This window comes from Salvelinus namaycush, unplaced genomic scaffold, assembly GCF_016432855.1.
Source record: "Salvelinus namaycush isolate Seneca unplaced genomic scaffold, SaNama_1.0 Scaffold159, whole genome shotgun sequence".
NCBI classification, from domain to species: Eukaryota; Metazoa; Chordata; class Actinopteri; order Salmoniformes; family Salmonidae; genus Salvelinus; species Salvelinus namaycush.
The window spans coordinates 207,791-279,879 of NW_024058330.1; the positions used below are offsets into that span (position 1 = coordinate 207,791).

General features: G+C 41.7%; 1 protein-coding gene, 2 non-coding genes and 1 pseudogene across 3 annotated transcripts; 2 read left to right on the forward strand and 2 right to left on the reverse strand.

Moving 5' to 3' along the window:
- Positions 1-4,657: 4,657 nt before the first annotated feature.
- LOC120037140 (transmembrane protease serine 9-like) lies at positions 4,658-28,389 on the forward strand. Its single transcript, XM_038983312.1, has 11 exons — positions 4,658-4,715; positions 6,049-6,069; positions 6,199-6,361; positions 6,469-6,737; positions 6,833-6,978; positions 7,228-7,513; positions 8,156-8,327; positions 8,494-8,750; positions 9,254-9,351; positions 9,694-9,987; positions 28,129-28,389. Exons 1-11 carry the CDS (start codon positions 4,658-4,660, stop codon positions 28,387-28,389), a joined length of 2,025 nt encoding a protein of 674 aa, XP_038839240.1.
- Positions 28,390-28,871: 482 nt separating this feature from the next.
- On the reverse strand, positions 28,872-28,987 carry LOC120037145. The gene has a single exon (XR_005474769.1). It is a non-coding gene; the product is annotated as a U5 spliceosomal RNA (small nuclear RNA).
- A 1,121-nt stretch (positions 28,988-30,108) lies between these two features.
- Positions 30,109-56,890, forward strand: LOC120037141 (annotated as a pseudogene).
- Positions 45,632-45,747, reverse strand: LOC120037146. Its single transcript, XR_005474770.1, has one exon. It is a non-coding gene; the product is annotated as a U5 spliceosomal RNA (small nuclear RNA).
- Positions 56,891-72,089: the final 15,199 nt, after the last annotated feature.

Below are 72,089 nucleotides of genomic sequence, written 5' to 3' on the forward strand. Positions count from 1 at the left end.
TGTGAAAATCTTCACAGTTGAATCGTCCGGTAGGAAAATGTAACCCATATGACCGTCACTGACATCCAGCACTCCATTAAAACAATCAGGGACTTCCCAAAGAATGTCTTCGATGGTTTTGTCATTGTGTTCTTGACACGAGGAACACAGTACACCTACAATTTGTCCTGGAGACATGTTTAATTTCCTCTTTAGTGTTCTGGGTTTATTTTAATTTCTTATTTATTGTTCTGGGGGTTTATCGAGGTCGCTTGTAGTGTTCACAGCGCTTACTTATACTGCGGCTGTCCAATACCCCCGGACATTATGGTTTTCATATACAACAGCCTAAGTTCACTACAACAGGGGGGGCATACACATTCCACAGTTCAACGAGGTCACTACACATCAATCATCATGACAGTGCATCTGTTTATGTTAAAGCTTAAAGCTATCTGGTTAAATAAACACTCACTCGAGAGCGTGAGAACAGAAGGACAGGATGTACATATATGGGCATAAGCACTCACTCATACCGTGAGAACGGAAGGACAGGATGTACATATATGGGCGTAACCACGTGACCCATAAAATAGGTCATAAATCACTCGTTTGACGGATGCCGTCTACTGTATTCTCTCTGTGGCATTTAATATAAATGTGAGGATGGTTCTTCTAGCCCACGAATTTGGACTTGGTTATGCAGATCTAAAGAAAATAAGCAAAATCTTAGTGATTCCTTCCTTGCGTCTCAGCTCATATTAGAGACATGAGAGGAGAATGACAGGTTAAAAAAAAGGGAGAGTGGCCCATTATTGCCAGGTGACTTGCTGTGTCTAAATCATATTTATTTCCTTACTCCAGCAAATGTATTCAAAGTTAATAAAACAGAGTGATAGGAAAACATAACTCTACAATGAGACTGTCACATAGACCTACAGTGTCATAGGGCTGTAGCCTAATGTGATTAGTGAGAAATTAGCTTTACGTAAAGTAAATGCATGCTGATATGCTAATATTTCGTCCTGCAGTTATGTCTGTAATGTCGACAGACATAATAAGTACTTTTCCCCCCCACTTTAGTTTCAGAGATGCAGAGAGGGCTACAGTCAATGGAGAGTGCTGCAAAGATAATTAGAAGAGCATAGGCAGATATAGACCCAGACATAGCAGAGTTACTGAAGGAGGATGAGGATACAGATATAGACCCAGACATAGCAGAGTTACTGAAGGAGGATGAGGATACAGATATAGACCCAGACATAGCAGAGACGCTGAAGGAGGATGAGGATACAGATATAGACCCAGACATAGCAGAGTTACTGAAGGAGGATGAGGATACAGATATAGACCCAGACATAGCAGAGATGCTGAAGGAGGATGAGGATACAGATATAGACCCAGACATAGCAGAGTTACTGAAGGAGGATGAGGATACAGATATAGACCCAGACATAGCAGAGTTACTGAAGGAGGATGAGGATACAGATATAGACCCAGACATAGCAGAGATGCTGAAGGAGGATGAGGATACAGATATAGACCCAGACATAGCAGAGTTACTGAAGGAGGATGAGGATACAGATATAGACCCAGACATAGCAGAGACGCTGAAGGAGGATGAGGATACAGATATAGACCCAGACATAGCAGAGTTACTGAAGGAGGATGAGGATACAGATATAGACCCAGACATAGCAGAGTTACTGAAGGAGGATGAGGATACAGATATAGACCCAGACATAGCAGAGTTACTGAAGGAGGATGAGGATACAGATATAGACCCAGACATAGCAGAGTTACTGAAGGAGGATGAGGATACAGATATAGACCCAGACATAGCAGAGTTACTGAAGGAGGATGAGGATACAGATATAGACCCAGACATAGCAGAGATGCTGAAGGAGGATGAGGATACAGATATAGACCCAGACATAACAGAGATGCTGAAGGAGGATGAGGATACAGATATAGACCCAGACATAGCAGAGTTACTGAAGGAGGATGATGATGTCATCATAGACATTAATGTATCCTTCGATGGCACAAGAGAGGATTCACTTCCAACTACGGGATAGGTGTGTGCATTGGTGCTGGTACCAGTGAGCCATAGAAAATGGTGAAAATCCACCCTGTCACCAGAACCTGTCACCAGCACCATACATTTTTTTAATAGAGGTTGCACAGAAAATGGTATCTGTATATTTGAGGATGTCAAATGATAACGTCCTCAAAAGAATGTATCACGGAGGAACACAGAATGCAAATGAGTGTCTGAACTCTGTAATATGGTCGCGATGCCCCAAAACTGTCTTCGTGGGCAAAAGCCGCACTGACGGAGCAGCCAGTATGGCAGTAGCCACGTTCAATGATGGAGCCACTGCTTTAACAAATGTGATGAACAAATTGTGGATTGACAGCACTTTGGTGAGACTGGAGCAGTCAGAGAGGAGTTGTGAGAGCTGATGCTGCTTCAATGGAGTGTGTCAAGCGTAGGTGCAGGTCCCATGACACAGTCAAGAAAGTAAAGTGTCACCAGCAACAACTCAAAGAGGGCCTTACATATGAGCAAAGTGATATGAGAATTTGTCCAAAACTACATATTTGCCCAACAGACCAGTATTCAAAGCATATGCTCTATTGCTTGAAACAAATGTATTAAACGTGCTAATGTTTTTATAAAAGGTATATTTTATGTGTATTTGTCAGTTTAGAAGTGATATTTGAATAAGAGTTTAATGTGACATAAATGGTCATATTTATGGAAAGTACATTTTAATTGCATTAGCCTATTTTTATCGGCCATTTTCTCAAAATGACATGTTCCTGGTGCGCCAATTCATTTCTCTCAGTCTTCAAAGGACATACATTCCCATTATTCCACACACAGGTTCTCAGGTTTTGTTGTCAGACTTTTACCGAGGCTTTTTTAAATTTGATATCTTATGTCTTTTTTATTTTTTTATTTTACCTTTATTTAACTAGGCAAGTCAGTTAAGAACAAATTCTTATTTTCAATGACAGCCTATGAACAGTGGGTTAATTGCCTTGTTCAGGGGCAGAACACTCTAACCACTAGACTATGCTGTGTAAATATATGCTAAATCTGCATCCGTCATACATGTGAATAGTGTTTTTTAAATAATTCCATGAAATTACAATATTTAGATAAACTGTTCTGTAAAAGTCTGACCATTGAGTGTCTTATCACAATAAAACAAAAACATTCTTCCTTGAAGCAATGTGTTGAAAAACAGATTCTCGTAATATGCAAATTATCACACATTTAAGAATGGTTTGCCTCATTTGCATATTTTTATTTTATTTTAAAATAAATAAAACTTGCAATACAATAATATCTTGTATTTATGTATACTTTCAACTGGTAAAGTTTCAGTCAGATGACAGTAAGGGGAAAAAAATCCCTGTTAGCCTGTGGTGCCTGGCCTTAAGTAGGAATGAGGATACAAAGCTTTATTTATTTAGAACAGCCACACCTTTTTCTTCAAAACAACCCAGGAGGAAGAGAGATCACTTTATCATATTATCTTCGTGAAAAAATACCACTCAAAAAAATCCTGTTTACGGACTGGCGTTTTTCACCGTGTTGTCATTGGGTTTTTGATGAGTAGTATGCTTAGGACAACCCAACTATGACATCACCCAATTGAAGTTGACCTTTAAAACGGTTAACCCATAACAGTCTAAGCCCTGTGCGTGTTCCTTTCCACAGAGGGGTCATATTAGTGTGTAGCCCAAACTGTTCGGACGCTACAGACTGAAGCTGGCAAATCGGCTGTACCAACTTCAGACTAGTCCCAAAATGCTTGTGGGGGTCACAGAGCAAACCGTTCCGACGCTGCAGACAATTTTGTGAGAAGACCAATTTTGGGGATGTCTCATGGTCTGACAAACACCGCTCTAGCTCTGTCACCTTCCACAGCAGATGCGGAAGTGCGGCATCGGCAGATGCGGTGAATTGAGACTCATCCAATGCAAAAATCCAGATATGTCTAGTTTAAACTAACAGGTGTTTATGCTAATTAGATTATCATGAAGGCCCAGACATCGACTTTAGGGGGTTCTAAGGTAAGGGTTAGGATTAGGGTTTAGGGTAGGTTCTTGTCTTGGGCCTCGTGGCATAACTTGGTCAGTGCTCCTAGACATGGAAAACTCACAGTAAGTATTTGGTGTGTTGATTTTAGTCTCATGATCATAAAGAATTCCAGACACAGGAACAGGTTCTCTCCTTCACAATTTCATGCACTGCTTTGTTGTCGGGCAATGAAAGATAGCACTGTTAACATCTACATATAACATTTATAAGATACAGTTGTAAAATTACAACTAAATTAGTCTTTTAAAATTACAACTAAATTACAGTAGTAAAATTATTCTAAATTGGCAATGGTGTGATAAAAATAGTGCCGACATTATAACTCTGTAATGGAAACCAAAGAGCTAGGCTTGGGCTAACCATAGATTACAGCATTAGTTATGCATGCTTTGAAGGAAGTGGACAGAGGGGAACATTTTTTGAAGGAAAAGTATGTAAGGGACGTATCACGTGTGTATCTGGCAGGTAATGTGGTGTGTGGAAGGGAGGAGCTGAGAAAAGACAACATAAGAGAAGGATGCTTAGGAAGGAAGATTGAGTCCAGGGTACCAACAAGAAAGCATGGCCTTCCTCAGGACTCTTTGTGTGGTGACAATAATGGTGACATTCCTGTCAAAATGTAAGTAGTACAATTCTCAATTTATCGCTGTCTTTAACCTACAGCGTTCTTCATTTATACTCACCTGGTTTAAAGAAGTTCGCTACTAAGTTTATTTCAGTTTGTATATAAAGACATTTGGACTGAATGAATTAACTGAACTCAAATCGATTCAAATCGATTTAACATTGCAATATGTCACTTTTTGGGCGACCCAACCAAACTCACATAGAAATGTGAGTTACAGATATCTCATTCTCTTTGAAAGTAAGTCTAAGAAGCGTTTTTGAGTCTTTTACTTTCGGGTTTATACACCAACTTCAAACTGCTGAAAATACAATATTTTGGCTTATGGAAAAGTTATTCACACCGGTTTAGATTGTACAATGATTCTCTACACAATGACTGCTTGTTTTGTCAAATAAACTGAAATAAGGTGAACTATAAGAATTCTTGCAACCAGGAAACGTTGGAGCGATTTCTGAGAAATGTAAGAGTTACTGGGTAGGAAGATATGTTTCATGTGTCCGTTGTCCTATAAGTAGTTGGTGACGGGAAAGCATACCTAGCAGACTCAACTTTCAAGTTCTTCAAGTTAATAAGCCACATGTGTGCAGGTGGACAGGTATGTGTTTTCAAAAGTATTGAGTGAAGCAGAAATACTAATTGATGACATTGAGGAAAGAAGAAAGGTAACAAGTCACACTGATACATCTAGATTCTGGATTATAGTTTACAGGTAGGCCTATGCGTTTTCAAAAGTGTTGAGTCAATTGGAGCCAAGGAGGTCTTAGCCAAGCAGTTCAACATCTAGCTAAGATGTTTGGTGCAGTATTTCTCATGTGAAAAAATGTGCATGGAAACTAGTCATTTCTCAATAAATGACAGCAACCACTTCCCACTGGGCAAAAACTGGTTGAATCAACATTGTTTTCACCTCATTTCAACCCAGACAGTCAAAGTGATGTTGATCAATGTATAAAAGTAAACATCATATTTTTTTTCACCCAACTTTTAACCTGAATCCAATGACATGGTGATGTTTTTGTTGATTTCACATTGTATTCACGTTAGTTGACAATTCAACCAAAGTAAATCCAAACTAGACATTGAACTGATGTCTGGGCCCAGTGGGTTCATGTTTCCACTCCTACTAGGAGTAGTACGTTTGACCAGTCACCGACAAAAGGGCGTAGACTTCAACTACCGAATTTCGACTTGCCTCAATCATTTTTTGGTGTGCACGAACAGCCGGAAAAAAACTGCCGAAGACCAAAACAAAAACGTCATAATATATGTGCAAACTGTTTTGGCTGGGTACGGTAAGAAAACCTCTTTCTGTCTTGTATTTCAGGCTCTCATTCACAGCTGAATGGTAAGTCCTTTTCACCACTTACAGATATTCTCTAAACACGATTAAAACCTTTTATAATGAACTGTTACGCCAATGTGACCTATTCAACAAAAACCTTCCAAATAACCCATCATTCTCTATCGCTGATAGTGTGCGGAACCCCTCCTCTTAACACTAGGATCGTGGGGGGTCAGGACGCTCCTGCAGGGAGTTGGCCATGGCAGGCCAGTCTTCACAGATTAGGCAGCCATTTTTGTGGGGGATCCCTCATCAACAAAGAGTGGGTATTGACTGCTGCTCACTGCTTTTCCAGGTAAGGATTTGTAGGATTGTGGGATACATTTAACCCAAACACCAAACTCAACAGTTCCACTCTTTTAAAAACAATACTGTTACATTTTTATATATTTACTCTCTCAGTACCAGTACATCAAATGTGGTGGTCTACGTGGGTCGTCTGAGCCAGCAGGGCTCCAACCCCAACGAGGTGACCCGGACAGTCACTCGGATCATCCGCCACCCCAACTACACCAGAAGTACCAGTGACAATGACATGTGTCTGCTGAAGCTCTCCTCCATTGTGACTTTTACAAACTTCATTCGGCCAGTCTGCCTAGCTGCACCAGGCAGCTCCTTCCATGCTGGGGCTACTAGCTGGGTCACCGGCTGGGGCAGCATCCGTAGTGGAGGTGAGTGCTGTAGCTTGCTTTAAGTACTGCTGATGATGGATCAGAATTCTGATAGGTATTATGTATGTTGAGGAATACCTGTTGTCGCTCCTCAGTGTCCCTGCCCTCACCACAGACCCTACAGGAAGTGGATGTGCCAGTAGTGGGGAACAGGCAGTGTAACTGTAACAATGGAGTTGGTTCTATCACTGATAACATGATCTGTGCTGGTCTATCAGCAGGAGGAAAGGATTCCTGTCAGGTAAAATCTCTTGGTTATCTTCTTTGTTTATTACAATGTGGGCTAATGACACATTCATAATCTGTGTCTGGTTTCTCAGACCCAGATTATACCTAGCCTAGTCCTAAATTGAAAAGGACTTTAAATAGAGATTATCCATTAAAAGTGCTTTTTAGTCCAAAACTTGTTTTAATTGGTGTCTGAAAAACTGACCCATTATGTTTCATAAGAAAATCTAATCTCAGTGACTGTAAATCTGTCAATGCATAGGGAGACTCAGGAGGTCCAATGGTGAGCAAACAGGGTATTCGCTGGATCCAGTCTGGCGTTGTGAGTTTCGGCAACGGGTGTGCCCAGGCAAATCTCCCAGGAGTGTACGCAAGGGTGTCTCAGTACCAGACCTGGATCAACACCCAGATCACCAGTGACCAGCCAGGCTACGTCACCTTCTCCTCCAGTGGGACTGATTCTGACCTCAGTGTCTCCTGTACTGGTCTTCCAGCCCCAGCCACCACCACAACTGCCCCGAAAACCACAACCACCACCACCACTACCACCAGAACTGCCCCTAGAACCACAACCACCACCACCACTACCACCAGAACTGCCCCTAGAACCACAACCACCACCACCACCAGAACTGCCCCTAGAACCACCACCACCACTACCACCAGAACTGCCCCTAAAACCACAACCACCACCACCACCAGAACTGCCCCTAAAACCACAACCACCACTACCACCAGAACTGCCCCTAAAACCACCACTACCACCAGAACTGCCCCTAAAACCACCACCACCACCAGAACTGCCCCTAAAACCACAACCACCACTACCACCAGAACTGCCCCTAAAACCACCACTACCACCAGAACTGCCCCTAAAACCACAACCACAACTACCACCAGAACTGCCCCTAAAACCACCACTACCACCAGAACTGCCCCTAAAACCACAACCACCACCAGAACTGCCCCTAAAACCACTGAATGTAAGTGGATTTACTTCCCTCTGTGAAAAACACAAATTGCTGCCTCCTCTTGTAGCCACACCCATTTGTTACTCCTGTTGTAGCTATAGCCAACGTATCTGTAACTCTCCATTTGACCACATCCAAACGTTAGTGTTTATCCCTCTCTTTAAATCTACACTCAGCCAAAAGTCAGTCCTGACTTCTGTAGCGCTTCTCTCCCTGTTTCTGCAGCCGTGGTGTGCGGCAGTGCCTCTTTGAACTCCCTTACTGGTGGGGGCTTGGCCTCAGGGGGATCCTGGCCCTGGATAGCCAGTCTACAGACAAACGGAACACACGTCTGCGGGGGCACAATGGTGGCAGAGGACTATGTCATGAGCGATGCTGGGTGCTTCTCCAGGTAACACACTCCACTTGTATGTAAACGGGTGAGTTGGTCAGATGCATATGGTCAGATCTCCATCACTTGGTGTCTTGGTGCTCAAGTTGAAACAAGGACCTTTTACATAGAAGGTATCGGTAATGCCAAGCTAAAGTTCCCCAACTTCACTATTCCCACCTCCCAGTCAGTCCAACGCCTCTCAGTGGACCGTGATCATGGGTCGTCTAAAGCAGAACGGCTCCAACCCCAACGAGGTAACCCTTAAAGTCATCAACATCACCATGAGCAACTTGACGGCCAACAACGTGGCAATCCTCAGACTGGCCAGCCAACCCACGTTGTCTGACTACATCCAGCCCATCTGTGTGGACCAGGGAAGCACCACCTTCAGCATAGGGACTCAGTGCTGGGTGGCTGGCTGGGGCAGGGGCCAGGGTGGAGGTGAGTCAGTGTGTAATACTGGAACAGACTAACACTTCTGGCATGCCTCAAACTAAGCAGGGTTGGTCCTGGATGGGAGACCAGATGCTGCTGGAAGTGGTGTTGGAGGGCCAGTAGGAGGCACTCTTTTCTCTGGTCACAAGAAAAGAATATCCCAATGCCCCAGGGCAGTGATTCGGGACATTGCCGTGTGTAGGGCGGGACTTTAAACAAGTGTCCTGACTCTCTGTGGTCACTAAAGATCCCATGGCACCTATCGTAATAGTAGGGTTGTTAACCCTGATGTCCTGGCTAAATTCGCAATCTGACCATCATGACCACCTAATCATCCCCAGCTTCCAATTGGCTCATTCATCCTCTCTCCCCTGTAACTATTCCCCAGGGCATTGCTGTAGATGAGAATGTGTTCTCAGTCAACTTACCTGATAAAATAAATGTGTTCTTTCTGTTTGGTCAACTTGTGATTTTCGTCCTCTATTTCTCTATTCTGTGTCGTTCGTTAGCCGAACAGAACTTGGAGCAGTCCCAGACCTCTGTGGTGGATTGTGGGAGCTCTGGCTCCTCTGATAACATCTGCACTGCTGCCTTGGACCTTCGACAGGTACAGATGGGTCCGACAAACAAAGCAAACGCACAATAACGGGTTTCAAATGTCGACTCAGAAGTGTCAACTGGTGTACAGCAAGGATGGTTGCATTATGTCTGTTTAGCTATTGAGGATAGCTCTGCAACTGTTGGGATGTGATCTATTTGACTTTGGCATCTCCAGTATTGACGTCAGCAGAGCCTGCTGATGGTAGGACATTTAGATCCACCTAGTGAGGACAGTCCCAAGTTTCATAATGATCTTCCAGTAGCTTGGTAGGCAACCAGTCTGGCTGTCTATCTGACATGACAATGCTGACCTCTCCCCCCGTGTGTTCGTTCTTCTCTCTCCCCACAGGGTGAAGGGGGTGGTCCTCTGATGTGTAAGCAGGGTGATGCATGGTACCAAGCTGCTGTTTTGACTGTCAACAGCAGCAACAAGACCAGCTCCAGCAAAACACGATGGAGCCAGAGTCCTCGCTCCTCCAACATCCAGGTCTTCACCAAAACCGCTCGCTTCCAGAGCTTCCTTCAGACCACTGTGGGCACGTTCCCTTCACCCGTCACAGCCAGAACCCCCGTCAATAACACCAACACTGCCAACAGCACAACTGTCAGCGCAACTACCGCTGTCGTTACTCCTGCCAGTGGGGTAACTCTGGCCCACTCATCCCTGGTCCTGCTCTTCTTGTCTCTCTTCTCTCTCCTACTGTCTCTCGGTCAAGCCAGGTGACGCTGAGGAGTCACCTTCATGTAAACCTCTGGCAATAGGGTCTAAATGTGCTCTGTTTGAAGTATGTACCCTTGCGCTTTATATATTGCTGCTCTAGAATTTTTTGGTGAGTTTAATCTTTGTTAACCCAGAACTAAAATCTTACGTAATTTGGTCAGCTGCGTGATTTATTTCTGGGTCCATGTGTTTCAAATTGAGAGTTTGGGTTTGCGATGTCTCCACCCTTTGCAAAAGGAAACTCTCAGCCAAAGCACTGAAATTTAAGCACCGCCTTCACCCAATCCTGATAGGTCCAAATTATCAGTGAGGAAAACCTAAACATTGTAACTACTGCTGCTCGTTATCCTATGCCTCCCATTCCGTCTCAACAGATTATTTGGTTTATGTGCAGGATTTGTCCACGAACACTGCCTGGTCTAACCCTGCCTGCAACAGTCTACTGAAAACAGAAGGTTTATCTCATCTAATTGTTTATTTATTCTGACTGGATGAAATATGAAACTGCCACTGTAATCAGTTCACAAGTATTCTCTCTTTGTAGTCTATTATCAAGTCTATGCAGGTCAGTATTTCATGTTATGAGACAGATCAGGAAATGATTTATTTAAATAAAGACTTGATCTACTGTTGCATCTGGAAATTAAAATGATGGATGAATTGTCTAGTTCTTTTTTTTCTCCAATAAACAGCAGAATTTATATAGACTAGACAACACACAACGTTTGTGTAAATTTTGTAGTGCAGCCAAACGATTGTGTCAAACGTGTTTATCAGTTGTACAACCTGAGTGATTACTATAGGTCATATTCAACTTGAAAATGTCATCTTTAATTCTGCATTGAGAGTTACATTACAGTATATCCTTTATATAAACAAAAATCCAGAATCATTTTAACAATAGAAGAGCAATATCTGTCTCGGTAATGTCCTTTGATAGCTGTCTCGGTCATGTCCTTTGATAGCTGTCTCGGTCATGTCCTTTGATAGCTGTCTCGGTCATGTCCTTTGATAGCTGTCTCGGTAATGTCCTTTGATAGCTGTCTCGGTCATGTCCTTTGATAGCTGTCTCGGTCATGTCCTTTGATAGCTGTCTCGGTCATGTCCTTTGATAGCTGTCTCGGTCATGTCCTTTGATAGCTGTCTCGGTCATGTCCTTTGATAGCTGTCTCGGTCATGTCCTTTGATAGCTGTCTCGGTCATGTCCTTTGACAGCTGTCTCGGTAATGTCCTTGATGAGCTCCAGCCTGTGTCGGATCAATGGTCGTCCCAGTCAACGGAAGAGAAGTCTCCACACTGTAGGAAATGTCCACCTCCTCCAATACACCACACACACACTCACAATATATGAGAAACACACAGGAAACAAATAAGAAAAACATAAGACACACACACACAATATATGGTAAAAGCATGCAGGCGCGCGCGCACACACACACAAACTTTGACTCACATGTTCAGTGTTGCTGTTAAGAGGTCTGTGTGTAGCTTGTGTAGAGGAATCAGGTGCAGGACAGCAGATATGAGTAAATAAACATAATTTACTCAAAATAGGTAAATACAATACAATAAGGCAAGCCCACATAACGGACCGTATAACATACAAACAATCACTCACAAACAAACATGGGGGAACAGAGGTTTAAATAATGAACAAGTAATTAGGGGATTGAAATCAGGTGTGTAAGACAAAGACAAAACAGATGGAAATGAAAAGTGGATCGGCGATGGCTAGAAGGCCGGTGACGCCGAACGCCGAACGAACAAGGAGAGGGACCGACTTCGGCGGAAGTTGTGACAGTTGCAGCCTATTGCTTTGATCCTATTGCTCTGAAAGTGATCAATTAAAACAAATAAATATGTACTTCTAGCGATTTCAAAATGTATATAATTATTCAAATCACTATTAGTCAGTATCATCTTCTAATATACAAATGTAAGTCCCTTTCTTTCCAATATATTTATCCCTCTCATTGATTATTTAAGCATTAAGGCATGAGAACCTGGGGATTATCGTGTGACAACTCGATTTCGCCTTGGGCCTAAGAACAGCCCTTAGAAACAAGGTAGGAGGTAGGAGGTAGACGTAGGAGGACGTAGGACGGCGGACGTAAAGGTAACGTAAAGGTAATGGCGGACTGAACGAAGTTATGTAGAGCACCTCAAGATAAAACATAATATTCGAAATATCTGCTAAATTAGACTAAAATATTAGCACTAAATAATCTGGTGGGTGATAACCTTCAATCTGGATAATAACACAAAACAAATCCTAAGATTAGAGACATTTATCGACAAATATTACGAAAACAAGCAACACCCAAACATGACGGAGAGTAAGACAGGGGAACCGATTCAAAAACGAAAACGTGACTCCTCAACCGACACTGATGATTTAATATTCTCACCACCGGCAATGGTAAAGGTCGAAACCGATCTGTTAAAATCAATAAATGACAAACTGGGTATACTTGAATTAGTTAGTAAAGATATAAAAGAGTTGAAGGCAAGCCTAGAGATGAGTGATGAAAAAGCTGCGACATTGGAGAAGGAAACACACGCGCTAAAAGGGACAGTCAATAAAATTGAAACCGAAATGAATGAAATTAAAAAGGAGAACACCGTTCTGAAGGAATGCTTACTAGACATACAAACTAGATCCATGAGAGAGAATTTGGTACTTACAGGTATCCAAGAGAAAGAAGGAGAGGTTCCTGAATCTGTAGTTAGAGAGTTCCTTTTTGCAGCGCTTCAGATTCCACGCGAAGTTATCGATAAGATCCAACTTGAACGTGTACACCGCCTCGGACAGAGAGGGCAGAGGTACGAACGCCCAATCGTTGCCAAATTTGCTTCATTTAAAGATAAAATAATGGTTAAAAGCCTGGGTAAAAGACTTGCTGGGACCAAAATTGGCATGAATGATCAGTTTCCGAAAGAAATTGCAGAACGGCGCAAAGTTCTGTATCCAATTTTCAAAGAAAATAGATTAAAAGCGAAACGAGTAGCTCTCGTCGTTGATAAACTATATATTGATAACCAGTTGTTCAGAGACACAAAGACTACTCCATGGTTATTTTAAAAATTACAAAGTTCTCATAGATGAGGAAAATAAACACAATTCAAGCCCGGTTATTGATTGTAACAATACAATACAAAATATAGCTTTTCTATAAATCTTCATATATAACTAATTGAACACAAGCACTATTTCTACATAGTGAAGATAAAAACTAAGTAAACAGAAGGCACAGTATGTGTGGATGGTGTGGTGTGTGTTTATTTTTATTTGTTATGTTTGGAAAGTTGAGTGAGTGAGTAATGAAATAGTTGCATATCCCAGAGCCAGTGTATTGCTGTGGGCCGGGTATGAGAGGGCTTTCAATGTTGTTCAGATGATGGATATACTTTTATAATGAATTATACGTCTTATTTATTTATTGTCCTATCATGGGGAACTACATTTTTAAAATAAATTATATCTAATTATTTATTATCCTATTTTAATGGTACGGTCCATGGCCCTATACCCTAGACACCCACATGAATGGCCCAGATACTAAGGAGAAGTCCCTAACTGTTTTATGTGCATGCTGTAAGCGGTCTGTATGCAGCCAAAATGAGGTCAGGGACCAAGAGCAGCACTGCCCCCTCAAGATTCTGAGCCTGCTTGGCAGGGTTGGTCCTGCAAAGCCAAAGCCCCCTAAAGGGAGAGCATAATAAACAAGGAAATTCTCAAAGCTGCTAATGAGAACCTTGACGACCTTGTACCTAGCCGGTGGGGATTCCGGTGGGGTGCCCCCACCCAGGCAGTGGCAGTGCTGGCAACACTAGCTGCAGTAACCCATGGGGAGGGGGTCACACTCGGACATTCAGAGAGGGGGTATATTATTGTGGCCCTGGTGGCACGAAATCAAGTCGGACTGCATGGAGATGCTTGGGAACATGGTCAAAATGGATGACCGTATTGTGGGTGTTTCAGGAAGAAGGTGTACATTTGACCTCCATCATTTAGGATGTGACAATGGTAAATAAATCTCTACATTTATGCTCATTTTTTGCGCGGTCTTGCAGGCCTTCTCATGCAGCTGCAACTGCAAGTGCATTTGTAAATCATGATCCATCTTGAGTTGGGCTCTGGGATGGTGCAATTGTTGAGAGGGTGAGCTTATGGTTGTGTGGGGGTAAGGGCTGAATGTGTGTGGGTGTATGTGTGTATCCCACAACTGTTGCGAAGGAAGAAGTAAAAGATGTTAGGGACTATAGAGGATGATTCACAGCAATATGTAATAAAAATAGAGGTGAGGGCGATGGAAATGCATTTGGCAATGGATCTGCTTCGATTCGGTGGATGGCGCTGTGTGCACTTTTCGAAGGATGGATCCCAGTCGGTCCGGGGCTGTGCGATGCGGGGGGTCGGGGGTGGTCTGCCGGTCATTGGGATGACAACCCAACTCGAGATGGGGGCTTTTGGCGGGTGGAATAGTGGGGACCAATTGGAGGTTTGCTTAGTGGAGATGCAAATGTCATGGTACAACTATATAGACACTCAATCATTATGTTACTTTTTAATAGGACGTTTACAAACATATATTTTGATAAAAATAATTGAAAGGTGTGTCTCATTATGGTAAGTGGTGAAATAAGTATAGCCAGTTACAATTGTAATGGCTTAGCAGATAATAAGAAAAGACGATCAGTATTTACCTGGCTAAAAGAGAAGGATTATAATATCTACTGTTTACAGGAAACCCATTCGACAGTTTTAGATGAAGTTTTGTGGAAAAAGAACTGGGGGGGCGAAATATATTTCTCCCATGGGCAAAGAAATTCAAAAGGGGTGATGGTTTTAATTAATAATAACTTTGATCCAAATGTGCAACTTGTCCAAACAGATCCTCAAGGTAGATGGATTATTTTAAATATGTTATTGGACAATAAACATATATGGCTTATTAACCTATACGGTCCGAATAATGATGATCCAAGCTTCTTTGACAATATATATAAGAATGTATCAACTCTACAAGCAACACTAGACTCTATTATTATAGTGGGAGATTTTAATACGGTCTTAAATACCTCTATGGACCGGAAAGGAAATCACACTACAAACTATCACCCTCAGGCACTTAAGGAAATCAGGAATGTCATGGATATATTGGAATTAGTGGATATATGGAGACTTAAATACCCTGACCTAGTGAGATATACATGGCGGAGGCTTAATCAAGCTAGTCGCCTTGACTACTTTCTTATATCATTCTCTCTGGCACCAAAAGTTAAAAAGTGTTTGATAGGGGACAGAATGCGGTCGGACCATCACATAATTGGCATATATATTACTCTTACAGAATTTCCACGTGGGCGAGGATATTGGAAATTTAATCAAAGCCTACTAGATGATAAATTGTTTAGAACTAGGACAGAAGAATTTATAACTGACTTTTTTAGACATAACATAGGTACAGCAGATCCCCATATTGTATGGGACACTTTTAAGTGTGGCTTTAGAGGCCATGCAATTCAGTACTCATCTATAAAACAAAAGCAATTTCGATCAAAAGAGTCCATATTAACAAAGGAAATTGAAGGACTAACAGTACAGTTAGATAACAATAAAAACGGTACCATAGAGGCACAGAATAAGTTAGAGGAAAAACAAAAAGAAATGGAGGAACTTATTCAAGAAAGATCCAGTGTAATATATTACAAAAATAAAGCGAACTGGATGGAATATGGGGAAAAATGCACCAAATTCTTTTTCAATCTTCAATATAGAAATGCTACCAAAAAAAACGTATTAAAACTTGTTACAAATGATGGAGTCACGCATGATTCACCAAATGATATTTTGAAAGAGGAAGTAAAGTACTTTAAGAATATATTTTCGTTTCAGGCTCCTCCATCTCCACTAACTGAAACTAATTGTATGGATTTTTTCCCTAATAATAATGTAAAATTAACATCTGTACAGAAAGACTCATGTGAAGGCCTAATTACAGAGGAGGAACTACTTGATGCAATTGGGGCCTTTAAGGATGGGAAAACTCCAGGACTGGATGGCATACCAGTGGAAGTATACAAACATTTTTTTGATATACTCAAAGGACCATTATTAGCTTGTTTTAACCACTCCTATATAAATGATAGATTATCAGACACGCAACAAGAAGGTGTGATATCATTATTACTGAAACAGGACCCAAGTGGTATATATAAAGATCCAGTCCATTTAAAAAATTGGAGACCTCTTACACTTCAGTGTTGTGATGCAAAAATCCTAGCAAAATGCTTGGCGCATAGAATAAAAAAAGTTTTGTCAGATATTATTCATCCTAATCAGACAGGTTTTTTACATGGACGATACATTGGAGATAATATAAGGCAAGTACTGGAAACAATAGAACACTATGAAATATCGGGGACACCAGGCCTGGTTTTCATAGCTGATTTTGAAAAGGCTTTTGATAAAGTACGACTGGAGTTTATATATAAATGCCTAGAATATTTCAATTTTGGGGAATCTCTTATAAAATGGGTAAAAATTATGTATAGTAACCCTAGGTGTAAAATAGTAAATAATGGCTACATCTCAGAAAGTTTTAAACTATCTAGAGGAGTAAAACAAGGTTGTCCACTATCGGCATATCTATTTATTATTGCCATCGAAATGTTAGCTGTTAAAATTAGATCAAACATTAATATTAAGGGATTAGAAATCCAGGGCCTAAAAACTAAGGTGTCATTGTACGCTGATGATTCATGTTTTCTTTTAAAACCACAACTAGAATCTCTCCACGGCCTCTTAGAGGATCTAGATACATTTGCTATCCTCTCTGGATTAAAACCAAATTATGATAAATGTACCATATTACGTATTGGATCACTAAAAAATACACATTTTACATTGCCATGTAGTTTACCAATTAAATGGTCTGACGGTGATGTGGACATACTCGGTATACAAATCCCAAAAGAAAGAAATGATCTCACTCCAATAAATTTTTATAGAAAGTTAGCAAAAATAGATAAGATCTTGCTACCATGGAAAGGAAAATACCTGTCTATTTGTGGGAAAATCACCCTGATTAACTCTTTAATCATATCACAGTTTACCTATTTGCTTATGGTTTTGCCTACACCTAGTGACCTGCTTTTTAAATTATATGAACAAAAAATATTCAATTTTATTTGGAACGGCAAGCCAGATAAAATTAAAAGGGCCTATTTATATAACGAATATGAATTCGGAGGGCAGAAATTATTAAATATTAAAGCATTAGACCTCTCACTAAAGGCATCAGTCATACAAAAGTTATACTTAAATCCAAACTGGTTCTCTAGTAGATTGGTACGAATGTCTCATCCTATGTTCAAGAAGGGCCTTTTTCCCTTTATTCAGATTACACCTGCTCACTTTCGGTTGCTTGAAAAGGAAATAATCTCCAAAATATCTTTATTTTTTAAGCAAGCCTTAGAAAGTTGGTTGCAATTTCAGTTTAATCCACCTGAAAGGACGGAACAAATAGTACAACAAATCTTGTGGTTAAATTCAAATATAGTAATTGATAAAAAAAAACTATTTATCGAAGAAATGTTTAAAAAAGGTATAATTTTTGTGAATGATATCATAAATAGGACTGGTGGAGTAATGTCACACATGCAGCTAACACAGACATATGGAAATGTCTGCTCTACCCAAAATTACAACCAATTAATTGCAGCATTACCACAAAAATGGAAGAGGCAGGTGGAAGGGGATAAAAGTAAGGAACTTGTATGTCGGCCTTATATTAAAGAACATAAATGGTTAAAGAAAAGTGTGATAAATAAAAACATATACCAATTTCATTTAAGGACCAAAAAACTTACAGCTGTGCCATATAAATTGCAAAATAGTTGGGAAGAGATTTTCGATGTACCCATTCCATGGCACATGGTGTATGAATTGATACGCAAAACAACGCCGGATTCAAAACTTCGAATTTTTCAATTTAAATTATTGTACAAAATTCTTGCAACTAATAGAATGTTATATATATGGGGGATACAATCTTCCCAGCTCTGTAGATTCTGCTGTGAGGAGGCAGAGTCATTAGACCATTTATTTTGGTATTGTCCGCATGTAGCTCGTTTTTGGTCACAGGTCCAGGAATGGTTGAAGAATTGCAACATTTGCGTAGAACTAACGCTACAGATAGCAATACTGGGGGATTTGAAAAGCCATAGTCAATCAATCAATAATATAATAATTATTTTAGCAAAAATGTTTATTTTTAATTTACAATCCGTGGAAGCTATGAGAATAGGAAGATTCAAATCTTTTGTGAAGCATCACAGCACAGTTGAAAAATATATGGCAAATAAAAATCCGAAATGGATGATGTTGGAAGATAGATGGGAAAGGTTGAGTGGAGCTGAAGGGTGGGACTAATAACAAGATAAACAATGTAGGGCATACGGGATCTGTGAAATGTGTATAGGTGCGGAGCTATTGTGAAATAGCACAGTTACAAGTGGAAATCAAACTGGATGGACAACAGAAATAGAGGAAGGACTAAGAACAAACAAGAGAGAACTATTATAAAGTAGACTGTGTCTGTAAAATGTGTATAAGATGTATAAATTGAAGGTAAAAACAGAAATGTTTATCAGTTTACTCCAATTGGGGGATCGGTGGTAGGGTTTGCGGGGAATAATAATAAAGGTATACTCTTTAAAAAAGTATGTATGTCTATGTAGGTATGTGTATGTATATATGTGTATATGTATGCATACGTGAATGGATATATATATTTACCCAAAAAAATATGGGGGATTGGAAATGATGCAGACAATTACATTGGAAGCAACATTCTTTCCGCAATATTAAGCTGATCCACCCCCCCAAAAAAAAAAAAAAAAGAACAGCCCTTAGTCGGGAGTTATCACACGATAATCCCCGGGTTTGAGGGCGTTATTGCTTTATAAAACGGTTGGCAACATACAGTGAGCTCCAACAGTATAGGGACAGTGACAAATATGTTGTTTTGGCTCTGTACTCCAGCACTTTGGATTTTAAATGATATAAAGTACAGACTGTCAGCTTTAATTTAAGGGTATTTTCAGCACTTTTTGTACATAGTCCCCCCATTTTAGGGGCCCAAAAGTATTGGGACAAATTCAGTTATATGTGTATTAAAGTAGGGAAAAGTGAAGTATTTGGTCCCAATTTTCATAAAAAGCAATGACTACATCAAGCTTGTGACTCAAAAAAAATGTTGAATGCATTTGCTGTTTGTTTTGGTTGCGTTTCCAAATATTTTGTGCCCAATAGAAATTAATGGTAAATAATGTATTGTGTCATTTTGGAGTAACTTTTATTGTAACTTTTAATAGAATGTTTCTAAACACTTCTACATTAATGTGGATAATCCGTAATGAATCGTGAATAATGAGTGAGAAAGTTAGACACACAAATATCATACCCTCAAGACACGCTAACCTCTCACCATTACAATAACAGGGGAGGTTAGCATTTTATATCATACCGCCAAGACATGCTAACCTCTCACCATTACAATAACAGGGGAGGTTAGCATTTTATATCATACCGCCAAGACATGCTAACCTCTCACCATTACAATAACAGGGGAGGTTAGTATTTTATATCATACCGCCAAGACATGCTAACCTCTCACCATTACAATAACAGGGGAGGTTAGCATTTTATATCATACCGCCAAGACATGCTAACCTCTCACCATTACAATAACAGGGGAGGTTAGCATTTTATATCATACCGCCAAGACATGCTAACCTCTCACCATTACAATAACAGGGGAGGTTAGCATTTTATATCATACCCTCAAGACATGCTAACCTCTCACCATTACAATAACAGGGTAGGTTAGCATTTTGGGGGGGGTATGATATTTGTGCATCTAACTTTCTCACTCATCATGATTCATTCCGGATTATCCGTAATCATGGTAGCATCCACATTAATGTTGAAGTGTTTAGGGACTGGTCGAAATTTACGCAATTGTTACCCATAGGAAAATGGGGAGGGTCATGCTTTTTCATTTTCAGTCAGGGGGAGTGTTTAGTTTTTTTTAATTTAGTCGAGGGGAGGGTCATGTAATCTGTAATAGATCAAATGTCAGTATTTGTCAGCATTTTGGAATTTAGTTATTGAATTCTACTATATGTAGAGACATAATTTATAGATCGGCAGGTAAGGGTGCTCTCAAGAGGCTAGATGTTCTTTACCATTCGGCCATCAGATTTGCCACCAATGCTCCTTATAGGACACATCACTGCACTTCACTGCACTCTACTCCTCTGTAAACTGGTCATCTCTGTATACCCGTCGCAAGACCCACTGGTTGATGCTTATTTATAAAACCCTCTTAGGCCTCACTCCCCTATCTGAGATATCTACTGCAGCCCTCATCCTCCACATACAACACCCGTTCTGCCAGTCACATTCTGTTGAAGGTCCCCAAAGCACACACATCTCTGGGTCGCTCCTCTTTTCAGTTCGCTGCAGCTAGCGACTGGAACGAGCTGCAACAAACACTCGAACTGGACAATTTTATCTCAATCTCTTCATTCAAAGACTCATTCATGGACACTCTTACTGACAATTGTGGCTGCTTTGTGTGATGTGTCTACCTTCTTGACCTTTGTGCTGTTGTCTGTGCCCAATAATGTTTGTACCGTGTTTTGTGCTGCTACCATGTTGTGTTGCTACCATGTTGTTGTTATGTTGTGTTGCTACCATGCTGTGTTATGTGTTGCTGCCTTGCTATATTGTTGTCTTAGGTCTCTCTTTATGTAGTGTTGTGTTGTCTCTTGTTGTGATGTGTGTTTTGTCCTATATTTTTATTGTATTCATTTTCTTTTTTTAATCCCAGGCCCCGTCCCTGTAGGAAGCCTTTTGATAGGCCGTCATTGCAAATAAGAATTTATTCTTAACTGACTTGCCTAGTTAAATACAGGTGAAATTAAATAAATAAAATGTGTAACTTTGGTGTACAACCCTGCTCTCTCTAGCTCAGTATCCTTGCTGAGCCCAGCTGGCCGAGCATTTCGTTTTACCTATCCATTGGCTGTTTGATCCGTCCCTCAGTATCCTTGCTGAGCCCAGCTGGCCGAGCATTTCGTTTTACCTATCCATTGGCTGTTTGATCCGTCCCTCTTTGTCCTTGCTGAGCCCAGCTGGCCGAGCATTTCGTTTTACCTATCCATTGGCTGTTTGATCCGTCCCTCTTTGTCCTTGACATATTCAGAACGTGGGTGTGTAGATTATCTGGTGAATCAAATAGCGCTTGTAGTGATAAGATGGGGAGCTAGCGCCCAACAAGAACAGTGGTAGAAATGCTGCGTTCAAAACAACTGGGAACTTGGGACATTTCAGACTTCAGTGTGTTCAAGACAACAGAGTTCTGGGAAAAGAACTGGCTCCGACTGGGAAAATCGTTTTGAACTGTCATCCAACTCTGAATTCAGTCGGAAACTCAAGCATCTTTCTAGAGCTCCAACTTTCCGACCTGAAGATCACTGACGTCTTGATTTGTCCTCGAGTTCCCAGTTGTCTTGAAAGCGCCAACAAAATCTGTGGTTTATCACAACAACAAGCATGGTGTTGCACAATTACTTAAGGACCACAGCTCATGAAAAAAGTTCTCAATAATTTAAGGGTTTGTCACGTTCTGACCATAGTTCTTTTGTTATTTCTTTGTTTTAGTGTGGTCAGGGCATGAGTTGGGTGGGTAATCTATGTTCGTTTGTCTATGTTGGTTTTTTCGTTTGGCCTGGTATGATTCTCAATCAGAGGCAGGTGTCGTTAGTTGTCTCTGAGAATCATACTTAGGTAGCCTTTTTCCACCTGAGTTTCGTGGGTGGTTATTTCCTGTTTAGTGTTTGTGTGTTTCACTTTACGGGACTGTTTCGGTTTTCATTTTGTTAGTTTGTATTTTATCGTATTCATTCTCATTAAAAGTCATTATGGATACGTGCTGCGCATTGGTCTTCCGATCCTTCCTACTACTCCTCATCAGAGGAGGAAGAAGAAAGCCGTTACAGGGTTTCTCTGCACTCTCTCTGTCACGTCCTGACCATAGTTCTTATGTGTTTTGCTTGTTTAGTGTTGGTCAGGACGTGAGCTGGGTGGGAATTCTATGTTGTGTGTCTAGTTTGTCTGTTTCTGTGTCCAGCCTAATATGGTTCTCAATCAGAGACAGCTGTCAATCGTTGTCCCTGATTGAGAATCATATATAGGTGGCTTGTTTTGTGTTGGGGATTGTGGGTGGTTGTTTCCTGTCTCTGTGTTTGTATTCTGCACCAGATAGGACTGTTTCGGTTTGCCACATTTTGTTATTTTGTTCGTTGTAAGTGTTCACTGTTTTTGTTTAATTAAACATGTTGAGCACTGGCTACGCTGCGTGTTGGTCCGATCCCTGTTTCACCCCCTCTTTTAGTGAAGATAGGGAAGGCTGCCGTTACACTCTCTGTTAAAGAGTCTAGAAATGTTCAATGGAATTTTGGAGTCGAAAGGAGATGATTCCTCAATGTGGAAAAAAGTGAATGGATTAAATTGGGTGTTGGAGCAGTTGCTAACATGGTCATCTCTCACAGGGAATTATCAGTTACTAGTTCTGTACATCCATTACTATCCTCTATGTAATTACTATGACCATGGTCATCTCTCACAGGGAATTATCAGTTACTAGTTCTGTACATCCATTACTATCCACTATGTAATTACTATGACCATGGTCATCTCTCACAGGGAATTCAGTTATTAGTTCTGTACATCCATTACTATCCACTATGTAATTACTATGACCATGGTCATCTCTCACAGGGAATTATCAGTTACTAGTTCTGTACATCCATTACTATCCACTATGTAATTACTATGACCATGGTCATCTCTCACAGGGAATTCAGTTACTAGTTCTGTACATCCATTACTATCCTCTATGTAATTACTATGACCATGGTCATCTCTCACAAGGAATTATCAGTTACTAGTTCTGTACATCCATTACTATCCTCTATGTAATTACTATGACCATGGTCATCTCTCACAAGGAATTATCAGTTACTAGTTCTGTACATCCATTACTATCCTCTATGTAATTACTATGACCATGGTCATCTCTCACAGGGAATTATCAGTTACTAGTTCTGTACATCCATTACTATCCACTATGTAATTACTATGACCATGGTCATCTCTCACAGGGAATTCAGTTACTAGTTCTGTACATCCATTACTATCCTCTATGTAATTACTATGACCATGGTCATCTCTCACAGGGAATTATCAGTTACTAGTTCTGTACATCCATTACTATCCACTATGTAATTACTATGACCATGGTCATCTCTCACAGGGAATTCAGTTACTAGTTCTGTACATCCATTACTATCCTCTATGTAATTACTATGACCATGGTCATCTCTCACAGGGAATTATCAGTTACTAGTTCTGTACATCCATTACTATCCACTATGTAATTACTATGACCATGGTCATCTCTCACAGGGAATTATCAGTTACTAGTTCTGTACATCCATTACTATCCTCTATGTAATTACTATGACCATGGTCATCTCTCACAGGGAATTATCAGTTACTAGTTCTGTACATGGATGTGAGAGATGACCATGGTCATAGTAATTACATAGAGGATAGTAATGGATGTACAGAACTAGTAACTGATAATTCCCTGTGAGAGATGACCATGGTCATAGTAATTACATAGGGGATAGTAATGGATGTACAGAACTAGTAACTGAATTCCCTGTGAGAGATGACCATGGTCATAGTAATTACATAGAGGATAGTAATGGATGTACAGAACTAGTAACTGATAATTCCCTGTGAGAGATGACCATGGTCATAGTAATTACATAGAGGATAGTAATGGATGTACAGAACTAGTAACTGATAATTCCCTGTGAGAGATGACCATGGTCATAGTAATTACATAGTGGATAGTAATGGATGTACAGAACTAGTAACTGATAATTCCCTGTGAGAGATGACCATGGTCATAGTAATTACATAGAGGATAGTAATGGATGTACAGAACTAGTAACTGATAATTCCCTGTGAGAGATGACCATGGTCATAGTAATTACATAGAGGATAGTAATGGATGTACAGAACTAGTAACTGATAATTCCCTGTGAGAGATGACCATGGTCACACTTCTGATAGCACCAATGGGGAGGACAACAGTCCATGTGGATTTATTATTTTATTATTTTATTTAACCTTTATTTAACCAGGTAGGCCAGTTGAAAAAAGTTCTCATTTACAACTGCGACCTGGTAAAGATAAAGCAAAGCAGTGCGACAAAAAACACAGAGTTGCACATGGGATAAACAAAAGTACAGTCAATAACACAATAGAAAAATCTATAAACAGTGTGTGCAAATGGAGTAAGGAGGTAAGGCAATAAATAGGCCATAGTAGTGAGGTAATTACAATTTAGCAAATTAACACTGGAGTGATAGATGTGCAAGTAGAAATACTGGTGTGCAAAAGAGCAAAAAAGGTAAATAAAAACATTATAGGGATGAGGTAGCTAGTTGGATGGGCTATTTACAGATGGGCTATTTACAGCTGCATTGATCGGTAAGCTGCTCAGATAGCAGATGCTTAATAAAGTTAGTGAGGGAGATTGTCACGTAGAGTAGGCCAGAAGGCTAAACTGGAAAACCTAACCTCTATCAAAATAAAAAGATGGCGGAGCCGCAAAAGTTCTTCTGTGCAAGGGTGTTTATTTACATAGTGATTCCGGAACAAAAACAACAGTACTGCCATCAAACGTATACCTTATGGGACAGCTAAAAACAATGCTGCCCCATCCACAGCTCGGTCCAAAATACCTCTCCATGAACTGAAAGAGAGGCTCCTTTTGTAGGAGTAGCCCCTCCCCTCAGAACAATTAACACTAATTAAGCAATTACCTATTCAAACCTACATTTTCCATTCAACTAAACAGAAAGTATGTACATTGCAACACGTTTTTTTATGAAACAATATCCCAATCTAACATTTACAAAATTACATCCCTACTGACATAGTGTCTTTCAATATGCCCATTTACATTAATGAGCCATTCGGGACAGGCACTAAGTCAGCCCAATTCCCTTAGCTCGGGTCCTTATCCAGCATACCCGGAAGCTACAGAGATGGAGAGAGAGAGGAACAGAACAAACAAACAACGTGCTCATCCGTAACATCGATAAGTATCATAAATATTACTTATATTAAATATGAACACTTGTCTGTTTATTTCTTTATACCATAACCGGTTACTGACGTAAGTGTGAAATGTATATACTAAGATAGAGAAGTTAACTTGTGTGTCGACCCACATTGTTAACTTATCTGAGAACGGAGCAGATAGGAGTGATGAATGTGTGCGTGCGTTAAAGTACCAAATGCTGCCCGCGGCCAGTGACGGACTTCTACGTCACAGAGATATAAGACTTCAACTTCAGCGATTTTTGCAATTTGTTCCAGTCATTGGCAGCAGAGAACTGGAAGGAAAGGCGGCCAAAGGGGGTGTTGGCTTTGGGGATGACCAGTGAGATATACGGCTGGACTATCTGTATGCCTACGAATTGTTGTCTTCCTTTATTTCGAGAGATATGTTTATCCTAGACTGACTGTCATTTCATATTATTCCTAATAATTTCTCTTTATCTCCTGGAGTCCCAAGAAAAGCGAGACTAGGTCTACAATAGCTTGTTGTATACTTATGTAGAGCATTTTCTTAAACTACTACAGCATGCTCTTGCTGGCTGAATGTAAATATCAGAAACCAAAAGAACGGGGGTGTATTCATAACGCCTATTCTATTATTATTATTATTTTATTTATACTATTATTTTTCAACTGCGTCGTTGATAAGGGTGCAAAAGCAAGCTTTTCACTGTAAAGTCTACACCAGTTGTATTCGGCGCATGTGATAAATACAGTTATTGCATCATGAAGCATTCAAAACAAGACTTTTAAGAGGTTACTGTCTTGCTCTTTACTGTAATCAGAGGACTAATATCAATGCTATGCATGCCGTCTCTCTTGGCTAAAATGCCTTGGAAGGCATAGGCCCACTCACTTGGCAGCCAGGCCCACCCACTGGGGAGCCAGGCCCAGCCAATCAGAACGAGTTTTTCCCCACAAAAGGGATTTATTATAAAGTTTGTGGCACCATTCTCAGTTAACCGAAGACACTGTTGTGCATGAAAAGCCCAGGAGGCCGGCGATTTCTGAGATACTGGAACTGGCGCCTGGCACCGACGATCATACCACGGTCAAAGTCACTTAGGTCACTCGGTTTGCCAATTCATTCTTGACGCCTGTCTGTCTGCTCGATATAGCAAACCACGGCCACTGTCTGTAGGAGTGATCCATTTCTGTGAATGGGGTGGTGTACCTAATAAACTATCAGCTAAGTATATATGTAAGCAATAACCCCGAAGGGGTGTGTTATATGGCCAAAAGATACCACGGCTAAGGGCTGTTCTTATGCACGTGCCTGGACACAGCCCTTAGCATGGCATATATCACAAACCCCTGAGAAGCAATATTTTCTATTATAAACTGGTTACCAATGTAATTACAGCAGTAAATATAAATGTTTTGTCATACCCGTGGTATACGGACTGATATACCATGGCTTTCAGCCTATCAGAATTCAGGGATCAAACCACCCAGTTTATAATCCCTTAATCAGAGAGGCAACAAAAGAGACCAAAGATAACCCTGAAGGAGCTGCAAAGCTCCACAGCGGAGATTGGAGTATCTGTCCATAGGACCACTTTAAGCCGTACACTCTACAGAGCTGGGCTTTACGGAAGAGTGGCCAGAAAAAAGCCTTAAAGAAAAAATAAGCAAACATGTTTGGTATTCGCCAAAAGGCATGTGGGAGATTCCCGAAACGATGAGACTAAAATGTAGCTTTTTGGCCATCAAGGAAAACGCTGTGTCTGGCGCAAACCCAAAACCTCTCATCACCCCGAGAACACCATCCCCACAGTGAAGCATGGTGGCAGCATCATGCTGTGGGGATGTTTTCATCGGCAGGGACTGGGAAACTGGTCAGAATTGAAGAAATGACGCATGATGCAAAATACAGGGAAATTCTTGAGGGAAACCTGTTTCAGTCTTCCAGAGATTTGAGACTGGGACGGAGGTTCACCTTCCAGCAGGACAATGACCCTAAGAATACTGCTAAAGCAACACTCGAGTGGTTTAAGGGGAAATATTTAAATGTCTTGGAATGGCCTAGTCAAAGCCCAGACCTCAATCCAATTGAGAATCTATGCTAGGACTTAAAGATTGCTGTACACCAGCGGAACCCAACCTAGGAGCTGGAGCAGTTTTGCCTTGAAGAATGGGCAAAAATCCCAGTGGCTAGATGTGCCAAGCTTATAGAGACATACCCCAAGAGACTTGCAGTTGTAATTGCTGCAAAAGGTGGCTCTACAAAGTATTGACTTTGGGGGGGTGAATAGTTATGCACTCAAGTTTTTCTGTCTTATTTCTGGTTTGTTTCACAATAAAAAATATTTTGCATCTTCAAAGTGGTAGGCATGTTGTGTAAATCAAATGATACAACCCCCCCAAAAAAATAAAATAATTCCAGGTTGTATGGAAACAAAATAGGAAAAATGCCAAGGGAGGTGAACACTTTCGCAAGCCACTGTACACGTGTATAGTTAGATGTTGATGTTACAGCACATAAACAGCAGAGGGCGCTACAGGACTCTTGTCCCACAGCTCAACTACAGTTCCTGTCCTGGCCAGTCTATTGAGATACTGTAGATCCAGCTAATGTATTGATTACTCTCTCACTCTGTTGAGTCAGGTGTGGGTGTGCCTGCATGTGTATTTGAAAAGGCCTTAGGCATCTTATTCTGTCACTTTCATCTCCTCTCCTTCATTTGTCTCCTCTCCTTCATTCCTCCCGTCTTTCACAAATCTGAAAACACAAGATCAACTCAAATCAAATGATTTTTGACACATGCTCTGAATACAATACTTACAAGCCCTTAACCAACAATAGCGATGGGTTCCGTTGGGACTATGACAGGGACGTGGACACCTCTTACCTGCACACAATGGGCCAGGAGAGGGTCAAGGCAGCCTACGCCCTGAAGACAGACACCACCAAACAACATGTGGATGCCTTCTTCCAGAAGATGGACAAGAACAGAGATGGAGTAGTCACTCTGGACGAATTCATTCTGTCCTGCCAGGAGGACGAAAACATCATGAGGTCCCTGCAGCTCTTCAAAAATGTCATTTAGACCACACAGAGAAAAGTCGTCGTCGTCGTCCCCCCCCCCCCCCTCAACATCACCAGTGCCACACACTTCATTCCTCCTTCTCACTGGTAAGCTACTGCTACACACACAACGTACACATTGCCTGCATCAGTGGTTCTCAACCAAGGGTACTAGAACCCCTAGGAGTACTTGGCCTATCCACAGAGGATACTTGAAAAGACTCATGAGTCCATAGACTTACTGGTCAAATGCAGGAGTGGTTACTTTCAGTTGGGGGTACAGTAACTGAAAAAGTTTGAGAACCAGTGGCCTACCACACATTTTCAAACCAAATTGGATGAAGATGCCCCTGCTTTCAACTGACAGTAACCACTTACCCCCTCTACTTTTCTCGCAACATATAAATGCTGCTAATGTCTACATACAAGGTGTCCAAATGGATGGGACACCCGATGTCAAAAGTTTCTCTACAATATAAATTGGATTTTTTTACAAGTGTGGGAAGCCCAGCCGTGAAGCCGGGCATCAAAAAATTTGTTGATACTCATAATGTTCCTCTCCACGGAAATCTTTAGTAAAAGGCGAAAGATTTATGCGATCTGAAGAGAAACCAGAGTGTACTACCGATTGAAACGAAACCGTTCCGACCGACTTCTCGGGCTTACCATTCATAATCATGGTTAAATTAAAAACAAAGCAAAGCTCTATACTGCGGATATATCACACACATACATTACAGTCCACCACTGCAAATAAATAGTGAAGTTTGACAAGTGTCAATGCTTTATAACTTGATGAATTATTCACACAAACGAAATGCACGCTGGGCATTATAGAAATAACTTCCTGGTTTGACCCGTCAATTCGTAAAAAGTATTTAATCTGCAACGCCAGTGTAATTTCAACAACTAAGAAGAGCAATGTTGCCGTAACAGTTTAGCTACCATCAAAAGTCTATCAAAATTGGAAACGTTACATTTATTTATATTTGCCGACGGGACTAAATACAAGGCTTCTACATGGAGCATGCGCCGTAGAGACCAGCAAGCAACTTCTTCACAAGCCAGGCGAGAAGCAAGGGTGGCAAAAAATATATTCAAATCCGCATGTAAATCGCTGGACTTTACACAATTGTATGTAACCACTGTCTGCAACAATGTATCAACCTAGAAGTCTATAAGTAACTCCATGATGAAAACGTTTGTGTAAAATATTCTAGCAACATGTTTTAACAGTTGTTTGACTTTTGGATTGCTCTGCTACTGGTGATCAGTGGCGATTTTAGCATGTAAATCTTAGTTGTGCAAAAATAAACCTTTTTTAGATGCAAAGCCACTACACACCATTTTGTTAGGCTTATGTGGTCGAAAAAATAAGGAAAATACAAAATCACGAGGAATCCACTTTTATTGACAATATACCGACGCACAGACAGCGCATTGATCAAACAAAACAACCATCGCAATATCAACTGAAATTATTGTCTATTACTGAAATTATTGTCTATTATTGTCTATTACTGAACTTTTTGTTGAAAACAAAAATATTTGAATGGGAAGAGACTGTCACTGGCAAACATGGTTACAGACCCAACAACATTATATAGTATCTCCTCCTCGTGGAGAAAAGCACATGATATGATTAGAATACACAAAGTAAGCAAAACAATAAAATCATTCCAACATTGCCTAAAATGATAAGATAAATGATAAGCAATATAACAATTAAGATGTAGAAACTATGGCACAAGGGAACGATGAGTGGATGAGAGTGAAGCCGTAATTTTGATTAAGACAATGAGTTTGTTCAGAACTTTTGAAATGTACAGCGACACAATTCAGAACATGGGCCATTCTTACAGTATTATTCTCCCTGTACACCAAGTCAGAACTGTAGGATAAATAACGGGGGCATATAAGCAGACAATGAACGCTCTTACAATATTTGATGATGACATTTCTCTAAAACAGGCTATAGGCTACATGTGCACCACCAAGTCAGAACAATAGGCTAAGTTGTGACGGGGAGCGAGACCAAATTCTTCGCCTGTGGGAGGCGGTAAAAAAGTTTGGCATTTCTCAACTTTATGCAAATCACAAGCGGCGAACGCTGGGTGACCAATCACATTGAGATATGAACCTCCGCTATCATAGCTGGTTGTATTGACTTCAAGACACTGAATGGCATCAATGAAGCCTATGGATTGATTAGAATATAATATAACTTTATTGTTCCAAGGATGCAAGTGGTATATACACATGTAGTTATTACCAAGCATGAGATCCCCACATTGTAGGGGATTTAGGGAGAAGGGGAGGGGTTCACCGACGCAGCTGATATAACCTAGGGGATTTAGGGAGAAGGGGAGGGGTTCACCGACGCAGCTGATATAACCTAGGGGATTTAGGGAGAAGGGGAGGGGTTCACCGACGCAGCTGATATAACCTAGGGGATTTAGGGAGAAGGGGAGGGGTTCACCGACACAGCTGATATAACCTAGGGGATTTAGGGAGAAGGATGAAGTGAAGGAGGGTGACTAATTGAGGAAATATGGTAGTTAAAGAGACAGTGCTCAACAGGAATCTGTGTATGTGTGTGTGGCCTCACCTAGTGTCTGGATTGCCTCCCCTGCTGCATTGTTGGCCCCCAGCCGTGCAACATCCTGCAGAGCAGCAGACCTCTCCTCTGACACACGGCGGGGGGCTGCAGGTTCCCTCCTGGTCCTCGTGTCCATCCTCATGAAGTTATGCAGGACACAGGTAGCCTTCACACATGCTTGAATTCTCCCAAGAGGGAATCCCAGATGGCCCTGGTCACACTCGACAATTCACCCAACCGTGCAGTGCCCTACACGGTAACTGTAGGCAATCGTTTTGAAAGAATCTCCAATTGCAAGGTACAATAAATATCTGTAGAAATATGTAATTATTATTAGACTTTTACATCCCCAGGTTATTGTGGATTACTAACGTATAATATCTCCTATAACAAATCATGATAACATTGGACAGATAGATGCATGTGCAAACACGTGCATGTGTAGCATGTGACAACAGCAGAATCATATTAAGGCCTTCATACAAACTTTCTATGCTGAATTCTTGACACCCAAATCGAATTTGCTGCTATATGTTGCCAGCACACCCAGAAGCGAGCCACTCTGGGCGGCCGGAGCGGCAGGCGGCAATTTATCACATACTAATGTACACAAGCCGCTAGCATGAGACACATGGGCTACCAACAGCTTACTACACAGCATAGTATTTCTTTCTTAGCTGCTGTATACATATCTCCCTGGTATATTACATCATTTATGTAGCAGAATACAAGACATATTTTTGGACGCACTGTTGTTGTGCTGTGCTCATTTGAACGTGGCGTCTGACATTCTCTGGATTTATGGTCCATTCAGGACTGGGAACTCAAAAAGGTTGAAACATATTGTCTGTGATCTTCAAGTCAGAGCTCTAGAAAGAGGCCCGAGTTCCGACTATTTTCCCAGCTGTGTTGAATGCACCGAAGTCTGAGATTTTCCAATTCCGAGTTTCCAGTTGTTTTGAACGCGGCAGAAGTCATGCTGGATTGACAGCAGGGCCAATGTTTTCAACCTTTTCTGGCCCATGGTGTTGCATGTGAATGTTTATCCTTTTAAGCTTGGAAAAGAGACCCTTAAACCCAGACCACACACCCTCTCCACCGAATAGCAGGCAGGGGAAGCAAAATAGTGATTGCTTTGCTACGCTTGCAGTTAGCCATTGATTAGTTCTAAACCACATTTTATTTGTGATTTCCGACTTATGTAATGTTTATGTCCAATGGCCGAAGAGCACCGATACGTTTTATCTATAATTTCTCATTTGACAAGAATTGAAAAGGATTTTCCAGTAGATTGTCGACGTGATTCAAGATGACCGCTTGTCTAGCTTGCTAGCTAAGATTGTGAAAGTATGATGTTGACATGATCAGTCCTTGAGCCTTCTTGGATGGGCACTTCTATGGCAGCACCCAAGAGGGGCGTGAACTGCCTAGCTCTCCCTATAGATTCGGCGGTGACATAATGTCCCAATGAGTGACATAACACCGAGCCAATCACGGCGCAACTAGAGAAGATTAAACGCCTATGCTCTTTATTTCCGCTGGCTGCCTCTCCACCACAGAAAGGACTGAGCTAGGCTGAAACACCTGCATTTTGGAGCTGCCTTACTGAAGAGACCATGTTTGTATGTGGCTTTATTAGCTCAAGGACATTGTTTGTAAACTGATATGTGACATGAATGAATGCCAAAATAACATGCAAGGCTCTGCCTGAAAGAAAAACAGTGAAGCACTGGATATCGCCTTATTAGCTCACTGCCTAATAGGCATACAGAAAAGTCTACCCAATTCACCTAAACTAAAAGCAAGGCCTAGGCCTTGTGATGATGTTCCTGTCTGTGAACCATTTTCCTCTGTTTCTACCCACAAACAAGTTATTTACTAGATTCTGTTTAAGACATTTTGTTAAAACAAATACCAGAATCTGGTTACTTTTAGGCTATCATTTATTTAGAAATTATTTGGTTGGTTTGGTATCGCCAACCTGCTCCCTCACCACCGCTGGCATGGCACCTAGGTGAACGCACCACTGAAGTCACACTTTTGGGCACAGGGTGCCCGCCTCTCATTATCAGACACTGTGTTAGCACTGTTCATTAAGAATGTACCTGTTTAAAAGGAGTGAGTATTACAAGTTAGGGTAGGTATTTTAAGAAGCCCGTTCGCCATGTAGTTGTTTGCTAAAGTAACATGTTGGTTGTTCACTCCCACACAAATGTAAGTTTAGCCTATGAAATGTTTACGGCAAAATGTGTATATTCATTGGACAATATAAAAATTGGGAATTAATCTTACCAGGACAGTGGACGTGACCTTCTGAGTTTAACGGCAGTTGGCATCCATTATGTTGCATTACTGCCCCCGACTGAACTGTAATATAAACCCATTTTACTTTGTGATACAAAATGGGAAAAGGGGGGAGGGGAATGTACAAAAATAAATAACTAACCCTACACTCATTAAAAATCCACTACTCGACCCTATCTGCTCCTGCACCATGCCAACGGCCTTGGAGGACGGGACACCACCACTCGACACACCCTGTAACTCTTCTGAAATCAAATCTCATATACCCAAATACTTCTCTGCAGCTGCCACCACATCTATTTTCTGTGATTTGCGTCCCATTTCTGCAATACAGTTGTTAACTATTGCTATGAACGCTAAGAAGCCAACCTTACTGAAGCATATATCAGTCATTGGCCTATCCCTCGGTGCTGGCACAGATCTACTACCCTTGACCCATCCTCCTCTATTTTCTTCACTGCTTCAGAATACAACACTTTCTGCACAACTCTGACTCTAGTCACCTCAACCTGCCTCTCTCGCACCGGACGCTTCCGATCCCCAGCAACATCCGTATTTATTAATGGATACTGTCATGGAACATTCTAATCAAGTGAGAGTGACTCATTTCTTCAAACAATCGTCTTTATTCAATATCGATTAATTATAGCAATAATGAGGCTGGTCGACACTACACCCTTGAGTGTTAGTAACCTAACCTTTACACAAATGCAGAGTACTATATATAGCTCACACTAAAAATACTTAGGTGACTATCCCATGCAGACCAAGGAGCATCATAAGCCACTCTGGGTTCATCCAGTCGTTTTCTGCACAGGGTTGTTGTCTTAACCCCACCCTGGTTTAGTTTCCCAGATGCAAGGACGATTTAGAGACAATAAGGGATCGTTCTACTCCTAAACTATCCCTAGTAAAACACATTCTTGTCTATGTAATGCAGTGTTTAATTCATTTGTTAGCTCAACCATCTCCAGTGACCATACGCCCAGATTAGCTGCAGGGAAATATTGTAGAGACCATAAAAACACAGACACTAGTAGGACAGACATGACTTACTATTAGTTCAATATGAATTGTTAACCAGTAAAATCAAATAAATACGTAATTTTCACCCTCACAATCCCCATTAGCCCTGGGGTCTGGCAAAATTAAGGCAGTTAAACAATGGGCATCCCTATAGTTGACACACACAACTCTATCCACCGAAACTACACAATCCTCTATCCCATGCCCTTCTACACATTCCCCACATTTTGGAATCTCCCTCCAACAAACTACTGCGACATGACCATAAACGTTGCACCTGAAACAGAGCAGTGGATTCAACACAAAGGTTCTAACAGGATAACTGATATATCCTAACATGACTTTGTCAGGTAGAGACTGACTCAAAAGGACAGTGACTCTGTTAAACCACGCTCACAACCGGGTCTGCGTCGCACCAAACAGCGGGCACCACAAACACCAGGAATCTTCAACGTCATTAACTCCACCTCCACACTTAACGCTACCCCAGAAAGGACGTCACATTTTCACCGCGCCCTGTTCAAGTAGCCTAAAGGCGTCCGCATGCTTTCCCAGCCGAAACAGTTCAGAAGAGTTTGTGCATACTGTGTATTATGATGACATTTTGTGATGTTTTTCTTTTCGTTTTGGACTTTGGTACGAGTTTTTTTGGTTGTTGGGGCACACACATTTGCGGCAAGCCGAAGTCGGTAGCCGAAGAGTACACCCATTCGTCGGTGATTATTTAAGAATCCCTTCTGTTGACCAAAGTCTTTGTTGTCAATCAATGAGAGACGACTCATTTTGATGCACATTTTTCCATTTATAAATACTGCACCAAATATCTGAGTTAGATGTAAAATTGCTCAACTAAAATCTCCTGGGCAAAAAAACGTCAAAATCAATTAGATTAATAAGGACTATTTTGAGGAAGCGTATACTGTCTACGGCGTCTCAAAATGGACAAACAAGCAAATGTATTTTAAGGGAGTATGCGAGCACACTTGTTAGGTTCTCCTAGCGTACTTGGGCTGCCGCCAGCCTCGAACGGAAGCATGCTGATGCTTTTACTGTCGTCTCTTCTCAGTGAGCCGCGCGCTTCAGAGACCACACTAGCCCTTGATCATAACTCTCAGTTCCATTACATTATACATAGGAGTAAATGGAAGGCTGTACCGGGGAGTTTTGTTAAGATCCCCGATGCTCAGTCGGAACATTAACATGCATCGCGTGCCGTACGGTTTCAGAAGCATAAGGACTTCATCTTTCATATCAGTGAGAAATTATTTTCATAAAACAAAAGGTTAAATTAATACACACATTTATAGGGTTCACACATGGCCATATTTCCATGTTTACAGCGCTTGTTTACAGAAGACAGATGGAAGACAGTTAAATATCACAGCTAGTCCACTCTATCTGCGTCTCTGAACACATTTGTGTAAATGACTAAACAGGAGGACCACAAAGATGTTGTTACTGAATAATACTGTTGGCTGCAACTGTTTTAAAACAGTGTGTACATTAAGTGTTTATTTTGCAATTGTGAAATATTTTAATATGATGAAAGTAGAGGGATTTATGTTCTAGAACCTTACCACAATTGAGAATCGATTCACGTTTATATTGAGTATTTGTCTGTTTTCACTTCCAGAGCCAACTCGCCTTTAAACAGAACATGTAAAGTCCTTGGACTACAGGAGTAAGGTTAGGTTCCTTTAGTTAACGATTGGGCCACACGTCTTCTCAATCGATGCATCCTTACAGCTTTATATTAACTGTAATATATAAAACAATGGCAACGATGAACTAAATACACCAAAATGAACAACATTTCCAGGAGTTGTACACAGATGGTCAGGGTGGTGGAATCTATTGATCAAACTAAGTTATTAAGCAAGGTCTTCAAGGTAGGCTATCTATATCACCTTTACCTTAATGGCCAATGGAGTCCACAACGGGTCCTAATTGGTTGTTCTCCAGTTTAGAGTCCACTGATGTTCCTCTTGAATATCAATAGCCAACGAGCATCAACCCCCCCCCCAACCCTTATTTGATTGGCCAATGTCCAGCAGACAATGACTGCGTTTCAAACTCACAAAAGACACACCCTCCTCCACTTACCCTAGTCTTATGCTCTTTTGGGAATCCTGCTGCCATCTTTGTCGTTGGTCCAAATGATTAGCTATGCAAGGGAAGTTGGCAACTTAAGTCCCTCGGTCCTCATTTTCTGTTTATGTTCACTTCGGGACCTGAAACGCCCCATAATTAAATTTGCGATGATTGTACATCAATCAATCAAGTTTATTTTATATAGCCCTTCGTACATCAGCTAATATCTCGAAGTGCTGTACAGAAACCCAGCCTAAAACCCCAAACAGCAAGCAATGCAGGTGTAGAAGCACGGTGGCTAGGAAAAACTCCCTAGAAAGGCCAAAACCTAGGAAGAAACCTAGAGAGGAACCAGGCTATGAGGGGTGGCCAGTCCTCTTCTGGCTGTGCCGGGTGGAGATTATAACAGAACTATGCCAAGATGTTCAAAAATGTTCATAAGTGACAAGCATGGTCAAATAATAATCATGAATAATTTTCAGTTGGCTTTTCATAGCCGATCATTAAGAGTTGAAAAACAACAGGTCTGGGACAGGTGGCGGTTCCATAACCGCAGGCAGAACAGTTGAAACTGGAATAGCAGCAAGGCCAGGCGGACTGGGGACAGCAAGGAGTCATCATGCCCGGTAGTCCTGACGTATGGTCCTAGGGCTCAGGTCCTCCGAGAGAAAGAAAGAGAGAAGGAGAAAATTAGAGAGAGCATACTTAAATTCACACAGGACACTGGATAAGACAGGAGAAGTACTCCAGGTATAACCAACTGACCCTAGCCCCCCCGACACATAAACTACTGCAGCATAAATACTGGAGGCTGAGACAGGAGCGGTCAGGAGACACTGTGGCCCCATCCGAAGATACCCCCGGACAGGGCCAAACAGGAAGGATATAACCCCACCCACTTTGCCAAAGCACAGCCCCCGCACCACTAGAGGGATATCTTCAACCACCAACTTACAATCCTGAGACAAGGCCGAGTATAGCCCACAAAGATCTCCACCACAGCACAAACCAAGGGGGGGCGCCAACCCAGACAGGAAGATCACGTCAGTAATTCAACCCACTCAAGTGACGCACCCCTCCTAGGGACGGCATGAAAGAGCACCAGTAAGCCAGTGACTCAGCCCCTGTAATAGGGTTAGAGGCAGAGAATCCCAGTGGAGAGAGGGGAACCGGCCAGGCAGAGACAGCAAGGGCGGTTCGTTGCTCCAGAGCCTTTCCGTTCACCTTCACACTCCTGGGCCAGACTACACTCAATCATATGACCTACTGAAGAGATAAGTCTTCAGTAAAGACTTAAAGGTTGAGACCGAGTCTGCGTCTCTCACATGGGTAGGCAGACTGTTCCATAAAAATGGAGATCTATAGGAGAAAGCCCTGCCTCCCGCTGTTTGCTTAGAAATTCTAGGGACAATTAGGAGGCCTGCGTCTTGTGACCGTAGCGTACGTATAGGTATGTACGGCAGGACCAACTCGGAAAGATAGGTAGGAGCAAGCCCATGTAACGCTTTATAGGTTAACAGTAAAACCTTGAAATCATCCCTTGCCTTAACAGGAAGCCAGTGTAGGGAAGCTAGCACTGGAGTAATATGATCAAATTTCTTGGTTCTAGACAGGATTCTAGCAGCCGTATTTAGCACTAACTGAAGTTTATTTAGTGCTTTATCCGGGTAGCCGGAAAGTAGAGCATTGCAGTAGTCTAACCTAGAAGTAACAAATGCATGGATTAATTTTTCTGCATCATTTTTGGACAGAAAATTTCTGATTTTTGCAATGTTACGTAGATGGAAAAAAGCTGTCCTTGAAACAGTCTTGATATGTTCGTCAAAAGAGAGATCAGGGTCAAGAGTAACGCCGAGGTCCTTCACAGTTTTATTTGAGACGACTTTACAACCATCAAGATGAATTGTCAGATTTAACAGAAGATCTCTTTGTTTCTTGGGACCTAGAACAAGCATCTCCGTTTTGTCCGAGTTTAAAAGTAGAAAGTTTTCAGCCATCCACTTCCTTATGTCTGAAACACAGGCTTCTAGCGAGGGCAATTTTGGGGCTTCACCATGTTTCATTGAAATGTACAGCTGTGTGTCATCCGCATAGCAGTGAAAGTTAACATTATGTTTTCGAATAACATCCCCAAGAGGTAAAATATATAGTGAAAACAATAGTGGTCCTAAAACGGAACCTTGAGGAACACCGAAATGTACAGTTGATTTGTCAGAGGACAAACCATTCACAGAGACAAACTGATATCTTTCCGACAGGTAAGACCTAAACCAGGCCAGAACTTGTCCGTATAGACCAATTTGGGTTTCCAGTCTCTCCAAAAGAATGTGGTGATCGATGGTGTCAAAGGCAGCACTAAGGTCTAGTAGCACGAGGACAGATGCAGAGCCTCGGTCTGACGCCATTAAAAGGTCATTTACCACCTTCACAAGTGCAGTCTCAGTGCTATGATGGGGTCTAAAACCAGACTGAAGCATTTCGTATACATTGTTTGTCTTCAGGAAGGCAGTGAGTTGCTGCGCAACAGCTTTTTCTAAAATTTTTGAGAGGAATGGAAGATTCGATATAGGCCGATAGTTTTTTATATTTTCCGGGTCAAGGTTTGGCTTTTTCAAGAGAGGCTTTATTACTGCCACTTTTAGTGAGTTTGGTACACATCCGGTGGATAGAGAGCTGTTTATTATGTTCAACATAGGAGGGCCAAGCACAGGAAGTAGCTCTTTCAGTAGTTTAGTAGGAATAGGATCCAGTATGCAGCTTGAAGGTTGAGGCCATGATTATTTTCATCATTGTGTCAAGAGATATAGTACTAAAACACTTAAGTGTCTCTCCCGATCCCAGGCCCTGGCAGAGCTGTGCAGATCCAGGACAGCTAAGCCCTGGAGGAATACGCAGATTCAAAGAGGAGTCCGTAATTTGCTTTCTAATGGTCATGATCTTTTCCTCAAAGAAGTTCATGAATTTATTACTGCTGAAGTGAAAGCCATCCTCTCTTGGGGAATGCTGCTTTTTAGTTAGCTTTGCAACAGTATCAAAAATAAATTTTGGATTGTTCTTATTTTCCTCGATTAAGTTGGAAAAGTAGGATGATCGAGCAGCAGTGAGGGCTCTTCGGTACTGCACGGTACTGTCTTTCCAAGCTAGTCGGAAGACTTCCAGTTTGGTGTGGCGCCATTTCCGTTCCAATTTTCTGGAAGCTTGCTTCAAAGCTCGGGTATTTTCTGTATACCAGGGAGCTAGTTTCTTATGACAAATGTTTTTCGTTTTTAGGGGTGCAACTGCATCTAGGGTATTGCGCAAGGTTAAATTGAGTTCCTCAGTTGTGGTTAACTGATTTTTGTCCTCTGACGTCCTTGGGTAGGCAGAAGGAGTCTGGAAGGGCATCAAGGAATTTTTGTGTTGTCTGAGAATTTATAGCACGACTTTTGATGCTCCTTGGTTGGGGTCTGAGCAGATTATTTGTTGTGATTGCAAACGTAATAAAATGGTGGTCCGATAGTCCAGGATTATGTGGAAAAACATTAAGATCTACAACATTTATTCCATGGGACAAAACTAGGTCCAGAGTATGACTGTGGCAGTGAGTAGGTCCAGAGACATGTTGGACAAAACCCACTGAGTCGATGATGGCTCCGAAAGACTTTTGGAGTGGGTCTGTGGACTTCTCCATATGAATATTAAAATCACCAAAAATTTGAATATGATCTGCTATGACTACAAGGTCTGATAGGAATTCAGGGAACTCAGAGGAACGCTGTATATGGCCCAGGAGGCCTGTAAACAGTAGCTATAAAAAGTGATTGAGTAGGCTGCATAGATTTCATGACTAGAAGCTCAAAAGACGAAAACGTCATTTTTTTTTTTGTAAATTGAAATTTGCTATCGTAAATGTTAGCAACACCTCCGCCTTTGCGGGATGAAAAAAAAAAAAAGTCAGCCAAAACTTAAAAACCAACATTAATATGGAGAAGTCAACATATGAGTGTAAGTAAAAACGAATGTAAATAAGTTAGAAATTGTGCTACTAATGCACATGACAGCTCAAACACGTATCATAAAAGTAATGATGTTTTTGTTTGGTTAGCTTTTGGAAATGTTAACTTGCGTAGATAACTTTCCCTGACATCACACTTACGGCTGCAAAGGGTCAGAAACTTTGATACATTTCTGGAATTTTTCCATGGGAAGTTGAGCCCTGGAATTTGGGGAATTTTGCTTAAATTCATCAAAAAAGTTAGCTTATAACAGTGAACCTTTGTGGGATACACATAAGGCAATTCTAGGTCTTGTGGCATATTTTGGTTAAACTACCCTCAAGTCAGTGGAATTGCAGCCCTCTGCAAGCACAGTGTATTCTTCCATCACATGTGCAGTGCACTCTTCCATCACATGTACAGCTGATTCTCAAGATCTTGCACACTACTGAGATGCTATTGATCCCACACTACTACACTGTCTGAGCCAAGGACTACATGCTTTCTGGTAAATTTAGAATACAATACTGGGTGGGGTGAATATATTTTATATGACATACATGATTTTTGTGTTAACTAGTAAATAGTAGCCTACAGCAAAGTATGTTTAAATAATTTCTAACTTAACAATTTCTGCGAGTTAGTTTTTTCTACCATGTGGGGTTTAGCTTGCTTGAGCCTGCTACCTGAGGAGTGTTAATTCACCTGTTTCCTTACATGTTTCATTTTCTTTTTAAAATATCTTAGAAAGGAGGTGTTTAATCAAACGGCCTGTCTATCTGTACTTGGAATTGTATTTGGTTTTTTTTCCTAATCTTTACAGGAAAATGCCATCATCTGATGTGTGGAGACATTTCACTGCAGCTAATGTAGAAGGAAAAGCTGTGTACATTTACAAATTCTGTGCTAAATCATATGTGAAGGATGCAACAAAGATGCAGAATCATCTAAAGTTCCCTCAGCGCTCACAACAAGCAACCTCTGACAAATCCCTCTGATTCATAATTTTCACCTCAAATAGAAGTAGACACCTTATCGACAGCAACAGCTCATGGTCCTCCTGGAATCAGAAGCGTTTGACTCAATGGAGGAACGTAGTCAGAGAAATGCGGATGAATGTCTTGCTCGAGCTGTTATGCATTTAGTTCACCTCTGATGCTCACAGGCAATGTGTTGGAAAAGATTTCTGAATGTTCTTCGCCCAGCATACACCCCTCATACCAGACATGCTTTATCTACTCATTTGCTGGATGCAGAGTTCAATTGAAGGTCAAGCAAATCATAGAAAACAGACTATTGCAATCGTCTCTGATGGGTGGTTGAATGTTCGTGGGCAAGGAATAATTAACTAAATCATCTCCACCCCTCAACCAGTATTCTACAAGAGCACAGACACAAGACACACCGGTCTCTACATTGCTGAAGAGCTGAAGGCAGTCATCATTCACCTTGGACCACAGAAGGAATTTGCACTGGTGACAGACAATGCTGCGAACATGATGTATGCTTGGTCTAAAGTGGAGGAGTCCTACCCTCACATCACACCCATTGGCTGTGCTGCTCATGCATTGATTCTGCTCCTCAAGGACATCATGGCTCTGAAAACAATGGATACACTCTACAAGAGAGCCAAGGAAATGGTTAGGTATGTGAAGGGTCATCAAGTTATAGCAGCAATCTACCTCACCAAGCAAAGTGAGAAGAATAAGAGCACCACATTGAAGCTGCCCAGCAACACCCATTGGGGTGGTGTTGTCATCATGTTTGACAGTCTCCTGGAGGGGAAGGAGTCTCTCCATGAAATGGCCATATCACAGTCTGCCGATATGGACAGCCCCATCAAGAGGATCCTCCTGGATGATGTATTTTGGGAGAGAGTGATAATCAGCCTTAAACTCCTGAAACCTATAGCAGTAGCCATTGCACAGATTGAGTGAGACAATGCCATCCTGTCTGATGTTCAGACTGCTTGCAGATGTAAGAGAAGAAATCCGTACTGCCCTGCCCACTTCACTGTTGCTCCAAGCAGATGAAACTGCAGTTCTGAAATACATCAAAAAGACTTCTGCCTGAAGCCCATACACGCTGCAGCGTACATGTTGGACCCCAAGTACGCTGGCAAGAGCATCCTGTCTGGTGCAGAGATCAACAAGGCCTATGGTGTCATCACTACCGTGTCTCGCCACCTTGGTCTGAGTGAGGGCAAGGTTCTTGGCAGTCTGGCGAAGTACACGTCCAAGCAAGGGCTTTGGAATGGAGATGCAATATGGCAGTCGTGCCCACATATCTCATCAGCCACCTGGTGGAAGGGACTTTGAGGATCTTTCCCCCTGTTGTCTCCATCATCCTCCAAATCCCACCAACATCAGCCGCCTCAGAGCGCAACTGGTCCTTGTTTGGGAACACATACACCAAAGCACGCAACAGGCTGACCAATACAAGGGTTGAAAAATTGGTGGCCATCTGGGCAAATTTGAGGCTTTTTGAGCCTGACAACGAGCCATCCTCAACAAGGTTGGAAAGTGACAGTGAAGATGAGGCCTCAGTCTGATGTTCAAGAGGTGGACATTCAGGAGGTCACGGGAGAAGACATGGAAGCCTGAGAGGAAGACACCCAAAGCTTTAGTTTCTAGACTATCATTGAAGTAGCCTGGTCTATTTATTTATTGGTCAAATTACTTCACCACCAGAGCACTACACAGCTGATTCAAATAACCAACTCATCATCAAACTTTGATTATTTGAGTCGGCTGTATAGTGCCAGGGCAAAAACCTAAACATGCACCCAGACGGGGCCCCAGGACCGAGTTTGGGAAACCCTGTTCCAGAGCGCGCGTTATTTATGTGATAATGCCCGAGAAGCCGGTGTTGAGGAAATAATGACACTAGTGTTGTTATGCCCGAGAAGAAGTCCAAACACCGGCTTCAAGGGCATTAACTAAATGGTGTCTAAAAGAAATGTGAGATAATGTCTAGATGCTTTTTATAGTGGAGATCAAGTTCATAAATTGCTTGCCTGGGCTGATGAGACAGTCAGATTGCACAGTCAGAGTAAATAGGCATTTTAACGGCATAAATTTAGCCGGTAGTAACTTGTGGAATAGACAATGGCTGGAATGGCTGGAATGCAGTGGGTCTCCCGGGTGGCGCAGTGGTCTAGGGCACTGCATCGCAGTGCTAGCTGCGCCACCAGAGTCTCTGGGTTCGCGCCCAGGCTCTGTCGCAGCCGGCCGCGACCGGGAGGTCCGTGGGGCGACGCACAATTGGCATAGCGTCGTCCGGGTTAGGGAGGGTTTGGCCGGTTTGGCCGGTAGGGATATCCTTGTCTCAGTATGTAAAAAAAAAAAAAAAAATGTAATAAAATGTATGCACTCTACTGTAAGTCGCTCTGGATAAGAGCGTCTGCTAAATGACTAAAAATGTAAAAATGTAAAATGCAGTATTAACCAATCAGCATGAAGGATTAGACCCTACCACAGCTACCGAGTGGACAAAGCTGTGGACAGCGCTACCGAGTGGACAAAGCTGTGGGCAGCGCTACCTAGTGGATAAAGCTGTGGGCAGCGCTACCGAGTGGATAAAGCTGTGGGCAGCGCTACCGAGTGGATAAAGCTGTGGGCAGCGCTACCGAGTGGATAAAGCTGTGGACAGCGCTACCGAGTGGATAAAGCTGTGGGCAGCGCTACCGAGTGGATAAAGCTGTGGGCAGCGCTACCGAGTGGATAAAGCTGTGGGCAGCGCTACCTAGTGGATAAAGCTGTGGGCAGCGCTACCGAGTGGATAAAGCTGTGGGCAGCGCTACCGAGTGGATAAAGCTGTGGGCAGCGCTACCGAGTGGATAAAGCTGTGGGCAGCGCTACCGAGTGGATAAAGCTGTGGGCAGCGCTACCGAGTGGACAAAGCTGTGGGCAGCGCTACCTAGTGGATAAAGCTGTGGGCAGCGCTACCGAGTGGATAAAGCTGTGGGCAGCGCTACCTAGTGGATAAAGCTGTGGGCAGCGCTACCTAGTGGATAAAGCTGTGGGCAGCGCTACCGAGTGGATAAAGCTGTGGACAGCGCTACCGAGTGGATAAAGCTGTGGACAAGGGCAGCCACGTAGAAATAAATAGTCTGAACCATAACAGAAGTGGGGGTGTACATTTGGAAGCTTTTATTTTAATATTTATGTAAAACATATGTCCCGCTGCATTATAAACACTATTTTTTAATTAGCCGTGGTGGAAAAAGTATGCAATTCTCATACTTGAGTAAAAGTAAAGACACCTTAATGACTCAAGTAAAAGTGAAAGTCACCCAGTAAAATATTACTTGAGTAAAAGTCTAAAAGTATTTGGTTTGAATATACTTAAGTATCAAAAGTATAAATAATTTAAAAGTCCTTATATTAAGCAAACCAGATGGCACCATTTAAAATATATATGCCAAGCCAGGGGCACACTCCAACACTCAGAAATCATTTACAAACTAAGCATTTGTGTTTAGTGAGTCCGCCAGATCAGAGGCAGTAGGGAGGGCTAGGGATGTTCTTTTGATAAGTGCGCGAATTGGACCATTTTCCTGGCCTGCTAAGCATTCAAAATGTAACGAATACTTGGGTGTCAATGTATGGAGTAAAAAGTACATTATTTTCTTTAGGAATGTAGTGGAGTGAAAGTAAATGTTGTCAAAAATATAAATAGTAAAGTACAGATACGCTCAAAAAACTACAGAAGTAGTACTTTAAAGTATTTTTACTTAAATACTTTACAACGCTGTAAATTAGCGTCATTTAGAGCCGGGGGGCTTTACAAGTAGACCGTCAATGTAAGTAAGAATGTGTACTTAACTGACTTACCTAATTAAATAAAGGTGAATAAAAAATAAAAATGTTGGCCTTAGTAGATAGCAAGCAGGAATGAAAATAGATATCTTCCTGGTATGGTGAATGCACATAAAAAAACGTATGGGCATAACAGGCCTTCAGCAGCCCTATAAGGAGGGCCACCCCTCCTATTGCCTAAACTAGCATAGTGGTCGGCAATAGGTTTGGCCTTTTCTCAGCTAATAGTCGTCACAACAGAACATAATAGCAGCCTACCACACATTCACCACCCACCACACATTTCAAACCACATTGGATGAAGTTGCCCGTTTTCAACACTAACCAAAACAATTTGACCACTCCCTCTATTTTCCTCCAAACATAAATACTGCAATTGGTGTGAACGGGATCCAATTGATTAAGCCACCCCATTCAACAATAAGAATTTTACTTTCAACAAGTGTAGGAAGCCCAGCCGTGAGGCCGGGCATCAAAAAATTAGTTGATACTCATAATGTTCCTCTCCACGGAAATCTTTAGTAAAAGGCGAAAGATTTATGCGATCTGAAGAGAAACCAGAGTGTACTATCGATAGCTAAACACAGTTCAGACCCAGTTCTCAGCCTTACTCTTCATAATCATGGTTAAATGAAAAACAAACCAAAACACAAAATCACCGATACAACACAAACACACATTTCAGTCCACCACTGCAGATAAATAAATAAGTTTGACAAGTGTCAATGCTTTATCATTTCCTTCAGTCTTCACACAAACGAAATGCACGCTGGGCATTATATAAATCACTTCCTGTTTGACCTATTCATTCGTAAAAATTATTTCATCTGCAACGCCAGTGTAATTTCAGCAACTAAGAAGAACAATTTTGGCGTAACAGTTTAGCTACCATCAAGTCTACTATCAAAATTGGAAACGATGTTCAATTTGTAATATTTACCGACGGGACGAAATACAATACGCTTCTACATGGATCAAGCGCATGCGCCGTTGAGACCCGCAAGCAACTTCTTCACAAGGCAGTCGTGAGAAGCAGGGATGAGGGGCGGCAAAAATGATATTCATATCGGCAACATTTAATTGCTGGGCTTAACACAATTACATGTAACCACTATCTGCAACAATGTATCAACTTTGAAATCTGAACGTAATAGTTTAGCAACATGTATTATGGTACTACGGGTTAACTTGTCCCCACTAAGAACAATGTCTAATTGGTGACACAAAAAAAGCAAAGTTTGGAAAGAAAATTGGTATGTGAATGATGGTCATACTTAGGCGAGTAAACTGTAAAAGGGAAATAAATGGCTACAGTTGACACTTTTAGCTATTTGATGAAATGTTTTATTATAAAATGGGACTTTTTTCTTTGTTGTTCCTTAGCCTTACAATATGTACAATTGCAAATATTATTTGAATAATGCAAGATTTGAAATCCCAGCAGTCTTTAAAATGACATTCAGGAGAAAAAAATTAAGTTGTTTTTAATTAATTTAAACAAGTATTTATTGGAATCGAATATAACTAATAACATGTAATGACAATAACTTGTTACACTGTTATTGAATTAATGAATTGAATTAACATCAATGTTACACTGAATTAATTCAGTGTAACATTGATGTGGAAACTCTTATGCTCTGCTACTGCACAATTCTAATGTGTACATAGGTCACAAATGAAGTTATCTTCAGTAAAATTGGAGCACAACTCATGTGCCCACCTCCTGTACTGCTCACACCTAATCCAGTCCCCACCTGTGACTGAAAACAGCTCCTCACAGAAAATACATTCTGCATCCCCTTCTTTTGTGGCTGGTTGTGTTGCAACAACCTTCTTTGACAACAACCTTCTTCCAACACTTGATAAACAGGGCAAAATAGAAACAGGCCTATAACAGTTAGGATCAGCTTGATCTCTCCCTTTAAATAAAGGACAAACTGTGGCTGCATTTCAAGCAATGGGAACCTCCCCAGAAAGGAGAGACAGGTTATAAAGGTTGGAGATAGGCTTGGCGATGATAGGGGCAGCAACTTTAAAGAAAGGGTCTAAACCATCTGACCCAGATGGTTTTTTGGGGTCCAGTTTAAGGAGTTCCTTTAGTACCTCGGACTCAGTGACCGCCTGCAGGTAGAAACTTTGTCGCGGGGCAGTGGAAAAAGAGGGAGAAGCATCAGGATAGTCACATTAGAAGGGGTGGGAGATGAGGAAATGTTGGACGGGCAAGGAGGCATGGCTGAGTCAAATAGGACTCCTGATTTAATGAAGTGGTGGTTAAAGAGCTCAGCCATGTGCTTCTTGTCAGTAACAACCACATCATCAACATTAAGGGACATGGGCAGCTGGTTTATTCTCCAGGTCTATAACCGTTTTCCAGAACTTCTTGGGGTTAGACCCATAGAGAGATAACTGCTCCTTAAAGTAACTAACTTTGGCCTTCCGGATAGCCTGAGTGCACTTATTTATCATTTGCCTGAACGATAGCCAGTCAGCCTGAGTATGCGTGTGTGTGTGCCGAGCCGAGCCTTTCGCCAAATGCAATTCTTGAGGTGGAGTAACTCTACAAGATCACGGTCGAACCAGGGCTTGAACCCGTTTTTAATTCAAATTTTCTTTATGGGGCGTGTTTGTTAACAATATCACTGAAAATATCAAAAAAAGAAGGTCCAAGCGTCTTTGACAGAGGGGATCAAGCTGATTCTATACCATTTTACAGAGGCCCGTTCATGAAGGAAGGCTTGCTCATTAAAGATTTTTAGCAAGCGTCTATGACAAATCGGGACAGGACGTGTCACTGAGCAGCCATTACGAACACAGGCTGTAAAACAGTGATCACTAAGGTCATTACAGAAAACACCAGATTGATACCTATCAGGATTATTTGTGACGATAACGTCGAGGAGAGTAGCCTTTTCTGGGTGTTTGGAATCATACATTGTGGGATTGGTCATTATCTGAGAAAGAATTAGGGAGTCCCATTGCTTTAAGGTGGTTTAAGCATGTCCCAGTTTAGGTCACCAAGCAGGACAAATTCAGACTTAGTGTAAGGAGAGAGCTTAGGGCAGGTAGGGTACAGGCCGGTGCTGATGGAGGACGATAGCACCCAGCAACAGTCAACAAAGAGCTATTTGAAAGTTTAATGTATAAAACCAGCAAATCTAATTGTTTGGGGACAGACTTGGTGGAGACAACCGAGCACTGAAGGTGTTCCTTGGTAAAGATACCCACTCCCCCACCTTTGGAAGATCTGTCTTGCCGAAAAAGGTTATAACTAGAAAGGTTAACAGCAGTATTCAAAACACTCTTCCTTAACCATGTCTCAGTAATTACCAACACATCTGGATTGGAGGTGTGAACCCACACTTTCAATTGATCCATTTTAGGTAATAAACTTCTAGTATTAATGTGCAGAAAATACAGGCTTTTTTACGAGAGCATAAATCCGTGAAGCAGATAGAGCACAAGTCAGAATTGGGGCTAGCAACAGTAGATGGGCCAAGGTGCACATTTCCAGATATCAATCAGCAGTAATACAATCAGGGCACGGCAGAGGACAGGGAGAGCTCCGCAGTGCTGATTTATGACACCTGAATGTGCATCAGATGGCAACAAGATCATATTATACAGCAATTTCATCAGGTAACATGAATACAAAGCCGGCGAGAGGTGGTTAGAATAGGATGGGAGGCCAAAAGTCTGTGTAACCAATAGAGAGTCAGAGTCCCGAGTGTGGGTACAAACATAGTCTGTCCCACAGTTGGGTAAAGAAAGTTTGTAGTCAACAAAGTATGCAGGAGTCATGAGGCAAATAACAAAATAGCAAAATGCACATTTGCTACTAGTGCGGTTGCTAACATTGCATAAATTGTCTAAATGACCGGTAGAAACACATTCATAACCATAAAGAGGTAACTAGCCCCCTATCTACATTTTTCTCTCTAAATGAGTGGATTGTTTATCTGGAGGCTTTCCTACTTGTATATTTAAAAATCTATAGATCAGACTTCATTGGAATATATCTACAATTTCAAAAGATTTGATCAACTTACCACAAAATAGTTTTGTTGAAATATCTCCAAAAGTTGTGATGACACAGAGGAAATGTTTTCTTGAGCAAGACCAGTGGCAGCCAGGGAAAGTGTTGGGAAAATAATTTGGTGACATCTTGTGGTCTTAATGTGAATTAAAGGTGTGGGGCAGTTACCCCCAGTTCCCTAAATGTTGTTTGGCCTACTACAGGTGATATAGTCTATCGCCCAGAAAAAAAAACACGTGTTTTTTATACTTTTTAAGACATTTTGTTATAACAAATACCAGAATCTGGTTACTATTAGGCTATCATTTGTTTGTGAGAAAAACATCTCTGCTCTGTCTGGCCTCCCGACTTGCTGTATGGTTAACCATCATGGCGCTTGGTGACATGTATGAGAAAGATTCAGGACCATGGTCGTGCCCTGGAACCGGTGGTTTTTGGCTTCACCGTAGTCTACCACCACTATGATCTGGACTCAGATACCCTTGGGAATGGTAGGGCAGAATTATCACTGTCAATGTGATTGTCAAGAGAATGAGAGACAATCACACAGTCAAAAGACAGATAGCTAGCAACAGAGTGGCAATAGAAGGATGGAGAGATGGAGCTCCTTAGTTTTTTAACCACATTAATCATCCAAGTGTACATTTTACAACTATTTATTCATATTTCCAAACCAACAATAATAAAGTATAATCTCATCTCTCAGGTGTTGCAGTCTTTCCTTCTGCACATCAACAAGGCCCACTACATTGCCTCTAACTGCCACGGGGCCTTCTTCAAGGCTGACCACAATGGCTCAGAAATGGAAGGCTACAGCGGGGCCCTGTGTCAGCTACGGACCCTCCTCTATATCACCAAGGGAATGCTCCACGACAACTGTCCCGGGCAGCTGTATGGAGAGCAGGACGAAGAGCTGAGCAGGAGGTTGGTGAGGTAGTACACCTCCATGCACAATGTGTGCTTCTATGGCCGCTGCCTGGGCTTTCAGGACAGTCACCACCAGAGAAAGATGCTATATAGAGTAGACTCATGAGACCATAGACCATTAAAAAATATATATAATAAAACATTTAATTAATCAGGTTTACTCCAGGCAGAGCTAAATATACTTGGTGGTACAGTAACCGAAAAAGGTTGAGAACCACAGCTATAAAAGGCCTGTCACTTTTTGGCAATTGGTCATTGTGAAACATGGACTAAGCTGGTGTATGATACTGAAATCCACATTTTCCCTCTGTCTCCCCAGTTCTCACCTGAACCCCTCGTAGGAACCCAGTTCTTTCTCTCCTCTCGCCCAGACGGCCGTAGCCCACTCGGTCAGCAGGAAAATGACCATGGCAACGTTGGACCTCTCCTGGTGGGGGCTCCCGTCTGATGGGCGAAATAGAAAGAGCACTGGAGTAGGAAGCCACGGCATTTGGATGGAGTCCCATCATACTTGTCTGGGAGGGACAGTTGGGCATCGCTGACCTGGGCGGACTGCTGGGTAGGATGGGGGAACTGGCTCGCTGGGACGACTCATGGTAGAAGGCCCTCCGCTATTTGAAGGTGAATCCTCTCAGTTGGTGTCGAGGTGGTGGAGGACTCTGAGGACCTCACCCATAGCCGCACCCAGTTGCACCAGCTGATCGTGGTGTTGGTGGAGTAGGTGTCCCTGTTCGTCGATCGTCTGGGAGATTGCTTTCTCTTCTGCTCATTCCATATTTTGAGGAAGTATTCTGTAATGGAGATGCAGGGAGTCAGGAAGCCGGTGCAGTTGTTAAGTTTAATAATGACGAATATGGAGCGATACAAAACAAGAGAAGCGTCTGGACATGAAAACAGAACCATTACTGCCTGATGAGTGAGGCTGCGGAGTGCGAGATTAAAGGGATGTAATCAAGGTGGTGATGAAGTCCAGGTGTGCATGATAATGTGGCGCAGGTGTATGTAATGATGGTTGCCAGGTGTATGTAATGATGTGTTTCCAGGACCGGTGGTTAGTAAACCGGGCAACGGTAAGCCGGAGCGGGAGTAAACGTGACAGTACCCTCCCTGGCGCGCGGCTCCAGCCGCCGGATGACTACGGCCAGGGGGACAGCCCCAAGAGCGAGGAGTGATGTTGGGATCTAGATTGTCATCCATCGGGACCCAACACCGCTCCTCTGGACCGTACCCTTCCCTCTCCCTGTCTTTGGTGACATTTGTTATCAAGCAGCTCCCTCCATCTCCCGTCTGCTGATCCACTTCCATGGAGGAGGCTTCGAGCCCAGACTTCCAAATCCCATGAGGTATGTAAGCCAGGGATAGTGGTAGTGGTGTGATGCCGGAAATGATGAACCCCTAATCTCACAGTAATTAAATTAAGGGTGAGCTCAGAACTTACCATGATGTTTACTTTCCTTCTGTTACATTTTCCTGTCACATCTCCATTTTGTTATCCTTCCATCCGCCCTCCATCAACCACAACTATCTGAAGAACTGGTCCATGGATCTGAATGCCCCCATCCTGTCTGTGGACTTCTCCCTGGCTCCTGAGGCCCCCTTCCCCAGAGCCCTGGAAGAGTGCTTCTACACCTAGTGTTGGGCCCTCAAGAACTGCCATTTTTCAGGTCAGTGTCATTGCCACTGTTTTGGAGCTAAGAGACAAAGAAAAAGGGTTTCTTAGCTAGACAGCGTACCCTCAGGTCAATAATATCGGCACATCTTTTATTGCATTATTACAACAACCATCCGTCTCAGAGCAGCTAGTACTGATTGCTCTGCCCCAGGCTTCACGACTGAGCGTGTGTGTCTGGCTGGGGACAGTGCTGGGGACGAACCTCTGAATACCGTGTCCATGAGGGCCATTGCCTGCGGTGTGCGCTTCCCGGATGGTATTATGGCTGCATATCCTGCTAACCTGCACACCACTGATAGCTCGCCCTCCCGCCTTCTCTGCTCCTGCTATCAAGGCACAAGGCGAGACCCAAATGCAGAAACAGGAGGCAGATGGTTGGAGTCTTACAATGTTTATTAATCCAAAGGGGTAGGCAAGAGAAAGGTCATGGACAGGCAAAAAGTCCAGGAGGTACAGAGTGGCAGACAGGCTCATGGTCAAGGCAGGCAGAATGGTCAGGCAGGTACAAAGTCAAGAAACAGGCAAGGGTCAAAACCGGGAGGACTAGAAAAAGCAGGCGACAGGGAAAGCCGCTGGTTAACTTGGAAACATACAAGACGAACTGGCATAGAGAGACAGGAAACACAGGGATAAATACACTGGGGGAAATAAGCGACACCTGGAGTGGGTGGAGACAATCACAAGGACAGGTGAAACAAATCAGGGCGTGACACCTGCTGCCCTAAGGGGGGATCTTCAAGTGTATCAATGCCGACACAGGTACGGAAGGAAGGAAGGAATGAAGGACGTGAAAGGAATGAGAGTATTAGAAGGGAGGGAGCGAGGGAGGGAGGGTAAAGGGGTGTGTGGGGTGGAGTCAACGCATTTAGGAAGACAGGTTTATATGTTGAGAGGGATGGAAAAGATAAAGAAAGCAAAGGAATACACATTTTACTGTAATGGGTCTATTTTACCTTGTTCACTAGTCTTTCTAACACTCTCCACTATTGATGGTCTTTCCACTTAAATCTCTCAGAGTTTTCTGTCATTCTTACTCCGCTGTCAGTCCCCACAGGCCTCTGCAGGGGATACGTTGTTGGATGACTCTGTGATGTTCGCCAAGAAACCGCACGATATCGGCCAACCAGTGACACTGAGGGTGGTGGAGGACCTCTCACATGGCTTCATCGGCCTATCGGGACTCGCTAGGGAGATACAGGTAGCTTCAGACATCTCTGCGTAGAGCGAATCAGAGAGTACTGGCAAGAGACCAAAGTTTGAAAGGACCAATCATGGGGCTGGCCCATCAAATGGAGGGGCCGAACAGATGCCTATAAAACCCAGGGGAAAAAACGAGTTTTATTGAGAAAAACTTTTACTTACTATAACTGAGTTAACATATGTGGTTGTCTTACCCAGCTACCTGAATCAACTAACTGTAAGTCGCTCTAAAATGTACATAATAACTTTAATCACTGTGAAATTCTGACAAGTGTGCTGAAATATTTTATATATTTTATTTATACAAATATCTTGCATGTGAAATGTAATACTCAAGTTTAATGGTCGAATAATAACTTATTGTCAAGTTATACATGTTCTAAGTATTTGCCTTTTATGGAGCCTAGCAAATATCGGATAAAAATTGTAACACTGTAATAACGAGGCTCTTAAAACCTTTTATACAGTGAATACTTTACATAAAGGTCAAACAAAAAGCTATACAGGCGCGCTAGAATGAAAAAGTGAAAGTGACGTATCGGATGCAAGGGTGCCTGAACTACGGATGCCGCTGGAGGGCAATATTTTCTCCCTGTTCCGCTTTTCCTTTCGTAAAAAAGGAGAGAGGGGCTGTAGCAATGGAGGGGGTAACTGTAGGGCACGTATTTGACGCCGAATGCATCCTCAACAAACGTCCACGAAAGGTATGAAATAACGTATCTTATCATAATTTGAAAACATGAGACCCTGTTCAATGGTTTAACTCTTTCCCAATCTTCTCCTTTGCAGGGGAAGTTTGAGTATTTGGTGAAGTGGAGAGGGTGGTCGTCCAAGTGAGTAGCTATTTAGCAAGCAGCTGGCTGAGCTAAACAATGACAACAATATATCCCTTGAGCCCCTGCAACCCCGGATTTCTTTCACATCCGTAATATTTACAATCGGAGAATATTCCCGTGTTTTTGGATAGACTGCATGATGCATGGAAGAAAGACGATGGTGTTCGCCGTTTCTGTGCCTTGCTTTATTTTCTTTAGCCCGAGCAGTTTATGTTACGATGCCAAATCGGTATCCAGTAACGTGAGCAGGCATCACCCTACTACGGTAGCGAACTGTAGCAGCGGAAATATGGAACGCCCACTATTTGCATGCAGCCGTGCTTTCGTCGTGCTAGTTTACCAATAATGTTTCCATACAAAACCATCTTTGATGTAGCTGAATGTAAATCTCCGAGCTCCAGTTTCAGCCATTTAAATATACGCTAGCCCTAAACAATGAACAGCTACTCTCTCAATATTTGTTATTATTCAGCAAATAGTCTTAATATTTTATTTAGACACAACGTGAATTCTGTTTATTTTTATTTTTATATGATGTGACTATCTGACATTGTATCTGAAAAAGGGGATTTAAACTAGATCCACCTGAACAGAGAATTCATGGTTTGACATTATATGTGTAATGTCTCTCTAATGTGCTCTAATAAACTGTTTTTTTTTTTATAATATCGGTTTTCTTTACAGACATAACAGTTGGGAGCCTGAAGAGAATATCCTGGACCCCAGATTACTGGCTGCCTTCCACAAGAGGTGTGTTATTGATATCATACTACAGTGGTTCAGTGGTTTGACAAGAACCCCTTCATAATTAATGTAGCTACATGGTGTATTAGAATTGCCCTGGTCAAATACATCCTTCCTCCAATCCTTGAAGCAATCACTTATCTGACTTAACCAAATTGGTTAAATTAAACGTTCACTTATCCAGTTATTAGATCTGTAGTTCCTTCAAGTAAGGAAGGATGCATTTTTAAAGAGGGCAGAACATTGTCAGTGACTGTATCTGACTGTATCTGACTGTGTGTGTGTGTGTGTGTGTGTGTGTGTGTGTGTGTGTGTGTGTGTGTGTGTGTGTGTGATTTCTACAGAGCGCAAGAGAGGGAGCTACTCTTCCGTAAGAGAGGGAAGAGGCCAAGGGGACGTCCACGGAAAATTCTGGTAATCATCGCACTGTTGCTGCTATTGAAACATAGAAGATTTAGTCACGACTCACTACAACAAATGCAGCAAATTCACTTCCTTTAGTCATATTAATTATACTTGTAATGTCTTCTCAATGATTGAGCCATTATATTTACAACAGTAGCAGCAATCCATTTGTTTGTTTGAATGATGAATATAAAAACCTTCCTCTCTCTCTCCTTCTTTAGGAACCAGAGCCAACTGAAACCAAATCCGACCGCTCCTCCTCCTCCTCTTCATCCGGCCTGTCCTCCTCTCCCTCCTCCTCTTCCTCAGAAGAAGAAGAGGAAGACCACAGGAAGAAGGCCAAACCGGGTCCTCGCCTCCGCAACCTCTACCCCGTCCCCCAGAAGAGGCCCCAGATTGTTGTGGCCAAAAATGAGCCTGTCCTTAAAAAGCGCGGGAGAAAACCGCTGCTCCCCGAGCTGAGGGCTTTGAGACAGGCAAAGACCCGGCCGCCCCTCCCGCCCCCTTCTCCTTCTCGCCACCACCAGGTCCTCAGGCCCCCCCGCGAGCCCTTCAAAGAGGAACCCAGAGGGGGGGTGAAGAAGCCTCTACAGCCAGCCAGTTTCACCTACACTGGCCTGAGCTCCAGCCGGGGCTCCAGAGATGAGGTGGCACACCAGGTGGCTGCTGGAGGGGCCTTCTACCAGGCAGGGGTCTCCAAACCTGGGCCGCTGAACTCCATTTGGTCAGGTCGCTCCATGTCGACCAACACCCCCACCCCATCCTCTCCATCCTCCTCTTCCTCTCTCAGCAGACCTCTCCCGCCTTACAGTAAGGGCTGGTCAGATCTGAAGCGCTCCCTCTCTGTCTCCGACGCCGGCAGCAGCAATGGCAGAGCAGAAGGGCTCAAGGTGGCTTCCTCTCTAAAACCAGGGGTGTCTACATCCACATCACTCTGTCTCCACAGCTCCAAGATCTCCAGTGGGTGCGGGGGCTCTCCAACAGCATGTAGCCCAGCTCAGCGCTTCCCAGCTGGGCAGAGGAGGCAGCAGGAGGGCCCAGGAGGTCAGGCAGGGATGGTGGTTCAGCAGCAGGGAGCCAAGCCCCCCTCCTCTACCCCTCCCTCGGCCAGAGACCGCATCAGTCAGGCCCTCAGCCTCCGAGCTCTCAACCTGCAGAGCGTAAAAAAAATTGCGCCCTGCAATGGTCTCCAGGGAAACGGAACCTCCGGCACCACTGGAGTTGCAGTTTCGAGGTTGAGCCTGAGAAGCAGTGCCAGCCCGGCAGGAAAAAGAGCAGGGGGAAGCATTAAAGAGACACACACCTCGTCTGGGCTGAACCAGGGCCTGGTCTCGGGAGGGTTAGGGGGAGGGGCACTGCACTCTGGAAGCGTGCCACCAGCCAGAGTGGAGAGGGGGGAGAGAGGGAAGGACACTGGGGCAGAGACGGAGAGAGAGATGGACAACAAGGGACCAGGGGGTGTAGAGAGGGGGAATGGAAGGGTGGAGAAAGGGGGGAGTGTACAGGCACAGGGGGGCGTGTCCACGGCCCGCAGAGGCAGAGCTAACGGGGGGAGACAGGAGGACAGGAAGTCAGGACAGAGCCTTACCGTTAATGAGCGGAACTCCCGGAGCGGTGACAACTCCCGGACCCTTAACGAGCTCAGCACGGGTGACTCAGATGACACCAGCAGCAGCGAATCAGAAGAGTGTGACTCCTCCCCCTATCCCGACAACAACAACAACAGGGCCCGCCTTGTCTCTATGGAGATGGAAACGGAGACGGACTGGCGGCCGGCGCGGAGCCTTCTAGAGCACGTGTTCGTCACGGATGTCACCGCCAACTTCGTCACGGTAACAGTGAAGGAGTCGCCGACCAGCGTGGGGTTCTTCAACGTCCGCAATCACTAAAGCCTGTCCGTGTATGTACAGGATGCCCATAGACACAGGCCATTTCCCCTCCCAATGGTTAAAGGGACATTACGCTTTTAAATCAAAGTTTGACAGACATTTTCAGACCTCTAAAGTAGTCTAATGTCAAGATAAAACCCACTATAGCTGGATCTACACAAGCTATATTATGTGACGTGGTTTCATTAGAATACTTTAGAGGTCTGAAAACATCTGACATTTTATTTATGAGTGAAATGTCTCTTCAAGGTAAGAATCTGGAGGGAGCTTAAACTCACTAAGCTGATCCTGTATCTGTGCCTAAGGGCAACCTATACCTGGAATAATAAGATACAACATAACATTAGGCTTGATTCCAAACCCATACCTGGTCCCTTTAGCCCATTGATTGCCCCTTTGAAGATTTGCAAAGATTGGATCTGAGACATAACAGTCAAGTAGGCTTGGGCCTGGTTCCATTTCTGCCTTCAACCCTTTCGCCTAGGTCCTTCACTTTTCAGCATATTTTTTCTTATACATATCCAGTCTTTTTAGATCTGCGAGGGGGAGTCAACAAGGGATAGGGGAAAGAGAATGTTTTGGTATTGGACCCTCGTCAATTGAAGACTTTTGTGAAGACATAGCTGTCTGTATAGCTATGCCAGCATATCCCATCTTACTTTGTATTCTCTTTGGACCAAAAGAGTCATGAATGTGAATTGTGTATTTTTAAAAAATCTGTTAAATTGTCTTCTGTCAGTCAGTATTTCTCTTGCACTACAGTATGTTATTGTAATATTTTAAGCCAATTATATTAGACTGAAACATACCTACTCATCTCAAGCAGGCATGACATGTTTTGTTTTACAGTTATCTTCCAGTGTTATCCCTACCTACATGTGGCGAAGAACATTTGAATTGAATACAATCACAGTCATTGATAGTAAGAGCATCATAGGAGGTGGAGAAGTGTTTTTATTTAATTTATATTTGTACATATGTTTCTCTCCTGTTGATATGAATATGTATCTGTAACTCTGGTGCTTATTATAGCTTCACAGCTTCAGAAACTCGTAGCCTGTGTGCCTCCTGCCATTTCTAAGGTATTGAAATAAACCGTGAGTACTTGTAAAAGTGGGTGCTTAACCATACCAAAACGCTCTTGTTGTTGTTATTGTTAAATCAGTCAATCAAACGTATTTTATAAAGCCTGTTTTTACAGCAGCAGTTGTTACAAAGTGCTTTACGGTCACCCAGCCTAAACCCCAATGAGCAACCTTAGCAGAAGCAACAGCACAGCGGCTAGAAAAAAAACAAGGAAGAAACCAGGCATCGAGAGGTGGCCCATCTTCTGGCTGTGTTTTCGTGATTGGTAGGTGCATCTCTGTGATCTGTACCAAATATGTACTATTATATTGACAAGATATTCAAGTGAACGCTCTAAATGGAAATACATGTCTTTTTTTTCAAAGTTGACAAAATACCACGTGTGTCCACTTACATAAGTACATTCGTAACAACCTAACCATTATAAAACTTGTAGCAATAAAAAAAAATGTGTAGACTAATTGACACTCATTGACTGCTGATTTTGGGTGGGGGAAAAAAACTCTCGCTTTGCCTCTTCTCCACCTTTTCTTTTTTGCCTCCACCAAAACCCCTGAAATTTCCATCCCTAACTATAACATTTTCCGACAGTAGAGGATGCCTGGTCATTCTTTAAAAGTGCCTCCCTCACCATCTTAAATAAGCATGCCCCTTTCAAAAAATGTAGAACCAGAAACAGATATAGCCCTTGGTTCACTCCAGACCTGACTGCCCTTGACCAGCACAAAAACATCCTGTGGCGTTTGCATTAGCATCGAATAGCCCCGTGATATGCAACTTTTCAGGGAAGTCAGGAACAAATATACACAGGCAGTTAGGAAAGCTAAGGCTAGCTTATTCAAGCAGAAATTTGCATCCTGTAGCACAAACTCAAAAAAGTTATTGGACACTGTAAAGTCTATGGAGAATAAGAGTACCTCCTCCCACCTGCCCACTGCACTGAGACTAGGAAACACTGTCACCACCGATAAGTCCACTATAATTGAGAATTTCAATAAGAATTTTTCTACGGCTGGCCATGCTTTCCACCTGGCTACCGCTACCCCGGTCAACAGCCCTGCACCCCCCGCAGCAACTCGCCCAAGCCTCCCCCATTTCTCCTTCACCCAAATCCAGATAGCTGATGTTCTTAAAGAACTGCAAAACCTGGACCCCTACAAATCAGCCGGGCTAGAAAATCTGGACCCTCTGTTTCTAAAATTATCTGCCGCAATTGTTGCAACCCCTATTACTAGCCTGTTCAACCTCTCTTTCGTATCGTCTGAGATTCCCAAAGATTGGAAAGCTGCTGCGGTCATCCCCCTCTTCAAAGGGGGAGACACTCTAGACCCAAATTGCTACAGACCTATATCTATCCTACCCTGCCTTTCTAAGGTCTTCGAAAGCCAAGTCAACAAACAGATTACCGACCACTTCGAATCCCACCGTACCTTCTCCGTTATGCAATCTGGTTTCAGAGCTGGTCATGGGTGCACCTCAGCCACGCTCAAGGTCCTTAACGATATCATAACCGCCATCGATAAGAGACATTACTGTGCAGCTGTATTGATCGACCTGGCCAAGGCATTCGACTCTGTCAATCACCACATTCTTCTTGGCAGACTCAACAGCCTTGGTTTCTCAAATGATTGCCTCACCTGGTTCATCAACTACTTCTGGACACTGCGTTAACTAATCTCCAGATGAGCTTCAATGCCATACAACTGTCGTTCCGTGGCCTCCAACTGCTCTTAAATTTCCAGTTAAAACTAAGAGCATGCTCTTCAACCGATCAGTGCCCGCACCTGCCCGCCCGTCAAGCATCACTACTCTGGACGGTTCTGACTTAGAATATGTGGACAACTACAAATACCTAGGTGTCTGGTTAGACTGTAAACTCTCCTTCCAGACTCACATCAAACATCTCCAATCCAAAATTAAATCTAGAATCGGCTTCCTATTTCGCAACAAAGCATCCTTCACTCATGCAGCCAAACATACCCTCGTAAAACTGACCATCCTACCAATCCTCGACTTTGGCGATGTCATCTATAAAATAGCCTCCAACACTCTACTCAACAAATTGGATGCAGTCTATCACAGTGCCACCCGTTTTGTCACCAAAGCCCCATATATTACCCACCACTGCGACCTGTACACTCTCATTGGCTGGCCATCGCTTCATACTCGTCGCCAAACCCACTGGCTCCAGGTCATCTACAAGTCTCTGCTAGGTAAAGACCCGCCTTATCTCAGCTCACTGGTCACCATAGCAGCACCCACCCGTAGCACGCGCTCCAGCAGGTATATCTCATTGGTCACCCCCAAAGCCAATTCCTCCTTTGGCCGCCTCTCCTTCCAGTTCTCTGCTGCCAATGACTGGAACGAACTGCAAAAATCTCTGAAGCTGGAGACTCTTACCTCCCTCACTAGCTTTAAGCACTAGCTGTTAGAGCATCTCACAGATCACTGCAGCTGTACATAGCTCATCTGTAAATAGCACATCCAATCTACCTCATCCCCATACTGTATTTATTTATCTTGCTCCTTTGCACCCCAGTATCTCTACTTGCACATTCATCTTCTGTACATCCTACCATTCCAGTGTTTAATTGCTATATTGTAATTACTTCCACACCACAGCCTTTTTATTGCCTTACCTCTCTTATTCTACCTCATTTGCACATGCTGTATATAGATTGTTCTACTGTATTTTTGATTGTATGTTTGTTTATTCCATGTGTCGAACTGCTTTGCTTTATCTTGGCCAGGTTGCAGTTGCAAATGAGGACTTGTTCTCAACTAGCCTACCTGGTTAAATAAAGGTGAAATATAAAATACAATTCTCTGTCTGTACACATCTTCCAAGTAGGTTGTTCCCCAGATGTTTGGAAACACTGTTAAAAGTTACCAGCAGATGTCACTGTTGCATGGCAATGTCACACCAAACCCCTGCATCTCCCAGTGCACGAAATCATACCCAAGCAGTAGACCAGGGGATCCCATTTTGCTAGCAATTTTTTTTCCACACGACCCCATCATGTCAAAAGAAATATGTAATCAACAGCCAATGTTTACTTTTTTAACTGGGGCTATCACAGTCTATCACAAATCAGTCTGACAGTATTTTGGGCAGCATTTCAATCTGAAGAGTATGGTTTAAAGTAACTGAATGGCATCAGAAAGGTATTGGGAAGTTCACAAGATCAGGCAATAATAATCTTCTGTGTAGAAAACAATACCATCATTAATAAAGTTATTCCCGCCCAGTCTGATTTAGTGCTTTGTCTTGTCCACTCGGTTCTAATGGCTTGTGGAAATAGTAGAGGGAAACAGTATGTATGTATGTGTTCCTGAGAGTCTTACCTTTCAGTGATGGGGTCATAATATTTTGTAGCTTAAACCATTCAACAGATTCTCAGAACCTGCATCACATTTCCAATGTGAAAAAGAAAGCATTGAACATTTTTGAAATTGCAAGGGGTGTGTAGACTTTACCTAGACAACCCAGTATATTAACTAGACAACACAGTATATTACCTAGACAACCCAGTATATTACCTAGACAACCCAGTATATTACCTAGGCAACCCATTATATTACCTAGGCAACCCAATATATTACCTAGACAACCCAGTATAATACCTAGACAACCCAATATATTACCTAGACAACCCAGTATATTACCTAGACAACCCAGTATAATACCTAGACAACCCAATATATTACCTAGACAACACAATATATTACCTAGACAACACAGTATAATACCTACACAACCCAGTATATTACCTAGACAACACAATATATTACCTAGACAACACAGTATATTACCTAGACAACACAGTATATTACCTAGACAACACAGTATAATACCTAGACAACACAGTATAATACCTAGACAACCCAGAATAATACCTGGACAACCCAGTATATTACCTAGACAACCCAGTATATTACCTAGACAACACAGTATAATACCTAGACAACACAGTATAATACCTAGACAACACAGTATAATACCTAGACAACACAGTATAATACGAAGACAGCACAGTATAATACCTAGACAACACAGTATAATACCTAGACAACACAGTATAATACCTAGACAACTCAGTATATTACCTAGACAACCCAGTATAATACCTAGACAACACAGTATAATACGAAGACAACACAGTATAATACCTAGACAACCCAGTATATTACCTAGACAACACAGTATAATACGAAGACAACACAGTATAATACCTAGACAACCCAGTATATTACCTAGACAACACAGTATAATACCTAGACAACCCAGTATATTACCTAGACAACACAGTATAATACGAAGACAACACAGTATATTACCTAGACAACACAGTATAATACCTAGACAACCCAGTATAATACCTAGACAACACAGTATAATATGAAGACAACACAGTATAATACCTAGACAACACAGTATATTACCTAGACAACTCAGTATAATACCTAGACAACACAGTATATTACCTAGACAACTCAGTATAATACCTAGACAACACAGTATATTACCTAGACAACACAGTATAATACCTAGACAACACAGTATATCACCTAGACAACACAGTATAATACCTAGACAACACAGTATAATACGAAGACAACACAGTATAATACCTAGACAACCCAGTATAATACCTAGACAACACAGTATAATACGAAGACAACACAGTATAATACCTAGACAACCCAGTATATTACCTAGACAACACAGTATATTACCTAGACAACAAGGTATATTACCTAGACAACACAGTATATTACCTAGACAACACAGTATATTACCTAGACAACACAGTATAATACCTAGACAACACAGTATATTACCTAGACAACACAGTATATTACCTAGACAACCCAATATATTACCTAGACAACCCAGTATATTACCTAGACAACACAGTATATTACCTAGACAACACAGTATATTACCTAGACAACCCAATATATTACCTAGACAACCCAGTATATTACCTAGACAACCCAGTATATTACCTAGACAACCCAGTATATTACCTAGACAACACAGTATAATACCTACACAACTCAGTATATTACCTAGACAACCCAGTATATTACCTAGACAACACAGTATATTACCTAGACAACCCAGTATAATACCTAGACAACACAATATATTACCTAGACAACACAATATATTACCCCCCCCCCCCCCCCCCCCCCCACACACACACACACACACATATGCAATTCACTCACACATTTTCTCACACACACAGTGCCCTCTGCCACTTACACACACTCTGTTATGGTTTTGAGGAGAGAAATAGTGTGTGTTGATGAGTGTGTGAGTGACAGAAGCTATCATTCCACAAAGCTGCAGATTCCGTGATTTATGGCCAGGGCCTGTCCAGCTCTGTGGAATTTTCCCAAAATAAGTTTGTGTAAACAGAGTGCGACAGAGAGCCCCTCAGAGCAGACTGGTATGCATAAACAGTTTGAACAGTGTGGGGCAGTGTAATCCCCCCTCCATCGCTCACCTCCCCCTCTCTCCAGTCTACACACACACACACACACTCCTGAGTGTTCACCATGCTGCACACACACACCTAGACAGACACGGAGACACACACACAGTAATACACTTAGGCAGGCACGCAGAGTCGCAGACACACAGATGTATATAGGCAGACATAATACACTGATGTTAAAAACAGACCTAGTGACATCATAGGCAGACAAATACTGTTTACCCTCACACAGTAAATACTGTTTACCCTCACACAGTAAATACTGTTTACCCTCACACAGTAAATACTGTTTACACTCACACAGTAAATACTGTTTACCCTCACACAGTAAACACTGTTTACCCTCACACAGTAAATACCGTTTACCCTCACACAATAAATACTGTTTACCCTCACACAGTAAACACTGTTTACCCTCACACAGTAAATACTGTTTACCCTCACACAATAAATACTGTTTACCCTCACACAGTAAAAACTTTATACCCTCACACAGTAAATACTTTATACCCTCACACAGTAAACACTGTTTACCCTCACACAGTAAATACTGTTTACCCTCACACAGTAAATACTGTTTACCCTCACACAGTAAATACTGTTCACCCTCACACAGTAAATACTGTTTACCCTCACACAGTAAAAACTGTTTACCCTCACACAGTAAATACTGTTTACCCTCACACAATAAATACTGTTAACCCTCACACAGTAAACACTGTTTACCCTCACACAGTAAATACGTTATACCCTCACACAGTACATACTTTATACCCTCACACAGTAAACACTGTTTACCCTCACACAGTAAATACTTTATACCCTCACACAGTAAATACTGTTTACCCTCACACAATAAATACTGTTTACCCTCACACAGTAAACACTTATACCCTCACACAGTAAATACTGTTTACCCTCACACAGTAAACACTGTTTACCCTCACACAGTAAATACTTTATACCCTCACACAGTAAACACTGTTTACCCTCACACAGTAAATACTGTTTACCCTCACACAGTAAATACTGTTTACCCTCACACAGTAAATACTGTTTACCCTCACACAGTAAATACTGTTTACCCTCACACAGTAAATACTGTTTACCCTCACACAGTAAAAACTGTTTACCCTCACACAGTAAATACTGTTTACCCTCACACAGTACATACTGTTTACCCTCACACAATAAATACTGTTTACCCTCACACAGTAAACACTGTTTACCCTCACACAGTAAACACTGTTTACCCTCACACAGTAAATACTTTATACCCTCACACAGTACATACTTTATACCCTCACACAGTAAACACTGTTTACACTCACACAGTAAATACTGTTTACACTCACACAGTAAATACTGTTTACCCTCACACAGTAAATACTGTTTACCCTCACACAGTAAATACTGTTTACCCTCACACAATAAATACTGTTTACCCTCACACAGTAAACACTTTATACCCTCACACAGTAAACACTGTTTACACTCACACAGTAAATACTGTTTACACTCACACAGTAAATACTGTTTACCCTCACACAGTAAATACTGTTTACCCTCACACAATAAATACTGTTTACCCTCACACAGTAAACACTTTATACCCTCACACAGTAAATACTGTTTACCCTCACACAGTAAACACTGTTTACCCTCACACAGTAAATACTTTATACCCTCACACAGTAAACACTGTTTACCCTCACACAGTAAATACTGTTTACCCTCACACAGTAAATACTGTTTACCCTCACACAGTAAATACTGTTTACCCTCACACAGTAAATACTGTTTACCCTCACACAGTAAATACTCTTTACCCTCACACAGTAAAAACGGTTTACCCTCACACAGTAAAAACTGTTTACCCTCACACAGTAAATACCTCTCTCCCTCTGCTTCTGTCTCTATCTTTCCCTCCGTTTCTGTCTCTGTATCTCTCCCTCTATCTTTATCCACTCTTTCCATAATTTTTACTCTATCATTACACGGTATATTACCTAGACAACACTGTATATTACCTAGACCAGACTGTGTATTACCTAGACCAGACTGTGTATTACCTAGACCAGACTGTGTATTACCTAGACAACACTGTATATTACCTAGACAACACTGTATATTACCTAGACAACACTGTATGTTACCTAGACAACACAATATATTACCTAGACAACACTGTATATTACCTAGACAACCCAGTATATTACCTAGACAACCCAGTATATTACCTAGACAACCCAGTATATTACCTACACAACACAGTATATTACCTAGACAACACTGTATAATACACACACACACACACTTGTATAACTAACCTTGTGGGGACACACAATTCAGTCCCATTTAAAATCTTATTTTCCCAAACCCCGAAAAACTAAACCTAGCTCCTAACCCTAAAACTAATTCTAACACTAATTCTAACCTTAACCCTAAACCCCTAGAAATAGCATTTGACCTTATGGGGACTAACAAAATGTCCCCAGTTGGTCAAATTCTTGTTACTATTCTTTACTATTCTTCTGGGCCCCACAAGTATAGTTAAACACGTCACACACACACATACAAAGATCATAATTGTGGATTAATGCTTGTATCACTGTTCAGGAATGCTGGCCATAACTGAGGCATGTCTGATTTTGAGGTGGATTTTTTTGAACACTGTTGATATTGAGATGCTGAGTCAGCCCTTCCATTGAGACACACACATACACACAGACTGGCTCCACCACTCCTATGACACCCCTATGACAGGTTATGACACCCCTATGACAGGTATGGAGCAGCAGGGTTGGGAAAAGTTGGATGTCACAGCGAGACATTCTAAAGTTTTCACTTTAGTGTAAGGAGACAGCCTGCATCTCCACCCACCGGCGGGCCAAGCCAGGCTGCTGCCAAGCACACACATAAACACACACACACACACACACACACACACACACACACACACACACACACACACACACACACACACACACACACACACACACACACACACACACACACACACACACACACACACACACACAAAATGCAGGTAGGCAAGTGCAGACACACACAACCTGAGCAGCCTCTTGCTTCACACACAACAAGAAATGTCTGCCATTGTTTCACCCCCCCCCCCGCCCACATAATCCACAGCCTGCATGATAGATACCTCTCATTAACAGAATGTTATTGAACTACAGGGCAGAAAATGTCTGAGAAAACTCAGGGGATGCACCCTATTCCCTATACAGTTGAATAGGGAATAACAGTTGAAGTCAGAAGTTTACATACACCTTAGCCAAATACAGTTGAAGTCGGAAGTTTACATACACCTTAGCCAAATACAGTTGAAGTCAGAAGTTTACATACACCTTAGCCAAATACAGTTATGGCCAAACAGTTTTTGTTTCTTCAGACCAGAGGAAATTTCTCCAAAAAGTACGATCTTTGTCCCCATGTGCAGTTGCAAACCGTAGTCTGGCTTTTTTCTGGCGGTTTTGGAGCAGTGGCTTCTTCCTTGCTGAGCGGCCTCTCAGGTTATGTCGATATAGGACTCGTTTTACTGTGGATATAGATACTTTTGTACCTGTTTCCTCCAGCTTCTTCACAAGGTCCTTTGCTGTTGTTCCGGGATTGATTTGCACTTTTCGCACCAAAGTACGTTAATCTCTAGGAGACAGCCCACGTCTCCTTCCTGAGTGGTATGACGGCTGCGTAGTCCCATGGTGTTTATACTTGCGTACTATTGTTTGTACAGGTCTACAATTTTTTTTCTGAGGTCTGGCTGATTTCTTTTGATTTTCCCATGATGTCAAGCAAAGAGGCACTGAGTTTGAAGGTCAGCCTTGAAATACATCCATAGGTACACCTCCAATTGACTCAAATTATGTCAATTATCCTATCAGAAGCTTCTAAAGCCATGACATAATTTTCGGGAATTTTTCAAGCTGTTTAAAGGCACAGTCAACTTTGTGTATGTAAACTTCTGACCCACTGGGATTGTGATACAGTGAATAATAAATTAAATAATCTGTCAGTAAACAATTGTTGGAAAAATGACTTGTGTCATGCACAAAGTAGATGTCCTAACTGACTTGCCAAAACTATAGTTTGTTAACAAGAAATTTGTGGAGTGGTTGAAAAAACGAGTTTTAATGACTCCAACCAAAGTGTATGTAAACTTCCGACTTCAACTGTATATAATGCACTATTTTTGATCAGGGCCCGTTCCCTCTTTAGGGAATAGGGTGCTATTTGGGATACAACAAAGTTCTTAGAGCAGGTTGACACCTTTTGATTCTTATTTTTTAATGTGATTTACTCCCCTCTGTTTCTCACTGAGAGCAGATCAGCAAACTTCTTGTCAATATGGGGGCGCTGTTTTCACTTTGTAAAAATTCGTTCCCAAATTAAACTGCCTCGTACTCAATTCTTGCTCGTACAATATGCATATTATTATTACTATTGGATAGAAAACACTCTCTAGTTTCTAAAACCGTTTGAATTATATCTGTGAGTAAAACAGAACTCAAGTTGCAGCAAACTTCCTGTCATGAAGTGAGAAATCTGAAATCGGGCACTCTGTTCCAGGGTCAGTTTATTAATTTGCATGTAATCTATGAGTCGACATGCACTGCATACGATTTCCCCTAGATGTCAGTAAGCAGTGAGAATTGGAATGGTGTTGCTAGGCAGATCTGAGGCCGTATAAAGGCTCTTGGAACCGGGGGTGCACTCTTTTCAACGTTCGCCATGACGCAAGACAGACCTCAGGAATGCATTCTGAAAAGCTCTCGTTATAGGAGTTAGATTTATCCGGCTCTGATTTTATTCGATATAGGTGTTAAAAACATCATAATGTAGTTATTTTAAACCGAGTTATATCAGTTTATATCAGTATATTGCGATTTTCGGTATTTCATTTGTGCTGCGTTATAGTGAGTTGGGCACGTCTTCGCCACATGGCTAATGTTTACTGCTAATTCCAAAGTTGAAGACGACAATCTACAACCGAGCAACGATTCTTCTGGACAAAGGACCACTTGCACAAGATTCTGATGGAAGCTCATCAAAAAGTAAGAACTATTTATGATGTTAATTCGTTGTTCTGTTGAAAAATGTTACACTACTATTCCGCCATTAATTTCGGTGCGGTCTCGCTTTAACGCACGCTGTATGTCGTAGTAACGTTAATTTTAAAAATCTAACACAGCGGTTGCATTAAGAACTAATGTATCTTTCATTTGCTGTCCAACCTGTATTTTTTAGTCAAGTTTATGATTAGTTATTGATTAGATTAGGTGCCTCTCCCAAGATTTCTCCCGACATTTTGTTGGCAGCTTGGCTACTATTCTCATTGTATAACCACGATTTGTGCCGCTAAATATGCACATTTTCGAACAAACAATATATGTATTGTGTAATATGATGTTATAGGACTGTCATCTGATGAAGTTTTGAGAAGGTTAGTGAAAAATTTAATATATTTTGCTGGTTTATTCGCTATCGCTAACGTGCATGAATCAATGCTGCTGTGTGGTTGGCTATTGTAGTAAGCTAATATAATGCTAAATTGTGTTTTCGCTGTAAAACACTTAAAGAATCTGAAATATTGTCTGGATTCACAAGATCTTTGTCTTTCATTTGCTGTACGCTGTGTATTTTTCATAAATGTTTTATGATGAGTATTTAGGTAATTCACGTTGTTCTCTGTAGTTATTCTAGTTGCTTTGGTGAGAGTTGTGATGGTGGCTGCAATGTAAAACTATGATTTATACCTGAAATATGCACATTTTTCGAACAAAACATATGCTATACAATAAATATGTTATCAGACTGTCATCTGATGAAGTTGTTTCTTGGTTAGTGACTATTTATATCTTTATTTGGTCGAATTTGTGATAGCTACCTATGCAGGAAAAAAATGGTGGGAAAAAAAAGTTGTGTCTTTTGCTATGGTGGTTAGCTAATAGAAATACATATTGTGTCTTCCCTGTAAAACATTTTAAAAATCAGAAATGATGGCTGGATTCACAAGATGTGTATCTTTCATTTGGTGTCTTGGACTTGTGATTTCATGAACATTTGATTATATGATATCCCTGTGGCTTTAGGCTAGGCTATGCTAGTCAGCTTTTTTGATGGGGGGGATCCCGGATCCGGGTTTGTGACTCGTTAGAGGTTTTAACAAACACGTTTTCTCAACAGGTTACGGTCAATAATATCAAAGGCTGCATTGAAATCTAACAGTGCAAATCAATATCAAATCATGTTTTATTGGTCACATACACGTGATTAGCAGATGTTATTGGTCACATACACGTGATTAGCAGATGTTATTGGTCACATACACGTGATTAGCAGATGTTATTGGTCACATACACGTGATTAGCAGATGTTATTGGTCACATACACGTGATTAGCAGATGTTATTGGTCACATACACGTGATTAGCAGATGTTATTGGTCACATACACGTGATTAGCAGATGTTATTGGTCACATACACGTGATTAGCAGATGTTATTGGTCACATACACGTGATTAGCAGATGTTATTGGTCACATACACGTGATTAGCAGATGTTATTGGTCACATACACGTGATTAGCAGATGTTATTGGTCACATACACGTGATTAGCAGATGTTATTGGTCACATACACGTGATTAGCAGATGTTATTGGTCACATACACGTGATTAGCAGATGTTATTGGTCACATACACGTGATTAGCAGATGTTATTGGTCACATACACGTGATTAGCAGATGTTATTGGTCACATACACGTGATTAGCAGATGTTATTGGTCACATACACGTGATTAGCAGATGTTATTGGTCACATACACGTGATTAGCAGATGTTATTGGTCACATACACGTGATTAGCAGATGTTATTGGTCACATACACGTGATTAGCAGATGTTATTGGTCACATACACGTGATTAGCAGATGTTATTGGTCACATACACGTGATTAGCAGATGTTATTGGTCACATACACGTGATTAGCAGATGTTATTGGTCACATACACGTGATTAGCAGATGTTATTGGTCACATACACGTGATTAGCAGATGTTATTGGTCACATACACGTGATTAGCAGATGTTATTGGTCACATACACGTGATTAGCAGATGTTATGGTCACATACACGTGATTAGCAGATGTTATTGGTCACATACACGTGATTAGCAGATGTTATTGGTCACATACACGTGATTAGCAGATGTTATTGGTCACATACACGTGATTAGCAGATGTTATTGGTCACATACACGTGATTAGCAGATGTTATTGGTCACATACACGTGATTAGCAGATGTTATTGGTCACATACACGTGATTAGCAGATGTTATTGGTCACATACACGTGATTAGCAGATGTTATTGGTCACATACACGTGATTAGCAGATGTTATTGGTCACATACACGTGATTAGCAGATGTTATTGGTCACATACACGTGATTAGCAGATGTTATTGGTCACATACACGTGATTAGCAGATGTTATTGGTCACATACACGTGATTAGCAGATGTTATTGGTCACATACACGTGATTAGCAGATGTTATTGGTCACATACACGTGATTAGCAGATGTTATTGGTCACATACACGTGATTAGCAGATGTTATTGGTCACATACACGTGATTAGCAGATGTTATTGGTCACATACACGTGATTAGCAGATGTTATTGGTCACATACACGTGATTAGCAGATGTTATTGGTCACATACACGTGATTAGCAGATGTTATTGGTCACATACACGTGATTAGCAGATGTTATTGGTCACATACACGTGATTAGCAGATGTTATTGGTCACATACACGTGATTAGCAGATGTTATTGGTCACATACACGTGGTTAGCAGATGTTATTGGTCACATACACGTGATTAGCAGATGTTATTGCGGGTGTAGAGAAATGCTTGTGCTTCTGTGCAGTAATATCTAACAAGTAATATCTAACAAGTAATATCTAACAAGTAATATCTAACAAGTAATATCTAACAAGTAATATCTAACAAGTAATATCTAACAAGTAATATCTAACAAGTAATATCTAACAAGTAATATCTAACAAGTAATATCTAACAAGTAATATCTAACAAGTAATATCTAATAAGTAATATCTAATAAGTAATATCTAACAAGTAATATCTAACAAGTAATATCTAACAAGTAATATCTAACAAGTAATATCTAACAAGTAATATCTAACAAGTAATATCTAACAAGTAATATCTAACAAGTAATATCTAACAAGTAATATCTAACAAGTAATATCTAACAAGTAATATCTAACAAGTAATATCTAACAAGTAATATCTAACAAGTAATATCTAACAAGTAATATCTAACAAATTACACAACGTATATCCAATACACACAAATATAAGTAGGAATGAATTAAGACTATATACATATGGACGAGCTATGTCAGAGCGGAACGGACTAGGATACCGTAGAATAGTATAGAAAACAGTATATACATATGAGATGAGTAATGCCAGATATGTAAACATTATTACGTGACTAAGATACCGTAGAATAGTATAGAATACAGTATATACATATGAAATGAGTAATGCAAGAT

What these genes read in the sequence shown, in the direction of transcription:
- LOC120037140 (XM_038983312.1), top strand. Translation starts at nt 4,658, where the DNA reads ATGGCCTTCCTCAGGACTCTTTGTGTGGTGACAATAATGGTGACATTC. An exon ending in CTGCCTTGGACCTTCGACAG is followed by an intron (nt 9,352 to 9,693) that starts GTACAGATGGGT and finishes CTCTCCCCACAG; the next exon opens with GGTGAAGGGGGTGGTCCTCT. An exon ending in TCGTTACTCCTGCCAGTGGG is followed by an intron (nt 9,988 to 28,128) that starts GTAACTCTGGCC and finishes AATACTTACAAG; the next exon opens with CCCTTAACCAACAATAGCGA.